We start from the raw sequence: 72,089 nt of genomic DNA on the forward strand, positions 1-72,089 counted from the left end.
TTTCCAGGGCCATTTTTCACTCCTCGTCCTCCCGTGCCCACAGGGGTTTTGTGAAGGTATAATGGAGGAGAACAATGTAAGCTGGAGAAAATGAGGTGCTCCTCGCAAGACCTTACATTTGGGTTGCCAGGTGCCTTTACCCTCCTGGCAAGAGGAGGGGACCCAGCACTTACCTTTTTGGACATCTCTGTGCATTCACAAAGCATGCGCACTCTCCTGGAGCAGCAATGTCACTTCCAGGAGTGATGTCATCATGCAGGCCTCAGGAGTGCTCCTGGGCCTCATGCCAGGCCGATTTGGGCCACCAAACGGGTCGAATTGACCCAGTGCAAAGCCCAGGAGCCGTCCTGGGCCCTGAGCAATGATGTCACTCTCAACAGTGACATTGTTGCACCATACCAGGAGCATGCCCCAGGAGGCCCATTCCCGTACCTTTCCCCCTGCTGACCAGGGCCGCCGTCACACGGACTTTTATTTAGCGCTAAAATGGCGCTATTTGCCGGCAAACACCCACCTTATTCAAACACTGTAGCGATTTTCTCTCTTCTGCTTTGTGCTTGATAGTCGCGCTATTTTGTGCCTCAGTGTGAATGCCTCACATCGATGTATTTCACCTCGCAACGTCCTATGCCCTCCCTTCAATCCCAGAATCCATTTCTTCCTGCGACTCCCCTTTTTAAAATTTTATTATGTCCTTATAACGCCATAACGACATAACACAATGCAAACTTTCTGCTGAAGTAAAAATGACTCAATCGCCATGGCAGAGTCGTCAGCGATGGGGATCACGTCAGACAGGGAGTTTTCTGCGGGCAAAGGGCTATTTATATAATTTCAAAGTTGGAAAAACAAAAGGGTCATAATGTTTTGCTCTAACGGAATGTTTATATGCTGTTATTCCGTTATAGCGGAATTAAACGCCAGAATAATTTTAAAAAGGGGGGGAGGAGCTGCTTCTGCGCGGTTAGAGAGAACAGAACAGAGTGCTTCGGTGTGGACAGCTGGTGGCGCGAAGAGCCGTTAGGTGACCCAAAGAAACGTTACTGTGCCGATAACAGGTAGGACGCTATATGCTGTAAATTTAACGGAAGAGATACCCATGTGACGACGGCCCAGGTGAGTGGGGTGGGGGGAAGGCTGGGAGTGGGAGCTCCTCTGCCCCCACTGGGGGACTGGCAACCATACCTTGCAGTCAAGTTCCCCTCCAGTCAACTGGGCCTGGCCCAGGGGCCAGCACCGCACAGAGTTTTTACAATGAGAAACTGCTGGGAGAGGAAAAGAGAGAAAGCTGAAGAGGGGAGCAGATAACAGGCCGATTCCGCACGGCTTACCTGAAGCCGGAACGTTGCGGAATGTGCCGGAAAAAACGCGGAAGATCACATTTTCTCGCATGAGTTTTGCACGACATCGCGCAAAACTCGCATGAGAAAATGCAATCTTCCGCGTTTTTTCTGGCATGTTCTGCAACATTCCGGCTTCAGGTAAGCCGTGCGGAATTGGCCTAGGTTGGCTGGTAGATGGGAAGGAGAGAAAGAAGCTGGAAAGGGAGAGAAGCTATGGCGGTTTTCAGAGAAGGGAAAGAGGAAATAGCATGAAGGGGGAATAAGTTGCCCTTTGCAGGTCCTCAAAACGAGAGAGTAGGTTGCATCAGTAGTGGGATTCCTTTATGTCAGGGAGCATTCAGTGAAATGAATCAGAAATCTATGTAAGAATAAATTAGTTGCAGAATCACTGTTGCTAGGAATACCAAGTCAAAAAAATGGGGACATACTATTACTCCCTGACCAGAGCTCTAAGAATGATCTTGAAATGAAGGGAAAAAATCAGGGAAGCAGCCCAAAGAGAAAATATTGTGCTAATGAGTGACTTCAATTAACTCTTGCTGCTGCAGCATAGTAGTTAAGTGGTTGGGTTGCAAATCAGCACTCGGCTGGTTTGAATCCCATTACTGTCATGAGCTCAGTAGGTGACACATAAAGAAGAGATTTTACTTCCTCTGATCGTTCCAGAACACAAGGCTGCTCAATAAAACTTACTGGCAGTGATCAAAAAGTATGATTTCACCCAACAAATAACTCATGTCATTCAGTGCCACAAGATGCAGTGATGGTCATCAATTGAGATGGCTTTCCCAAAGGGTTAGACAAAGACCGGCTAATAGCCAAGCTAAGTAAATGGAACTTCCATGTTTAAATTCTCCATTGTACAGATAAATAGAATCTCCATGGTATATTTTTAGCCTTTCACACCTTTTAATGCCAAATGCTGGTAACAGACAATGGGGACAGCTCTTGCTTTGTACCCTGCTTGTTAGATTTCATTCTTGCCCTACCTGTTGCGTTTCCAGAAGCATCTGAATGGCCACAGATGCTGGACTTTTGGACAGATCTAGCAGGACTCTTTTTCCATTCTTATGTTAATCATGTGCATATAAGGTATACCTTATTTCCCAACAGCGGTCTGCATCATTCACTTCCAAAACCAGTATGCATTCATTTTCATAACTTTGTCTTCCATTACAATATTAATGGGACTATCAGTAGCAAAGGACAAGGGAAGCATTTTTAATGTTTATCTGACAGTTGCAAATTTCACTTGAGGTTGTTTACTGGGATCTGATTGTTGGCAAAGAAGAGGAGGAGAGGCAGTAAGATGAATGGCATCACAGGGATACGAGATGTATTTACGGGCTTCTTGAATACCATCTAGGAGTAATAAAAAAAACCCTTCTCTTACCCCTCCTCTAGCCAGACTTCAGAAGTTTTAAGCTGGGTGAGAAATGAGGGATTGTTTTAATTAACTTCCATCTATTGCAGATGCCCTGTTCAAAGTGAATCATGTTGCCTTTATGTCTCAGACCATTAAAAATTACACACAGGTCTCTGTGTGTGATGTGTACACTCCACACACACACACTCCAGCACTCTCTCCTCAGCACTATTTTGCCCAAGAAATCATTTGGAGGATAGAAGGATGTCACTTCTGTTTTGCTATTAAGTATTATAATCATTGTTATTATTAGATGATCAGTTTTCTTTTTTTTTAAAAAAAAGTCCCCTGTTTACATGGACACATAGGTTGTGCTTTGCTCTTGTAGGACAAACTCTTTTGATCCTTGGGAAGTTGTATACGGACACCTCCTGCGAGGATTGTTCTTCACCATATTCATCCCTTGAATGTAGAGAAAGGGCTTGAGAGAACATTTGTGTTAGAATGGGTGACCTGAGGTGCAGAGAGACAGATAATGGCTTTCGTGTACGTTTCCCCAACATTTTTTCTCAGCATGATGGTCTCCTACCATGCAGGGAAGTCACTACGTACAGAGGGTGCCAGATGATATTTACATGCCTGAGAAAAGCGATGTGTGAGAAGATGCTGAGAGAAGGGTGGGAGGGGAGAGCACAAGCATGCAAAGAGGCCCAGAGCGAAAGAGGATTCCATGCATCACCACCTAGTAATGCCACTACTGTTAGTCAATTACTAGGGCTAATTAGGCTAATTACAGTCAGGTTCCTTCCAGTAGTTAGGTTAATTACACTTGGATTTTCCCTATGGTCACCCATTCCCCAAAGATGAGAGATCATCCGTTGCGGCATGGCATTACTTAAAGCCAAACTGGATCTGAAGCAAGACAAGTGCCTAATCCCCCTTACAATGATGTACAAAGAAAGCAGAAGTACAATTAGTATATGTTGGAAAGAGTGGCAATGTTCCAACATTGGCAAAAATTTTGAATCCAGATGTCTAACCTAAGATGTAGGAAGACATCTTATACAGAACATCCCATTAAGCTAGTTGGCTCAGTATGGTCAACTTTAGGTTTTTATTTATTGCTGCCTCTCTAAGAGAATGTGCATTAAACCGGTTGCTGAAACCAATAGTGTAAAAACCAATTCAGCAACAAAACAATAAGTAGCACATTAAAACTAAAGAGCACAACAATTCAAGGGCAAGAGGAAAAAACTCACTTCTCTTCAAAGGCACAGGGAAATAAGGCAATCTTTATTTAGCACCTGAGACGCAAAAGAAGAGGTGCCAAGTAGACAGCTGTAGGGAGAGAGTTCCATAAACAGGGGGCCACCACAGAGAAGGCTCTGGCCAGGCTGCTTTATTTCAGAAGGTAAGAGTACACAGGGCAAGTTCTCCATTGAGGAACTTAATAACTAGAAAAGGGGATTTTTGATTTAAAATATTTTCCCCACCTTCTCTCCACAAAAAGGGGCCTGTGGTGACTTACAAAAATGGATCATATAAAACATTTATAGCTAGTATAACACTGATAACCACAAAAACACCATCTCCCAACAAACTGTTTACCATGTAAGACAAACCAGACCATGCACCCTTCAGTGAAAATTCATCATCAAATCAATGTTCAAATTGCAGTTTTATCTGAAAACAGGTCTCAAACTCCAGAAATTCATGCAGAATACCTTTTCAAGCAGAGATACTTTAAAAGAGACACCAGAAGTTCAGTTTGGGGTCTCAGTGCACACAAGTACATTGCTCAATACACTGATATGTAATAGCTGCATATAGTCATCCTGCACTGTTTGTATTTACAAATATCTCTGCATGCTGAAGATAGGATGAGTTTGAAGCCAGGAAATATCCACAGTTCTTCCAGCGTATGTTGCAAAATGTATTCTTGGATGAGAGAACCTTTAAGGTAAGACATCTGTTTTTTCTGCAGGCCCTCTTTTTCTTTCTTGCTTTGCCTGCGTTGCATAGTTCTCTTGGCTCAAAAGATGGAAGTTATCAGTAGTTGCTTGCTAATGAGCATTGTATATCTGCACACACATTCCCTAGTGAAGCCCCTTAGCTAATAGCTTGCATCTTATGAATGAATTCTGTGTGTGCTTGATAGTCTCTGCCATGTCTCAGCACTTCCTCTTCTGTTGAAACTTCTGTCTGCACCAGATCAATGGTTTTCAGGGAACCCTTGCACAAATTGACATTTTAGAAGAATAGGAAGTGATGTCTGTGCCAGAGACGTAGACATCCTTGCATAGGGGCTCTTTATCCCAGTTTGGCTTTCTCTTGTCCTGTAGGGTTCTGCTGTGGCAAAATTTGATACCTGAGCATCATGGAAGGTACAAAAAGCCAAACTGGCTTCTGAAGGCAAACTGATTTTTTAAAAAGGTTTCACTCTCCTTCAGGATAAAGCACAAGAACAACAAAAATTGGATCAAAACAGGTTTTAGAAAACCTGGGTTAAGGCTGTCTTGACTGTGGGAAGATAGCATTTTATCCATAAAGCTTGTGAAACCGTTTAAAAAATCTGCTTGCCTTCAGAAGCCAAAGCAGGGCCGATTCCAGATGGCTAACGTTCACGTGGAACGTCGCGCCTCGTTGCGGGGAAAATGCGAAATATCGTGTTTCCTCGCTCGAGTTTTGCGCGTTGTCATGCGACGTTGCGCAAAACTCGCGCGAGGAAACGCGATATTTCGCATTTTCCCCGCAACGAGGCACGACGTTCCGCGTGAACGTTAGCCATCTGGAATCGGCTCAGGTTAAAGAGCCCATATGAAAGAGACCTGAGTAGCACTCAGAGAGCCAATTTGGTGTCGTGGTTAAGAGCGGTAGAACTCTAACTGGGTTTGATTCCCCACTCCTCCACTTGAAGCCAGCTGGGTGATCTTGGGTCAGTCACAGCTCTCTCGGAGCCCCACCCACCTCACAGAGTGCCTGTTGTGGGGAGAGAAAGGGAAGGTGATTGTACTCCCAGACTCCTTTGGGTAGTGAAGGGCAAGATATAAAACCAACTCTTCTTCTTCTCTTCTTCTTCATAGAACTTGTTACAAGAAATCACATCACCGCTATCATGAAGGTTAAATCTATCAGTGGCCATTAGCCATGATAGCTAAATGGAGCTTTCATATATAGAGGCAGTATACCTGATGCTGAAAGAAGAGCAAGGGAAGGAGGCCATGCCTTCTTGATATGTTTCAAAGGCATATAGCAGCAATGGTTGTTGTGGGTTTTCCGGGCTGTATTGCCGTGGTCTTGGCATTGTAGTTCCTGACGTTTCGCCAGCAGCTGTGGCTGGCATCTTTAGAGGTGTAGCACCAAAAGACAGAGATCCATCTGTGAAAGCCTTCGACAATGCATATAGCAGCCTTTGTATTGATTTACACTGTGCAATATGGCTTGATTCTCAATGAGAAAGGCAGACTATAAATAACATAAATAAGTAACTGGCCACTATGGAGACCGAAAGATGGATGTAATGGACATTGGCCTGATCCAGACCTGTACTTTCCATGACGCTCAGGTATCAAAATCTGCCACAGCAGAACCCTAGCACTACAGGACAAGAGAAAGAACAAAAATTAAGGGGAAAAAAACCTTCCCCAGTGGCCTTTAACAATCTCATTCACTGTGGAATTTCTCTGCTGGGACATCTTGCAGTTGCACGTGATGAGCCACTGATCCATTCTGAAAACGATTGTGGAAAGAAAAGGGAAGAAATTTTGGAGCATGTTGAAGTTTTGGCATAAATCAGTGGCTTCATTCTCCCGTCTGGTTGGCTGGAAAGTAAATGTATGCCTGCTTCCTGGTGATCCTCCACATGATAGCCTCTTTGGAATTCTGCAGAACGGTCTTCTGTCCATGTGTAACAAATGACGGCCATAAAGGAAAGCGATCAGAGTGCCGATAGAGCAGGAGGCATTTGTTTATATTCTTATACTATGTATCTGATTGAATAGAAATTATCACTTAAAATTGACAAATGGAGAGGTATGCAGTAGAGATTCCAGATTCAGCTAGGGCTAAGCTAGCTGCAAACTTTTTTTTCTTTAATCCCCCAAAAGATGTCCCTACAGAATTCAAGGCTGATGCAGTTTAATGTTGGGGAAGGGCTACGGGTCTCTCTACAAGCAATAATCACCAGGTCCCAGAAAAACTACCGTCAAATCATTCTGTAGCTTTTCACCAAATACTCCCAGTGCTTAGAAACACACAGCTTCTTATGAAGACTGGAAAACTTATAAAAACAAAGCTGAGATTGTCAGGAAGATAGATTCTGCATCAGATTTATTTATTATTATAGTTTATTTACTTGATACATCTGACGAAGAAAGCTGTGGCTCTCGAAAGCTTATGCTACAATAAAGTTGGTTAGTCTTAAAGGTGCTACTGGACTCTTTACTATTTTGCTACTACAGACTAACACAGCTAACTCCTCTAGATCTATTTACATTATTGATATTGTTTATTTTACTTTATTTATAGTCTTTCTCACTGAGGCTCAAGGTGGATTACAAAATACAAAAATGATGCAATAAAACCAGTATAGGACACACCATAAACCATGAAAGAAGAGGATTACAAAAATTAGAAAACAAGTTAATACATATAATGAACAGTGCAGTAAACCACAATACAGGACATATGCAAAATATACAAATTTGCAAAATGGACCATTCCATGAAATCATGAAACAGAGATCAAAGATTAGTGTCTGCTAGATTTGTCCTTCAAAATGTTTTTCATACAATTGTATATATCTTGTCTGATAAGCTGCCACAGTTATGCTGAGCCAATCATGTGTTGGCATAGAAACGTCAGTTCCCCAAGGCCTCCTTCTGAAAGGGCTGCGTCAGTCAGTCTACAGCAACCTTCATGTACAAAACTTCGGTGTGCCAATAAAATTAAGGGTTTATAACTCCCTGAGGTCAGTGAGAGTTAGAGCACCTAAACTGCTGCGTAAAAGCAGTAATGTACTTACATGGAAGTCTGTACTGCTGGCATATTTTGAAAACCAGGGGGATTTTCAAGGTCTGTTTGAATGGGCATTAAAACAGAATAAGCTATGGCCTGTTTTAGTTTACGCAACTAGAAACTAAACTAGGTGGTCATTTCCCAGTAGAATGTGGATTCTACTGGGTACGATCCTGATTCTCTCTCTTTTTGCCATCCTCCAGGTAGGGCCTGAAGATTTCCTGGAAGTACAACTGATCTCCAGACCACAGAGAACAGTTTCCCAAGAGGAAATGCCTGCTTTGGAAGATGGATTCTGTGGCATTCTACCACCATGGAAGTCCTTTCCCTCTCCAAACCTCTCCAGGCAACACCCCTAAACCTCCAGAAATTTCCCAATGAAAGTTCCCAACCCTATTCTCTCTTTGCTGGTCTAGAAGAGAAGGGTTTTATAGTGGCCCAGAGAAAATGACTGCTACTGTGTCTGGACTGGCAAAAAATTTAAAAAGGCGTACCTTGATCTACATCTTTTTAGCTTTGCTAACAAAAATAGCACACATTTTTATCTGAGAAACTTTTCTGGTATACTTGGATCTCTCCGGGACTTTATTTTTCTCCATCAGTACTTTGTAGGATTTAGACTAAGAAAACAGTGTGAGAAAAGGGTTAATCTCATACACCAGTGTTGCTTTTCCAGTCAAAGTTTGAGACCCTGAGCCTGCAGAAATGTTGGGAGAGCCAGTCACAGAATTGCCATATAATAGTTGCTTCCACATGAGTTGGCTAGTATGAAATTGCTATGATTCATTCACTCCATTCTAATGAAGAATCCAGTTGATGATACGTATTAATTTAATAAGAGGAGAACCAGGATAGTAATTTTCTACAATAAATACATCTATTGAATTCCAGTGATTTACCCATTGTACTCCTGTCATTTTCATGCCTAATTTATGGTGATTTCTTAAACATAAAACTTTTGTAGAACCTAGGAATTCAGTGAGGACAGACAAAGCATCATTAAGGTTTTTCAGAGGTGAGCTATGTCCCTTTAATTTTTCTTTCTGCTTAATTAATTAGTCCTTGGGTTCTCCTGCACCTAGCCTTAGTGTTCACGAATCAGTTATTAATTATCAGTTATGTATTTGCATTTATTTTATTTGTAAAAAGTTCAGCTTTTGACTTCTTAGCAAATCAATCCCATTTTTAGTTTTTTTAATAAAAAATCTCATTATAGCATTATTTCAACCTTCCAGGCCATCCTGTTGCCAATCTAAAAGTTACCATTCTCCTGCAAAAGAACCTCAGAAGGAGAATTCAGTGTGAAAGCACTGAAAATTAGAATTCATGAATATGACACTATCTTCCTTCCCCTTCCGCAGCTGAACAACAACAACAACAACAACTTTTTGGTAGCTCTATAGGTACTCACTATCTTTATCTTAGGAAAACTTGGGACTTACCCACTATAGGTGTTAAACTGCCTGCTACTGAAAGGCCTCTGTACTTTGCTTGATTAGACTTGAATAGTAAATAATTAAATTTTATTGTGTATTTTCTGCATTTCACTGTTTCTTGTCTATTTCTTTCATACCTTCTGCATAAAAGATCTACGTAGTCAGGTGCCAGGGCACTGCTCTGAAGAACTGGTCTGTAGTCCACAATATGCTGGGATAAAATGTTGTTAAGTCTTTAAAATGCCACTAAATTCCTGTTTACTTTTAAAATAATAAACCACATAAAAAGGAGGGATAGGATTTGGGAGCACAACTGATGCTTTCTGAATATCCTGGCAAGAGAAGTTTAATAAGCAGAGCACATTAACCCTTTACAAAGAAATATGGAAGAACTGTTGAACTGCTATTCAATGTATTATGTTCCCACTTGCTTTCTAACCTATTTTGTTCCCATTTTGGCAATAGCAAAGATTTCCTGAATGAACTCAACACCTTTCACTTTCAACATCAATGACTGAGAAAATCACTGAAAGTGATGCCAATCGACTTAATGTGCTTCTGCTAGAGTGGAGCCACTGAATGAGTAGCAGGTAGCCAGAAAAGCTGCCAAACCTCCAGAAAGAACTACAGTGAATCTATTGGCTGTAGTATTGTTTGTTTCTTAGACAAATCGGCCTCAGATTGGCCTGGTACAGTGCTTTTCTAGTATAAGGTCCCCATTTTCTGTGCCCTCTCTGTGAACCCCCAAATGCCCCCTGCTGTTTTCCCCTCTACCTTGAGGCTATCTGAAAAGCTGCCTCTTCCATACATCCTCAACAGATCATGCAATGTTCCACCCGGAACTATTCCATACTGGCGCTGAGCCCAAAAGCATTTTTGCAAACATTTCGGCAGTATTAAAAAGTCTCTTTTGCTTCTTTTTGGTTGATTCTTTGATTTTTGCCTTGAAAGGGGGCACATTTAATCCAAGCAGACTGAGGGCAATCAGTGACCTGACTGGCCAAGATCTCCCCTATGATGGACACAGTTGGCTTCTTGGGCCTCAGTTTCATCTCCAAGCAACCCTGCATGATTGGCTATATAGTATCATAATATAAACGTTTTCACCAGGTAGGCTTGCATCACTCTAGCCAAGTGATCAAATAAGGAGAGAAAAAGGGTGCCAAACAATGACTAGAGTAAGCAAAAATGAGAGGGGGGGGGGGGAGAAGGAGGATGAAATATGCTCCTAACCTCTATTTTGTGCCACAAATCTAAACAGTGGAGACCTATTTAAACTAAAGCTCTTTAGGACTGTGGAATCAGCATAGGCAACAGAAAGGAAATACAGTTCCTAAAAGCTGTCCTGTTGCCATTGTTAACACGATGACTGCCATAGGGAAGGTTATGTCTTTTCACTCCCAGCTGAACTACTTTTAGAACACGCCTGGTTTCCTCTTCAGACAGGAGAACAACCTTTGAGTTCATTGTCATTATTTCTTTTACTTCATTTATACCCCACATTTCTCCCCAGTGGGGACCCATCGTGGCTTACATCATTCTCCTCTCCTCCAAGTTCTACTCGCAACAACCCTGTGAGGTAGGTTATGTCGGAAGTGTGCGACTGGCCCAAAATCACCCAGCAAGCTTCCATGGCAGAGTGGGATTCGAACCTGAGTCTCCCCGATCCTAGTCCAACACTCTACCCATGGCATCACACCTGCTCCCATTGGGAACTGAGAGGTTTCGCTGTGCCCACTGTAGGGCACTATGTTTTATTAGTTATATTGCACCTATCACTATACCAGGAGCATATCTGGGGAAGTGCAGGCACTGTTTTCCCTCAGTACAGCATCATACTGATCATGGGACTCCAGCAGTGCTGACTGTGAAATGTATACTGGTCCCTTTCAAGCTTACAAGAAAGGTACTTCTGCATGTGCTGAATGACACTACATATCTAGACTGTGTGCAACTGTTACCTGAATTGCTCTACATGTGGGGACCCTGTAATAAGCAATGGCATCCCCTTGCTGGCTCAGAAGAAACATGTGATTTTTGCCTTGAAAGGGGGCACATTTAATCCAAGCAGACTGAGGGCAATCAGTGACCTGACTGGCCAAGATCTCCCCTATGATGGACACAGTTGGCTTCTTGGGCCTCAGTTTCAAAATGTTGGTGACCTGTCTATACCAAGGTCCAGATCCAGCCCAGAACTCAGAATAATAAGGGGGAAATAAGCACTCTTAAAATGAAAAGGGTTTTTATTGAGAAAACAGAAGCCAAATTAAACAACTATTTCAAGAAATGAAAGAGAGGGAGATAGTGAAGGATTGCAAAGCAGCAAACTGAAAAAAACATTTCACTAACAGCTACCTGTCTATAAGGGAAAACAAAAGGGGGGGGGTACAACCTGCCCTGTAGATTGTGGAAATCCTGTAGAGTCCTGCTGTGAAGAGCAGAAGAGTGGGGTGTACTGACAGAGACCAGCTTATGTCTCCAAGGAACCTGTGCCACAGAGAGGCAGTAGCTGGAAAATCTGCTGCAAAGTATTGGAGAAATAGTAGGGGCAATATTTATGGCCCAGATGGCCCAGATGTTCATGATCTGGAATGTGCTGGTCATAAGGTGGGGCAATGATAAGTGAAAAAAGACTGGACATGACAGATGACTGTCCCTGGGAAGATGATGGGTATATGGATATGGCTAATCACTAGACCCTGCCCTGCATTAAGGCTATCAGAAAACCTACTTCTGGAGAATCATCCAAGTTTAAAATGGGGAAACTGATACTGAAAAGGGGAGTTTTTCTGGTTTGCATAAAAGTTAAAAATGCTTCCTGGAGGAGGTTGGGAGAAACACCTAAAGGGGGGGGGGGCGTGAATAAAGGCAAGAGTCTTCCTGTACAGTCACTAAGATATGAGGAGGAACTAGCTGGAGTCAGTCCATCGCTTATTGTCTTGGAGACCTGGGTCATTCATTAGGGTCAGATTATTCAGGGAGGAGGCTCCAAAGTCCTTGAGGATGGAGAATGGCCCTCCAGTTTAATCAGCCTGAGGAGGGCTCTAGGGAGCAGCAGATCCGCATTCCATTGCTGCTTAAGGACTCACTGTGGCTTCATCGGCCTCAGCCGGCTTGCTGCTGCTTAATGGGTTAGCTTAACTTCAGCAAGGCACAGATTCCATTTTCTAGCCCTAAGCCCATGTTAGAACCAAATGGAAGGCCCAAAAAAGCCCGCCCCAAAGGTAAGGGTCTGGGGGCTACAGAACTAGCACCAATGCACCAGCATATCCCCCTGTAGCAACTCAAGATAGTAGTTAGGAATTAAAGATCGTAGGATATTGGTTCAGCTCAGCATCCAAGACTCTTAGCTAGGAGTTCCCAACCATGCTGAACCTGTGGGCACTTTTGAATTTTGAGATCAGATGTTGGGTGCCACAGCAAAATGGCAGCCATGGGTGAGGAGGGGATAAAATGGCTGCTGGGGAGACCAATCCCAAAATGTTGGGAGCTTCCACAAAATATTAGCATGTTTCAAATAAAAGCTTCCTCCTATGATAGAAGCAGCTGCTTATGGTGCTTTTTGCAGACATAAAGGTGATGTCTCCTGAGCTCTTCTAAAGAACCTTCTGTCTCAATAACGAGGAGGAAAGCCAGGATGGGCTCCTACCTTTGGGAAAGATCTAGTGGCCTTATGAAGCAAATGGGCAGGCGCCATCAACCTGCCCCCTCATTTGGGTGGTGATCACTGCTCTTTGTAATTAACCATAAAGGAACCAGGAACTGAAGACACTATAAAACTGTGATAGAGCTTTGTATTATTTCTGAAACCCAGGACCAATCTGATTATAAGGCTGTCTGGAATGACCTCTGTATAAGCAACTACAAAATTAATAGCTGGTTCATTTGACACCATTCTACCACATTGTCTCTTTTTTTGTATTTTCTTCTTATCCTAGCTTCTTCCAGATTTCCTTATATTTGGTTTACCCCCAAGTCTTTTGGGCATTAAGTTAATTGTGTATCATTTCTCTTTGTCTCTTTAAAGACTGATTATATCCTTTCTAACTGCCTCCCCCCCCCCTTCTTTGGCCTCTTTTGCTTTCCTCTTAGTACTCATTGCAATGTTCTAGCTGCAGAGCACCTAAAATGTAAGTTCCTAGGCTTGCAGTTTTGGCATAAGGCCATCCCCTCCCCAAAGAGTGTGCCAGCCAAGAGCATCGGGAATCAGCCAAAAGGACGGCAATAAAAATAATAGAGCTGGCACCATCTCTCCCTCCTCTTGCTCTGCCAGGGCTCCCTGAACACCGTTTATTCATTGTTGTTAACAGGGATAGGGTCTCTTGATCCCACTGCAGTGCTTGGAAAACGTTCCCTCTCTGTGATGTTAGGCTTTTATCTCACTCGTGAGCAATTGCCTCCTTCTGTCACGAGTTTCTTTGTTAATCGCAGTGAGCTCCAAGAAGCTTCCCTTATTATTTTTCCTTTCTGGGGGAGGAGGATCGTACAATTTCACAAATTTTCTGCCCTCAATCTCTTGCCCAAAGTTCCAGCGATGGTGGGCTGAACAGACTTCTTTCTGTAGAGCACCAAACCTCCATTTTTACTTGATATAGGACTTCAGTGGAATATGATGGGGAGATACTCAGTGAGTTACTGTGGCAGAGTGGTCATGTCATACTAGGACTGGGAAGATGCTCATGCAAGTTAAAATCTCCCTCAGTAATGAAGCTCAGTGGGTGATCTTGGGCCAGTCTTTCTCTCTCAGCCTAACTTACCTCACAGGACTGCAATAAGGATAAGGGGCATGCATACTACTCTGTACTCCCTGGAAGAATGGTGAGATAAAAATGTGATACCCATTTTGCCCACAGTACCCGTGCCCTGATTCTTTTGACACCCTTAAGAGTAGAAAGTTAGAAACATTATTTTTCTTTGAAAAAGAAAAACAAAGGTGCGTTTGTTTATTAATTAATTAAAAAAACAAAATGAAAAAGTGCCATTTATTATTGTTGTGAGTATAATACGGATAGAAAAAATATTTTTAAAAATTAATCTAATGTTTCTATCCCTCCCTTCCCAAAAATTCAAAGCAGCTAACAATAAAAATAAAAAGAACAACTTTCACTAAAGATTTAAACAACAAAATTAAGAACCCAGACCAGTTTTCAGCAAAAATAAAACACACTGGATATCAGTATGCATGTGTGTGTGTGTATAATATTGAACAATTAATGTACAATATTAATAGAAATGTTTCTGAAACAAAATAGAAAATAGTCCAGTAGCACCTTTAGGACTAACCAACTTTACTGTAGCATAAGCTTTCGAGAACCACAGTTTTCTTCGTCAGATGCAAGAACTGTGGTTCTCGAAAGCTTATGCTACAATAAAGTTGGTTAGTCTTAAAGGTGCTATTGGACTCTTTTTTTATTTTGCTACTGCAGACTAACACGGCTAACTCCTCTGTTTCTGAGGCTTTCTAACAGAAGGAGGGGCCCCAGTGTCCAACTTCTAGCAAGTCATTCCATATTTGGGGGACACTGCATGAGAAAGCCAGTCTCCTGGTAAATGCCAGAAAGACTTCAGAAGAGGATGACGCAATAACCAGATACTGATGGGCAGATCTATTCTGGTGATTGTCTGGTTTAGAGAGTTCAAGCATAATTCAGATTCAGAGGGTGGGGAAGAGAATCAGCAGATAATGAAGGTGTCAGGGAACCTTTCCAATCAGACAATCAAACTGGTCTTGCAACAGAAGAGATTTTTCCGGATATATGTTTTTTCTTGATGTTTGCACTATATTATATCAGCAGCAGCTGGGATATTTTATTCCTTCTTTATCAGGAATGGGTCCTGTTTGCCTAAGCTATTGCTTTTGTTTTGGGTGGGTTTTTTAAAAATATATTTAGATATTTAGGTAGAATTAGGGTCTAGGACTCCCACACTCCACGTAGGGCTGGGAGATCTCCCAGAATTTCAAATGATCTCCTAACTACAGAGGTCAGTATCCCTGGAGAAAACCGCAGCTTTGGAAGGCAGACTCTATGGCATTCCTTTTGAGCAACTTCCCCTCCCCAAACTCCAAAGACCCAAGGTTCCTCCCCTCAAACTCCAAGGTGTGTGTCTTCTCCATTCCTTTGGGTCTGTACTACCATAGTTCAACTGCCATCACAACAACCCTTTGAAGCAGATCAGACTGAGAGCAACCCGCCCAAGGTCACCCACTGAGCATTATAGCCCGTATAAATGTTGCTCTCACCCCTCCGTCATTTTAATCCAAATAATCTAACCATCACAGAATATGTTCAATTTTAAGATGATGAATTACAGCAAGTCATCAGGTAAGGGGAGAGACTGAGGTGGATCAGCTGCCTCGTGGAATTTTTACGGCTCAACCCTGAACTCTGACAAGTTTTCCTGGTTCCTTATAAATATGGAGCGCCACCCACTAGACATCACTCTCCCGTTTCCTGATCTCTCCTCCCCCTTTGCTCTGCCACCTTCCTTCTTTCACCTCCTCGGCTCCGCTTTGCCCCCTGCAGTCCAGGCGCAAGCAAGTTCTAAGCCGAGGAAGCTCTCGCGCAATACGTCCAGGTGGATGCCTCTTCCCCCAGCCCTGCCTGCCTGCCTCCCCCCTCCTGTCCATACAAGATTGATAATGAAACCGATACCTTTCGCCAGCGTAATTTTCATATTTAATGAGCGTGACTCAGAAACTATTACATTAATTAGTCAAATCCCACAAACCGTTAATAGTGCATGCTGTAATTAATATTGTATTCAATTAAAAGCTGACCCATTTCAGGTGCCTTCCTCCGCTTTCGGGGAAGGGCCTCTCTGGAAGCGGCGCGCGTCGGCAGGCCCGAGGCCCGGCGCTTCCCTTTCCCGGCAGCGGGCGAGGGAGGGCCCCGGCGCCGCCGCCGCCGTTTTGCTCCTGTAGTTCTTTTCTGCGGGAACATATGCTGCGTCCCTTCCCTCCCCGGCGCCGAGCGCGGCTGCTCGTGCTATACAGACAACCTGCTTGCTGTGATTTATGGGGTAGCCCTGCACGGGGCTCATAGACTGGAAAATTTCCAGTTTACACAAGAATTCCCTGAAAAATGAGCTTGGCTAATTTATTTCTTTCATTAACGAGTTCTAACTGTGAGATAATCTTTCTAGAGCTCCTTCTCCCCCTTCCTTCGCAAAGCGAAGCCCCTCTGGAGCTAGCCTCCCTCTGCCCCCGGCGCACCACCAGGCGCCTGGCAGGTAGTTTACAACCCAAACCTTGGCTGTGAGTGGGGAACTTTCCGTGCAAACGAGGATGCCACGACGGACGGGGAGGGTCCATCCCGGTCACAGTTCCCCGCTGGAATGGGAGCGTTATTACTGGCGCTTCGGGAGTTTCCTGGGCTTAGAGGCTGAGAGTGAGACAAGAACCCCTTCCCCTTGGCCAGGAAGACGGCCTTAGCCACCTTTCAGTCACAGGCCTTATGGAGAGAATAATACTCGCTTACAGGACTGGGTTCTAAGCTTGTGTGTTAAGTGCTTTCAGTACCCCAAAGGCGCTATGTAAATTTATTATTGTTAATGTATGGGGATTCTCCTTACCTTTAGAAAGGGTTCGAAACACCATGCTAATCTTTCTATGCTAATAATATGTATATACCCTATCCAGATTGGTTTACCAACAAACCTGGAGAAAAATGTCCTACGCGTTTCATAATAATAATAATAATAACATTCAATTTATATACCGCCCTTCAGGACAACTTAATGCCCACTCAGAGTGGTTTACAAAGTGTTATTATTACCCCCACAACAATCACCCTGTGAGGTGGGTAGGGCTGTGAGAGCTCCGGAGAACTGTGACTCACCCAAGGTCACCCAGCTGGCTTCGTGGAGGAGTGGGGAATCAAACCCAGCTCTCCAGATTAGAGTCCTGTGCTTTTAACCACTACACCAAACTGGCAGAGGGGCCTACTATGAGGAAACGAGCAACTGAAGCTGCCTTTCCCATAGGGAACAGAGTGGAGTTGTATTCTGTTGCTCCAGAGGGTCAGAAGCAATAGATTTAAAATCAAACCACATTAAATTAAACCAAAAGAGTATTCGGCTAAACATTAGGAAGCACTTCCTGACCGTTAGAGTGGTTTCTCAATGGAATAGGCTTCTTCAGGAGGTGGTGGGCTCTCCTTCGGAGGATTTAAGCAGAGGCTAGATGTCCAGCTGCCAGCAGTGCTGATTCTATAGATAGATCGTGAGATGGAGAACAGGAAGGGATGAGCCAGTGCTCGGCTCCCATGGCCCTTTCTGATGCACCCAGAGCAATGCCGATTACCACTTTGGGGTCAGGAAGGAATTTTCCTTCAGGCCAGATTAACCAGGAGCTTGGGTTTTTTTTGCCTACCTCCAGGCATTGAGTCTAACAGAATTTATTTCAGCATAAGCTTTCATTAGAGCATATTTGATTAGATGTAGCAGAGATATTTAAGTATAACAACAGAAAGGTTGGAGTGGGGAGATTCTACAATAGGCCAGTTGGAAACAATAACCAATGAATGAGAATTCTGAGTGAGAAAGGGCCAGTCTTAACTTCTGGTAAATGAGCAGAGTAGAATAAGCCTAGAATGAGACCTAATTAAGGAAGGTCCTGTGTGAAACATGAGAAGCAGAACTAATTGGCAACTGTAAAAGGGGTTATGCTGAGTGCAGAGACCCAAGACCTTATCCAAGCCTAGGGGAGAGATAGTTTTATGCATGTCTGCATATGCAGCTCATAACATAGAATCTGATATCTGTCAAGGAACTGGTTTTGGAAGGAAGAAGCAAGTGTCAATCAGAGATACATCCAGTGAAGGATCACCATTCAAGCTTTCCAGCATTCAGCAATTGAAGGCTGAGTATCCAATATGCCTTGTTTGGTGTAGTGGTTAACAGCGTGGGACTCTAATCTGGGTTTCATTCCCCACTCCTCCACTTGAAGCCAGCTGGGTGACCTTGGGCTAGTCACAGCTCTCTGGAGCTCTCTCAGCCCCACCCTGCTCACTGGGTGTTTGTTGTGGGGATAATAACATACTTTGTAAACTGCTCTGAGTGGGTGTTAAGTTGTCCTGAAGGACGGTATATAAATCTATTCTTCTTGTTGTTATTGTTGTTGTTATTATTATTTTGTATACCACATGGTTATTTCTCACACCCGTGCTCTGTTCAGTCTTTCCATTCCCATGTTGTACTTCACCTTACCAAAAAAATCCAAATTTGAAAACCTGTAATAAGTTGCTGCGAATGACCATGAGGTGTACTTAGATGTGTAGACTTCTACATCCCCAGTTCTCATAGTTCTTTCAACATGTAGCAGCTTCAGCTTTCAGTCAGCCGGTGGTGACAAGCCAGTTCTAGCTGACTGAAGATTGTGGCTGCGAGTGGATAGGGGGGAAATCCTATTGAATTTTTTTCTGTGTTGAAAAGTATATAATTTTAGTAAATATATCAACAGTATTAAAATGTTGTTGATCGTGGCTGTTTCCACACCAGGGTGATTTTCTATTGTGTCTGATTGTTGACTTGATCCTATGTGAAAGTGCCCTTTCAATGGAGATTCCAGACAGCCGAGGATAATCCGTTTTGTCTCCATTTTTAGCAGGGGTTTCCCTTTCACACCAGAAGAGCGTTGAAGCCCCCCACCATGTGCCCACATGACCCTCAAAACTATTTGTCCACCCTGTTTTAATGTTTTTAATTTTGAGGAGCATGAATAATGCAGTGCTGCATAAAAATAACACAATACCTTTAAAAGATTTTTTTAAAACCTCCATGTATCTGCAGATACCTCCAGTAATCCCCTCTCATCTCCCTAAGAGGCAAGCTGAGCTGTGGGTTGTTCTCTTTCATTTTTTAAGAAAACTAGCATGAGTAATGCTGGATAGGAACAATGCAATACCTTTAACAACCTTTTAAAAAAGCCTCATATCTGCAGAGTCTCTGACAATCCCATCCCTTCTGTCTAAAAGGCAGGCCATCCTCTTTTGTTATGTTAATTGTTACTGGAGACTGGCTCCTTAAGGTCATCAGCAAATGAAAAGAGTAGCTGACTAGCACTTCACCAAAGTCCTGCAACTGCTCTGTTTCCCCTTTAGACACAAGAAACTGCTCATGCTGATAGCATCCTGCCCAGAAAATGCTGGGTTTTTTACAGGTTTAAAATAAAGCTTTTTTTGTGTGTGTAAGGAACGGGCTGTTAATGGTCTGTGCACAAAGAGAGGACAATGTCATGTCGTCGAAACGAGAGAGGAAGGAAAACACCAGTTGGGTGGCTGAAACGTGGAAAATCCTTGGTGAGGAAGTAGCCCATATGTGATATGGGCTTACTGGGTCAATACAATGGAACAGCTGGACTAAGAAAAAGAACACAAGGAAAATATTAATCACAGATTGGAGCTGCCAGTTTGGGCTTGCATTGTTTTGCTGCACAGGTCATGTCCATTACATCGTAGGAGGGAGCCCGGCTGCCATTTGACTCCTTGGAGGCTGCCTCAGATGCTTCATATCTCCATAGACATCCTTCGGTTGAATAATTTGGGTGTGCTATTCATCAACCGCTCTCCAACAATAGTTCCTCTCTCCTCCCCATTCGGCTAATTCTCTATGGTTTCCAATAGGGATGAAACCAAATTTTGAAAGCTGTCTGGTTTGATTTGAATATGCCCCTTTCAATTTTGTGTCCCTCTTGTGAGAAAGAAACTCCTGTCTTTATTTCTTATCCAGTTTATTCATGTCAAAAGGAATGCTATTTCAGCTTTGTTTTTGTATCAATTGCATGTAAATGACACACAGCACATAAATGGTGTGTACATATAAATGGCACAAATGTAAAATAAACAATAATGGAAATGAGGCAAACCAAAAACCAACAGCATATGACCTGGGTGTCCCAGGCTTTCCCAATCTCATCAGATCTTGGAAACTAAGCAGAGTAGGCCCTGGTTAGTAGAGATGGGCACAAAACGAACCATGGAACAAAATTCTGTACGGAATGGCTGGTTCGTTTGCACCAAAACACACGTTCCATGGGAACGCGTGTTTACGGAACAAATGAATTTTTCCAGCCGTTCCATGGCCGGGTTTGGAGTTGCACAGATCCCACACCAGTTTCAGCCCATCGGCTGAACCTGGCACAGTGTCTGTGAAATTGACAGCGCCAGCGCAAGAGAAAGGGGCTGTCAGTTTCACAGACCCTGCGTGGGCTTCAGCTGATGGGCTGAAACCAGCATGGGGTCTGTGAAACTGACAGCCTCTTTGTCCTGCGACCCGGGCTGTCAGTTTGTCAGTTTCACAGACCCTGCGCTGGAACAGTGCAGGGTCTGCAAAACTGACAGCCCCGGCAGCAGGAGAAAGAAGCTGTCATTTCACAGACCCCACGCTGGAAATGCACTGTTCCAGTGCGGGGTCTGTGAAACTTGCAAACTGACAGCCCGGGCAGCAGAAGAAAGAAGCTGTCATTTCACAGACCCCATGCTGGTTCCAGTGCAGGGACTGTGAAATTGACATCCCGTTTCTCCTGCTGCCTGGGCTGTCTGTTTTACGGACCCACAGCACGGGGTCTGTAAAATGGACAGCCCGGGCAGCAGGAGAAACAGGCTGCCTGTTTCACAGACCCCATGCTGGAACTGGTGCGGGGTCTGTGAAATGACAGCTTCTTTCTTCTGCTGCCCGGGCTGTCAGTTTGTCAGTTTCACAGACCCCGCACTGGAACAGTGCAGTTCCAGCGCAGGGTCTGTGAAATGACTGACAGACCCGGTAGCAGGAGAAAGAAGTTGTCATTTTACAGACCCCGTGCTGGTTCCAGCTGTGAAATGACAACTTCTTTCTTCTGCTGCCAGGCAGCAGAAGAAAGTGGCTGTCTGTTTCAAACACCCCTCACCTGCTTCAGCAGCCGGTGCAGGGCGATTGAAATGCCATGGAACAACAAACCATGAACTGGGAAAAGGTCGGAAGTTCATGGTTCGATGTTCCGTGCAATGCTACGGACCACGAATCATGTGGTTCGGGGTTTTTTTGTTCTGTGCCCATCTCTACTGGTTAGTACTCAGGTGGGAGACCACTGAGTAAACCCAGGGTCACTACACAGAGGCAGGCAATGGCAAACCACCCCTGTTTGTCTCTTCTCTGGAAAACCAAATCGGCTGCTACTTGACAGCACTTTGCATATACATTAAATCAAAAGAGGCAAAAGATGCCATATCAACAGGCATCTCCAGTCTTGTTGAGTCCTGTAGGCCCTTTTGGAATGTTGAGAGGAGGAACTGGCTGCTGCCACAAAACAGCTGCTGTGTAGTGACTCCATTTTCCCGGTGGGGGTGGGGAATCCCCCACTCCCACCTTTTGCCCCCCCGCCACTGCTTACCTGACCAACGGGGGTGGGGGGGGAGGCAGGGATCAGGCCTCCTGGGCACGCTCCTAAGGCAGGCGCAACGACATCACTGACATCATTGTACCACCCCAAGAGTGGGCTGATTTGGGCCCCAAACAGGCTGAACTGGGCCTGTCTTGGGTCCAAATTGGCCCACTGTGAAGCATGCACATGTGCTCTCCAGCCTTGCACGATGATGTCACTTCATCATCATGTGATGTCATTGTGCTAGTGGGGGGCCACATGCGCACAAAGTGTGCACACAAGGAACATCCACGGAGCACCAGGAAGGTAAGCTCTGGGTCCCCACCCTCCGCTGGCCACCCTACTGCTGTAAGGTGAAGAGTCCATTGCAAAATGTTGGATGGTTGCAAACCAAGCATCCTTCGATGATGGTGACAACTGTTTTTGAATGGGTGTTTCTCCTGCAAACACAAAAGTGAAGCCTCCTGTACTTTCTGGAAGTCCCTCCTGTTTCAGTGAGGCAGAGGAAAGCCAGGAAGAGAATTTGCCAAAGAACAAATGGTTGCCAGGAAAACCTTTGGCACCACATTGAAGATCACTGCCGTATCAGCTTTTCCTCTGTTTTAAAGCCTGGCTCCAGCTTCTAGTTGGAATCACACCAACAGACCTCTCTTCACCTTCCCAGCAGCATCATGACCGTTCCTGTATGTGCGCTGAGATGTATGCATAAGAGTTTGCTTCGCTTAGAGTCGGAAAAGTTATTTGTTGAGGTGGATTGTGTGCCGTCCCCTGAGGAAGTGGATTGCATGAAACAAGCTGATTTAACCGTTCGCTTGTAGGGCAGTGGGGGAGGGGTCCTCCGTTCATCTCTGCTCTCCACCTGCAATTGAAAGTACAACATCAGGATTTACACCCTTTGTGGGCTTCATTACCTTCTCTCTTCTCCGTTTGGACCCTCTTCCAGTCCCGCCTCCCTGATGGGGGTCTCCAGTTTGTGGGAAGAAACTACGTTTGAATTAATTTTTGAAGAGCAGGACTCCATACTGAAACCTTGGGTCCATGACTGAGAGACTTGGTTGAGGGAATACAGTCTGACGTGATCAATATGATGTACACACCTTTTATTGTATGAAGTGATTCATTGTTGTATTTATAGATTGTATAGAGTATCATACTGAAACCTTTGCGTTCATGCTATATAAATCTAGAATGTTCACATACCAAGATCATATGATTTGAGTACTATTGCTTGCTGGTTCAGCTCCTTTTGTCTTTTGTAAATGTAGAACTTAGGCAGATCTGCTGAGAAGAGGATGGCTTGTTTGCATCAAAAGCCTTTTGTTTTTTAATCAGGTACAGATTTGACTCCCAACCAGCCTGGAAGAGCAGCACTGATGTGGATTTTGCCAGATATTCCTCAGATAAACTCTCCCCCTGCACCTTCCCTCTCTCATGAAAAAGAAGCTGGTGTGAACATACCCTTAGTAATGTATCCAGTATGGTATAGATACAACTCAGATCCAAATTCATACCACCACCGCTAGAAACATTTGCCAGAATATTCTGTGAATGAAACCAATTCCTGCAATGGCATTTATTGAGTAAGTGTGGTATAATGGCCAATCCCAATGCTTTTCCTGGGAGTTCTGTGCCAAGAAAGACTCAGTCGAGCTCCTTAAGTATTAGGGAGAGTATACAACGTTAACACTTTGATACACCTAGCTGTGACTTGAACCTTGAGTGCTCTTCAGTTTAAGGGAAGGGAAAGGGCTTTGGGGTGCCTCTTATGACTGCTTCATTAGCAAACCTTTCAAAAGAAAGCTTTCTGGAAGTGATGTCATCGTGCAGTCCTGGGAGCATGCATGCACTTTGCATGTATGCACATGTGGTGACGGGGTGCCACCAGCCATAAGTTGCCATGGGTGCCTGGAACCCACGCTACCTGATAAATTAAAATGTGACAGCACTTGTGATTCTCCAGCCTTAAGCTTGGTTGCCCGTGACAGTTTCTATTGCCCTGTTTCCCTCTCAGATCTTGGGAAGATACTCCAGCAGTGGATAGCTAGCGATGTGCTTCAGGCAAGGAGAAAAGGAGAATTTCTCATCTGCCTGATCATACTGTTGGGCTTTCCACTGTTTCTAGTGGATGCTGCCAATGTTCTCACTTATTTTTGGATAAGATCCCCTTTCAGATATTCATTTTGGCTTGTTTCTCCTGCAGAGGATGTGCTACATTGCTCTCCTGGCAAAAAGATGCCACTACACATTGTTATCCAGAATTTGTAATTGCAGCTGTGTTCAGGAGCCCATGTTATGTTCCAACCTGTGCAAATATGTTATCCCTAGTCAAGGCCAGTTCCAGGATTTGGAGGGTCCTGGGCAGAGAGTTCCCAGAGTCCCCTTCCTCTGCCCTCCATCAGGCCCTTGCTTGTGCCCTCCTTCCCTCTCACCCACATGCCTCCCTCCTGTTTGTGCATTCATCCATTGTCTGCTTGCGAGCCCTCCCAATGCCGATACAGCTGCCTGCAGCCTGTCTCTGAGTGGCACCCAAGGCCGGTGCATCCATGGAGGTGGGTTTGGCAGCCGCCTCAAGCGCTGAGGTGCCAGAGGGGGGCACCGGGGTGTGTGCTGCGGAGCTGGCGGCGGCAGTGCTGGCAGCTGGGAAGCCACCCACATACCACCCCAGCCACCTGTCGTGCCTGGCCCATAGCTGATGCGCCCGGCCGGGAGTGTGTGCTGGCGGCGGCAGCATGGGGTAGTCTGAGTTGGCAGCCTCGCAGCCCTCCAGCTCAGTAGTAGCCCCGTGCTGCCGCTGCTGCCTGCACACAGCTGCGGGCCAGGTACGGCGGGTGGCCGGGGAGGCATGGGGCAACTGAGCAGGAGGGCTGGGAGGCCACCTGTGGGCCATCCCAGCTGCCTGCCATACCAATGGGGCTGGCTTACAGCAGCATGCTGCGTGATGACCTCACACACAGTGACATCACACAGTCTGGGTGTGCAGGTGCGCACCTGGGGGTGGCAACAGCCCTGAAGCTGCCCCTGGCCTCAGGCGCCAGAAACTCTGGCACCGGCCCTGGTGGCGCCAAGCAGTGTGTGCAGCAGGAATAGGGTTGCCTACCTCCAGGTAGTTGCTGAAAATTTCCCAGAATTACAGCTGATCTCCAGACTACAGAGATCCCTTCTCCTGGAGAAAATGGCTGCTTTAGAACGTGGAATTTATGACATTATAATCCCCCAGAGGTTCCTCCCCTCCCCAAACCCCACCCTTCCCCATGCTCCTCCCGCAAATCTCCAGGAATTTCCCAACCTAAAGTTGGGAACCCTAAACAAGAAGCATGGGTGGTGGAGCACTAGCAAGCAGGTGTTCAAGTGCACCAGCAGCAGTGGGCCCTGCTAGAGACCCTGGGCCCTGGCAGCTGCCCATCTCAAGGGCATGCTGATGCTGGCTCTGTCCCTAGTAGTCCTAGGCAGATCTTTCTCCTGTATTTGGGGGGGGGGACCTTCCATGCAGCTTGTCTTGATGCATTTTTATGAAGAACTTCAGTGGAGCTTACGAGTACGACCCCCCCCCCCCCCGCCCAGTTAGTTTGCATAGGATTGGGACGTTCAAAATATTTTAGATGGACGTAAGCATGCATTCAGCCTTCAAAATCCTGTTTTTAACTTTAGCTTTGATGGAAAACTACAGAAGAAATGTCACCAATGTAAAATAAAATACAAGTGGTAGAAAGAGAGATGGAAATAGCTGGTGAGAGGGTTTTTTTGTATTTAAATTCACAAAATGCTACAGACTTGAAAAATAAAGTTAGGCACGGAACGAGACACACAAAATCCAACATTTTGATGATCCAGAAAGTAGAATACTTGAAGAGATTCATTTTCCAAAAAACGGATGAAATGGAAGCCATTTAGAATAAAAGTATTATAATTTGTTGAAAGTTTAGCTTTCCATTGTTGCCTCCTCTCATAGCTTCACGTACCATGAAGCGCTGAAAAAGTATTAGACTTCCTCTCTGCTTAGTAAACTGCATTTAAGCAAGAATTAAGCATGGGAAAGACAAATCATCATTGACTATAGTCAACAAAGCCAGTCTGGAGTCCAAAATAATCCAGGGTTGCCAGCTTCAGGTTGGGAAATTCTTGGAGATTTGGGGGGGCGGAGCCTGGAGAAGCTGGTTGTTTTGGAGAGGAGGAACATGAACAGGGTATAATGCCATACAATTCACCTTCCAAAGCAGCCATCCTCCAAAGCAGCCATTTTGTCCAGGGGAATTGACCTCTGTTGTCTGTAGATCAGTTATAATTCCGAGAGATCTCCAGATCTAGAGGTCAGCAGCTGTAAGATAATCTTTTGCGCTGTAATGCCTCCCAACTCGTGCCATATATCTTTCCAAAGACTGAAAGCAACATCCCGCAGTAAACTTTTACTGGCCTCCTCCCTTGTTGTATGTGTGTTGATATGACTATATGTTGTTGTGTTTATATATATATATATGTTAAATGTTATTTTGATGTTTTAAGTGTTTTAATATTTGTTGTTCACTGCCTTTGAGATCCTATTTTGGGTGGAAAGGCAGCATATAAATGCATTATATAAAAATAAATAAAATCACATAATCACCAAATAACATAAACAATGCCCAAGGAGCCCCATGTATCCTTTTAGATTTCAGTGAAGAGGCATTGTAAATGAGGTTGATTTTCAAAAGCACATGAAACCAGGAGTGTGTGCACTCTTTTAAAGATCACCAAGACAGATTTGACTAGTGGTTTGACTTTATTGCATTAAAAAAAAAAACCTCTCAACAGCATGGTCTTTGGGGAGCCATTTAATAAAGGTGAGGGACAGCCCCTTTTGACTTTGTTTCAAATTATATATTATAATAATTTATATATCACTGGCTATTGTAAGTTATAAAATGTAACCTCCAACCCATGCTTTTACAATGTGATGCTTCTTGTTTTTGCATGCATCCTTGCCTTTCACTCTTGCTGTGAACCCCCCCACTTGCCCCTTACCCCCAAAATGGCTCCTGCAATTATCCTGATGTTCATCCTATTTCTTTCCTCCATTTAAATTATTTTCTTGGTCCTTCTTTGTTGATTTAGGAAGGGGTGGTCACAACATCATGACTTTTTAAAGAACAGGTGTGGGTTTGTTTGGCTTAGAAAAATCTGTGAGACATATTGCCTATCTCAAATTGATTAGAGGGCCACATCTGAGAAAGTTTACACGTCTTTGCACAGGCTTCTCTCTCTGTGTCTCTGCATCGCTTTCTCACACGTCTAAGAACATATGCTCTCATTCATGCATGTGCTGCATACACATGAGACAGCCATATTTTCTTCCACATATTCACATTGCCTTTCCTCCATGTTAGCTGGGGCACAGGTAGATGAATGTCAAAGGGAAAGGTACAGAGGGGAAGGAAAAGAATGACACACATGCTGCACTCATCATGACATTCCCCTCCTGCAGAAAAGCCCCCTAAGCAGCAAAGAGGCACAATACTAATTTAATTTCATTTTGCAAAGGTATGCTGCTTTTTATCAGATGTGAGATGAGGCAGGAAGCAGGTGGATCATAAGCTTTCAATGAACATTTTTTTAAAGCTTCAGGGAAATGATTCTTTTCCTTTATTTTTTTTAAATACAAAATGGAATTCTACAGGAATAGAACACTGTTCTTTGCTCCAACTGGAAGTGACCCTCTGAAGAGGGAATGCAACTCCCACAACTCTACATTCCATGTTGCATGCAGCTTGGCTTGTTCTGTGCTGAAAAACTGGTTATTGATGCCACGTAAGTTTTCACTGTTAAGTCAAAAATTGTCCCATCAGTCTTATGGCTAAACTATATGTGACCCATTTTTGCGAGTTGGGTCTGAGTTCCCTTGACCAGGCAGCTGCTTTTGGGAAATAATTTCCCAAGCATCTCAGAAGCAGGGGTGCCAGGTCCCCCACTATGGTTGGGGATCCCCTGCCCTCCACCATTTTCCTCTGCCACTGCTTACCAGGACAGTGGCAGAAAGTGAAAGGGAAACAAGAGGACGCAGACACAGGCTGGGGATGCACGTACCTGTGTCCCCAGTCAAATATGTCATTTTTGGAGCAACTCAGAAGCAAGGGTTTACCATAGAGTTTCCAGCACTTCCTAGAGAGGTATGACGTTACTTCTGGGTTTTTCAAAACGTGACATCACACTGTCGCTGAAGATGTTTTCTTTCATTTCACGAGCCACTATAGTGCCATTGGGTAATACCTGCTACCAGCAGGATTTTCCCACCCTCAGTGAGCCAGTTTGGTGTAGTGGTTAAGAGCACGGGACTCTAATCTGGAGAGCCGGGTTTGATTCCCCACTCCTCCACGAAGCCAGCTGGGTGACCTTGGGCGAGTCACAGTTCTCTGGAGCTCTCTCAGCCCCATCCACCTCACAGGGTGATTGTTGTGGGGTAATAATAACACTTTGTAAACCGCTCTGAGTGGGCATTAAGTTGTCCTGAAGGGCAGTATATAAATCGAATGTTGTTGTTGTTGTTATTATTATTATTATTATTATTATTATTATTATTATTATTATTATTATTATTATTATTATATGAAAACCCTATCAAAATTTAGATATTTATTATTATTGTAATACATATGGTAGCTTTGGAGAATGGACACTATGGCATCACATCACTGCTGAGCTCTTATCCTCCCCTCCAACTCCTCCTTCCCTAGGCACCACCCTTGAATCTCCAGGAATTTTCCTAGCCAGAGTAAGCAACCCAGCTCATTCTCAGTGTACATAATGTTCTAGTGAAATCAGTGTTACTTATGTCTAAATGCACCTGTTTTAAGATCAAGGCAAAGCAAAGAAGGAACCTGTAATCACTTTGGGGGGGCATCACACTTTCACCTTCTCCTCATCTCCCCGTTTCTTGGTTCCTCATTCTTTCCACCCGGTAGCCAACCTACCTCTAGCTGCTCCCATCTTCAGCTTTTCCCTCTTCTGGCAGCTTCTTCTGAGGAAGAGTCTGGCCCAGTTGTACCATGGTGGGGGCAGGGGAATCCCTGCTCCCAGCCTGTGCCCTCTCACCTGGCTGCTGGGGTGTATGTGTATGTGTGTGCAGGGACCAGGTCTGGGAGGCGAGGAATCTCCAGGGCAATCACACAGCAGGCACGCTTTTCCCAGGGGCCCTGGGACCAACATAAGGGTGGAGTTCTTGGGGAAAACCTGTTAGCAGAAATTTCTTGTGGGATCCAGTCTTTTACATACAGAACCTGACTTACCTAGAAATAGAACTGTTAGCTGGCCAAGTTTAAAAAACAAACAAACATCTGGCTTATTGCAAAGCCACATGCCTAGATTTTTAAAATTATGTTTTTATTTCAATAATATTCAATAGGCTACTATTACATTTGCATAAAAGTAAATGAATTAGCCTGCTTTACTGGAGGAAGCCTTAAAGAAAAACAAAATTCCAGGGCCGTATATATTGTACAACTCTTGGTAGTGAAAATTTGCTGTTCACCAGACAGGGTGTTTTCCAGGCCCAGGACAAACCAGTTTGACTGCATGCACCTCTCTAGTCCAAGAATCCAACAATATTTCACCCAAATGAGAAATGTTATTCTGCAGATTAAAGCCACGCAGCGCCTGGTTTGGTCTTTATTTATGCCTTTCTATTTCCTTCTCTGCTGACATGGGTGCACATGCCGGGAAGCACTGAAGGACATAATTGGCGTTGTGAAAAATTATTGGGAAGCCAGGACGTTCCTTTGCAGTGATCCCCCTCCCCTTCTCTTTCCCATCTGTCACCATCTAATGTGACAAAGTTTTTATCGGGCATCGAGGCAGAGGAGATTAAAAGTAAATACTGCAATCAGGAAGCAGCTGGGGGGAAAATGTAACACATTTCACACTAAGCTGAACAGCTCATCAACTTAGCCTTGTATATCTATGGCAAGCAGGCAGGAAGGAAAGGCCATGTGTGTGTGTGGGGAGGGGATGGCTTGAACATGCTCTTCCACACCAAGAGGCTAGAAGGAGTTGCATTCTGCCATATAAAGAGGGATCCCTTTCACAAAGATAAAGGGATCTGGCCACAGTTGTTCCCTGTCTCTGATTCAGGCAAGGCAGGTGCCATTGCTGCCTTATCCATTGCCCAATGCACTCAATGGCTGTTGCCTTCAAACATTCTAAAGATCTGAAAGAGTAATACTGTAAGCTTCTTGCATGATAGCAGGGAAGCGGTTGCCTCCCACATAGCTTCAGCAGTGATGTGGGAGAACCCGGTATGTATGAAGTGATAGCCTTGAAACTATTTCCATGTGATTGACTGATATTACCTCATTTATACCCTGCCTTTCTCCTCTTTGAGGACCCCAAGTAACTTACAACATTCCTTTCTTCTCCATTTTTCCCTCACAACAACTCTGTTAGGTAGGTTATACTGAGAGTATGTGACTGACCCAAGGTCACCCAGCAAGCTTCCAGGGCAGAGTGAGGAATCAAACCTGGGTTGCTCAGATCCTAGTCCATCACTCTGTCCAATACACCTCACTGGATCCACCACGCTGGTGATCTCAGGACACGCTTCTGAGTTACCTTGATTGGCCTAGAAGCTCTGTAGCAAGGCTTCTTCTGGTACCCTGGCCATGTGGGAGGACTCCACACTATGGTTTGTTTTCACACCACCATTCCATGACAGACCACAAAGAAGTGGGAAGGGCCTACAGCATGGACTTCTCCCTCATTACTGACTTTGCTAAGTGGTGCAGAAGGGAGCCACATTGTATTTTTGCACTCCCAGTTCTAATCTTACTGGATCACCATGCAATAGAACAACGGAGGAGTGACAACTGAACCAAAATGTCAGCCTTTAGTTGTATGTCTTCTTCCCACACTTCTGGCATAACATATGAACCTGGATTTGCAATTGATTTTTCAAATGCCAGCTATATTATGCAATATTTGGGGGGCTTCATGAGCTGTACTAATTTCACCAACAGGGGATTTACTCTGCCTAGAAGTGTAGCCCTTGTAAGTAGCACATTTCAAGATGAGATTATGAACCTTAGATTGGCTTCATAAACTGACCACCTGAGAAGGATTCATTAATTTAAAGGCTCTTTAGTTTTATTCAAGGAAGGATATGGATGAAATGGGCCAACATTGGCAAAGAAACAAGTAACCCACCTTGTTAGGAGCTATAACAATATGGCAAAATCACAAGAGACAGGAGGAAACAAAGTATTAGCAATGCAGACAAACTGGTAGGGTTTGGATGCAATGGTACAGAATTCATTACAAGTACTTTTAATAATCTGGAAAGGACTGTGGCTCACTCTTAGAGGATCTGTTTTGGATGCGGAAGATCTGAGGATCAATCCCCGACATCTCTGGTTAAAAGGATGGGGTAGAAGATGATGTGAAAAAACTCTAAGACCCTGGAGACATGCTGTCAGTCCGAGCAGAAAATTCTTACTTTGGTATACTAATAGTCTGACTCAGTTTAAGGCAGCTTCGTGTATATGCTCAGATACTTACTCAATAGTTGTAAACTAGTCAAGAGAAATTAGGGATGGCGTTTCTGAGTGGTACTTGTGGCAAAGATGCAAAGCTGAACTTGCCACAAGTGACGTTGGACATTAGAAAGCTAAACACCCTTTGATTACTGGAGAATGGGTAGTTGACTAATTGGAACTGTCCATAAAATAGAACAACAGCACAAGGGATTGCTGAGCAAATCTAATTAGCTTCCTGAATCTTTATGCTCAATGAAAGTCTTAAGAAGTCTGATGTAAATGGCAGTCACTGCTCTTCATCCCACTGGCTCCCTTTCCTACTTAGCCTTTTCCTCGCTCCCTTCCTGCTTTTTATGGCCATTAATCTATTTTTTACATTGATGTTATATTTTGAATATTATTTTTCATTTTAATAAGTATTATAGGGTAGAGGAGGGAGCAGGATGTAAGACAGTGCATTACTGTTTAGCACCCAGTTTGCATAAGGTGGGTTCCATTCACATATCCCTAGCGTGCTCAGGGTCTGTATGGTCTGATGGATGCCTTGCATGGTGTTTTCCTTCATTCTTCATGTTATTTTATCTGTAATAAAGCAATGAGAGGCAAGAACTGCGGGGGGAGTGAGAAGGAATCATTCAGGAAATGAATAGTAGAGAAAAATATTTGGCTGCAAGTTTTAGTGACACATAGGCCAATATTTAGTTTGTTCATTCAATCAGTCATTCGGTCATTCATCCTCTTAGTAAAGCTATCTGCTACTCTTTCCTCCAAATTTATGAAAGTGTTCCACTCAGGTTTATCTTTTGCCTTGCCAATAGGTCAGTTTTGTCTGTGTGGCTCTTTTATCTCCCTCAAGGAGAGCCAGTTTGGTGTAGTGGTTAAGAGTGCAGGCTTCTAATCTGGAGAACCCGGTTTGATTCCCCACTCCTCCACTTGAAGCCAACTGGGTGACCTTGGGCTAGTAGCCCCTCTCTGGAGCTCTCTCAGCCTCACCCACCTCACAGGATGTTTTGTTGTGGGGATGATAGTAACATACTTTGTAAACCGCTCTGAGTGGGTGTTAAGTCATTCTGAAGGGCGGTATATAAATCAAATATTATGTTATTATTATTGTACCTTTAATATTTTAATAATGATGATGATGATAATATTTAATTTATATACCACTCTTCAGGACAACTTAATGCCCACTCAGAGCGGTTTACAAAGTTGCTATTCTCCTCACAACAATTACCCTGTGAGGTGGGTGGGGCTGAGAGACTTGAGACTGACCCAAGGTCACCCAGCTGGCTTCACGCAGAGGAGTGGGGAATCAAACCTGGTTCTCCAGATTAGAGTCCTGCTGCTCGTAACCACTGCACCAATAAACAAGATGACCAGTAAGGGTGCAGTTGACATCTGGTCAGTCAGGTGTTAACTGAGGTTAAAAGGTCAGATGTTATTATAATATAGAAATCCATGTGGAGAGCCAGGTAAATAGCTTCCTACAATAATGCAATTACTTGTTATACAAGTATCTGATCCTGCATTTATTTCACAGCTTGTGGAGTTACAGACATACTTGTTTTTGTTTGGCTGAGATGGGATATACAGGCTACATAAATAATTTGAGTTTTAATTAAATAAGATGCAGACAAAAGCAAGAATTCTGCTCATGCCACAGGAGCGCAAATAGTACACAAGTATCCAAGGAGGCAGGTTATCATAGCTAATGAAACATGATACTCTGTTTTTTAAAATGCTCATGGCTCCCAGCATGTACAATCTAAAATTTCCCCACTGAGTCAAAGAAGCTACCCATGTGGCTCATGGTGACATCATAGGCGATGACATCTGAGCAGTATTTAATTATTTGATTTGATTTATACCCCACCCTCCCCACAGATGGCCTCTGGGCTCAGTAGCCACAGCTATTGTGGCATGTCTGAGTGAACAAAGTGTTGCTCTTGAGTCAAAACAGAAGAGATAGCTACCATCACCCAGATTCAATGACAGGCTATTTGTGTGCAAACAAAGACTGTGCTTGTGTGTGTATGTGCAAAAACTAATGTAGCTTTTTATAGTGTTGAACTAAGATTGAGAGCAATCTTGGAGGGTTGGGAACCATCTTGCAGATGGTCAAAATCTATACTATCTCACCATGTATATAGCACATTGACTTGGCTAGTGTGAAGTGACTAGGCAGACTTGAGGGTTTAATGTGCTTTTTGAAAGACCCCTTCAAGAGGCAGACTCGTAATGGTTCCTTAGTCTACCAGATTGCATACAGGAAAACAATGCAATACCATTCATTTGAGGTTCATGAGTAATCTCATTGCTTCTCTTCTTATTTAGTGAAATTGTGAATAATTACTCTTCACTACACCAAATTTTGTAGAGCAACTGGAGGGTCCAAGTAAAACTGGTTTAGGGATCGGATCTGGATCCAAGGCCATCTGATTTCTATCACAGGCCTAGAAGGACATGTAAATGAATCCAAATACTCTGATTTGGTTTGATTTGACCCTGGTTGCTTGCAACATTCTGTTGGTAGACAAATGAAATAGCCCATTGATCGGGGAACTCTTGTCACAGGGTTTTGTCAGAATTACTGCTGGTCCTTCCTTAAGGCCATTTCTCCAGTAATGACTGGCAATATGGAGCTACTAGAGAAGCATAGCCTTTTTGATGAGCTATAAAACAGAGGCCATGAATACTGACTCACTTTTATAATGACTCCCTTGGCTGCTTCCTGAGCATATTATTATAAAGAGCTCTTCTGCTTTGTTTGGGCTATACCAAGAGGGGTGATGAAGTGGATTTATACGAAGCTTATGGAGCGAAGAATAAACCCCACAGTTTTCACAGTAAATCAATTTGTAAAGCGCTTTGGGATCTTTCTGGATGGAAGGCGCTATATAAATGCAAGTCATGGCCATTCATCATTATTTAATATGAAACAAAGATACACACTCTATCAAGCCAGCATCAACATGCTGAGTTTCATGATTGCTCACAAGCTCCAATCAATCATCTGATCACAACATCATGTAGCTAAAATAAAAATGCCAGCGGATCATTCTACACATTGTAGTGAATGGCCAGTCTGTAAAAATGCAGAGTGTAGGGTCAGAAGAAGTATGGGAAGTATGGACTTTTCTGAGCACAAAGCAATCTCTGTCTGTATACCACAGAAAAGTCAGTGTTTCCAATTTTCTTCTGGGGGACAGAAGATTGACCTTCCATGTAGGATATTTCAAGTGCTTATTCAGTTAGTCTTTCTTCTTCTCCTTTGAGTAATGTGTCTTACATTCTTTTGGGGACTCCCTTACAATTAGGTCTAACGTCCCACTTCAGATCAAGAGTACCCTATGCATATGCGTGGTATAACTGGGGTTGCATAGTGAGCACCGTGGTGCAGCAGTGTGACTCTGGATGTTCCCATGCCTCTACAGGAGCACCTGTCATGGCTATTGCACCTCCTGTTATGGCTTAGCCAGCTCTACAAACTCTGATAATTCTATGGCGAAGGCAGCAGCTGGGGCCTTGAAGCCTGCTGCATCCCTCCTACCCTCTGCACTCATCCTGGATAACTACATTGGGCAATAGGGGAGATGAGCAGCAAGCAGAAGGAAAAGTGAGCAGAGATTCAGGTTGCTAGAAGCTGCTACTGGACTTGCCAAAGATGATATGGGGAAGCAGCAGGGCCCAGAGGCCCCTGGGGCCTCGCATTCTGTTTGGGACAACAGAGGAAGATCCTGTGTAGGGAATGAGCAAATTTCCAAAACAGCGAAATCTTCTTCTAGCAGTTTCCCCTACTACCAATCTATCAGCATCCTTATTTTCTGACTCAAGGTAATCCAGAACTCCAGTTTGTTTCCTTGGCCACCTCCAAGAACTGATACATGGATGAGAAGATCTCACCACATACAAGAATGAGCTTTCTCCTGATTTTTGGATAATGGCTGCATACGGTGAGCTGCCTCATGATGGAAGCTTCGCAAGACCAGGCTAACAGGGGATAATTGTAATCATCATGTATACAACTTGTTTGTTTGGGATGTGCCGTAATACTTCAGTAGGTGCAGCAGAAAACGATCTTTGGTGGCTCTGCTTTTCTTTTTCCTTCTTTTCTTCTCTGTGCTGATCCCTGGGATAGAATATTCTGTTCTGTATTCTGTTTGTTCACAGCTATAGAAGGAAAATTGAAAATTAATAAAATATAAGAGGGCGAAACTGACATAATAAAGTGAGCAAGTAAAAGTGGAATTTCATTAAGAGATAACCCCCACAATCTCAACTGAGGCTGAGAATAGAAACACTACAGACATGTACAGACATTACTTAAATGTGCAGAGTGAAAGACATGCTGTGTCCCTTCTCCTGACCTCCATTCATTCTCCTAAACATACGCACAGCACCTGAGTGTGTAAAACCGTTTGCTTATAAAGCTTCCTCTGCCTGGAACAATTGCAGAGACCCAACCATATGTAGGCTTTCTAGAGATATTCCAATCTTGTGGTCACCTCCCCCCACGTGTATGCATGTTCAGCTCATGCATGTACAGGTCTTATGTGTCTTTCCCCCTTTTTTGCCAAAGCAGGTCTGCCTGCCAGAGGCACCAGATGCATCCTGTGTGGTATGATACTGGGCCTGTTATACATTGTAACATGTATTTAAGGGAGTCAGAGTGATGTGCTGGTTGGAATGTTGGACTAGGAATCTGGGATACCTGAGTATAAATCTACACTGTACCATGGAAGCTTGCTGGGCCAATCACATACTCTTTGTCTAAACTAAACTACCTTACAGAGTGACTGAAGATAAAATGAGAAAGGGAGAACCATGAATGCTACTGTGGAGTTAAAATGTGCTTGATACATCTATCGAGGCAAACATACTCCAATTGATGGAAGATGTCACAGGCTGGCTGGGTGGGGGCAACCGCAGTGCTGAAGGTAACAGTTACAGCAGGCTTGAGCAGAATAGTATATAAATGCTGGGATAGATTGCTAGTGCACATGCCTTAGATTAAGATGGAATGCAGCACACCATGACCTGTCAACTCCCTTGTCTACCTTCCAGTGTTAAAAGATGAGGTTGCCCGTAATTTGCTCTGTTATTCGCCAGCTGGGAGCAGCCTTTGGTCTTCCCTTCTTTGAAGACTGGGATGTAGGCCAGACATTTAAAATATCCTTCAGGGGTTGTAGCTTAGTCACAGAGTATAAATGGCATACACTCAATAGTCTATTAATTAACCTCTTAGGGAAACGTAAATGCATAAAAGATTGGCTGGGTTTACTTTCTGTCTCTGAAGTTTCTTAGGCGGTGGATCTCAATGGGCTCCCATGGCAAAAACAGCTGGGAGTGGGATGGATTTTGGGGTCATCTTCTTTGACTTGCCTTCCTACAACAGGGGCTTTACAACTCACATACTGTGTATTTCATCATCCATATTTTATTCATGTATCCATGCACATAATCTTTCCAAATTCCTGCTTTAACAGGATAACAAAGAGTGTTAGCAGGCAAGAACATGCATGAGGTTTAGGAAACATGTGTTGTATAGAAGCTACTTGAGGATGATGAAGAAGATAAGTAAACAGCAAAAGCCTGGATCTTGGGTTCCTTCCTTCCCAATCATGATTCCAGACTAATTTGCATGAGGAGGTCTGCCCTGTCTCATCTCTGCACTTGTATGAGTGCATTTCATTTTGGGGCAATATTTACATGTGCTTAATGACTTAGGAGCTAACTACAAGTCACATACAAAAATTTTTGTAACTGAATCCATAAAAAATGTGTCAGGAGGAAGGAATTTCAGTGGAGAAGCAGCCTGAAGAAGTCAGCTTTTCCCCCTACCCCACCCCCAATGTTTTTCTACTCCAAATTGGTTACATAAGCACCTTTTCCTTCTGCAAGATTCCAGATGTATGTTTGCCCTAATAGACATCCTTTTGGAACCCTTTGGAGGAGAAGAAAGAAGAAGAAAGCTGCAGTAGGGGAGGTGACTTGAAAGAGAAAAATGATAGGCAGGAAAAGGGACAAGCATTCCAGCCTGTCCACATCTCTGCTTTGAGTTTCCCCCTCCTGACTTGGCTTTTCCCTTTAAAGAATGGTGTCAGTACTTAGGGCTGAACTCTACATTGCATCCGAGATCTGTGATCAGATCTTTCAGTTTAAAGGCAAGCCACAGGGGGATAGTGGTTTGATCAACTCGTATTTATTTATTTATGTCTATTTTTATTTATACCCAATGGGGGCCCAAAGCAGCTTACAACATTGTACTCTCCCCCTTCATTTTATCTTCACAACAGCCCTGTGAGGTAGGTCAGGCTGAGAGAATGACTTGCTCAAGGTCACCCGACAAGCTTCTGTGGCAGAGTGGGGATTTGAACCTGGCCCTCCCAGATCCTAGTCTGACACTGTAACCACTATACCACGCTGGAACTGGTGGCAAAGAAAAATGCTCTCTTCACCACCACTCCATAGGTCTACAAATGGGCCCAGTGCAGCGTACTGTGTAATTCAGCCTGAGTATTCTGCTACCCCACTAATTTGAGGTCTGAAAGCCCCTTGATAGACCAGGGGAAATGCCATATTCTCAAATATGGGGTGAGAGGTGCAAAAAGTGTGTGTGTGTGCAAAAAGTGTGTGCAAAAAGTGTGTGTGTGTTTTTAAAGATCCCTTGCTATTCATTTCTTTGACCAAACCTGAATCCATTGACACTTGTGTCATTAAACTGTGATTTCTCATCTCTAGAATTCTTAGCTTGCTCCCTCAACATTATAATTAGTGCCATTTCCAGCAGCAATCAATATCCGCTCCATCAGATTTTGATGAATTGATTAATTAGTTAATACAGCTAATTGTGTAGCTCTTTGATTATTTGATTAGAGAATGATTATACAACACTTTGAAAACATTGCATCTGATGTAAAGGCAAAATAATATTGCATTAATTGTTTATTATTAATGTTAATAATATTATCCCTCTCAGCAGACCACGTCAATTTGTTTACCTTGAGTGCATTAAATTCTGGCTATGCTCTATATTTCCTGCTATAAATATAATGTGTATATGTATTCATGCATGCTCACATTTTGTATCTGTGTGTGTGTGTCTATTTAATCTTAATTGTATATTCTCATCTATTTTACACCATTACAATAACTGAGCAAATATTAACTGTATGTTAGTAAATAGGAGGAAACCTAAAAGATTGCCCCTTTATCAGAATCCTGGGTTGTCTATATTGTGTCATCCACAGCAGTTGTTTAGGAACGTAATTAGAGCCCTGTGGGATCAGACCAGCGGTCCATCTAGTCCACCATCCTGTCTTACCCAGTGGCCAGTCAGTTACTTTGGAGGGCCAACAACAGGGCACAGAGGCCAAGGCCTTCCCCTGATGTTGCTCCCTGGTGCTGGTATTCAGAGGTTTACTGCCTCTGAAAGTGAAGGTTCCCTTTAGTCACCGTGGATAGTAGCAACTAATAGACCTGTCCTCCATTAATCTGTCTAATTCCCTTTTAAAGCTGTCTATTCCTGTGACTGTCACTACATCCTCTGGCAGTGAATTCCACATCTTAATCACTCATTGTGTAAAAAAGAAATCTTTCCTTTTGTCCATCCTGAACTTACTACCCACCAGGTAGGTAGCTGTGTTGGTCTGCAGTAGAACAGCAGGATTTGAGTCCAGTGGCACCTCAGAGACCAACACAGATTTTCAGACACTGAAAATCTTGTTGGTTTCTAAGGTACCACTGGACTCAAATCCTGCTTTTCTACTACCCAACAGCTTCACTGGATGCTCTCGAGTTCTAGTGTTTGGGGAGAAGGAGAAGTTCTCTGTCCACTCTCTTTATCCCATGAATAATTTTATCAACGTTTATCATGTCCGTCCCTTAGCCATCTCTTTTTAAAACTGAAAAGTTTAAAACTGCATTCTCCTGGAGGCAGGATCTGTGTATGTTACACTCACGTTGGAAAGACACTCCTGTTACACTATAGCAGCTTAAATAATTATGGCTTGGATCCCATAGTAAATTTCCAGTGACAGAAGAGATTTGCATCAGCAGAATGGAGCTCCTTCATCTCCCACCTACTCTGGAGGCCAGAATAACCCCCAAAACCCTTTTATTGGGGGACAGGGACCACCAAGAACTGCATGAGTAGAGAGTCAGAGATCTGCAGTAGGTGGGGGTCCTATATTGGCTTACACTTTATTTTTGAGTGTGCTTTTCCACACTGCCATACGGAAAATGTAATGCAAGTGTGGAGGAAGGTAGCACGTTGCTTAGGCAACCATGTCATGCCTCTTCCCCGTCTATATATGCATTTCTACAAGGTGGATCCTCATGGCAATCTCTTCTGCTGTAGCACAGTGGTTCAGCTGCAAATCAGCACTCTACTGGTTCGAATCCTGCTACTGCCATGAGTTCAGTAGGTGGCCTTGGGTAAGCCACTTCTCTCAGTCCCAGCTCCCCAGCTGCATTGTGGGGATAATAGTAACACTAACTTGTTCACCGCTCTGGGTGGGGCACTAATCTGTCTAGAAGAATGGTATATAAGCACAGTTATTATTATTTTATTATTAGTATTCTTATTCTGGCTGTTACCCTGTTCCGGATTGTTAATACAGCTGCTACCTGTTCATGGGCTCTCTCAGTGGTGGCACCCTCCCTGAAGAATAGTCTTCTGGAGGAGGAGATTAGAAAGGCACCTACCTTAGAAACCTTCAGAAAACACTGCAGGGCTGTATTGTTTAGGAGGAGCTTTAAAGGAGGCTGATATTTATGTCCTATCAAATGTACTCTTAGAGGGTTTCTGAGTTGCTATTTGGTTGTTTTTAACTGGACTAACATTTTTAGGCTCCCAGGTAGCACAGCGCACTCCCACACTCCACATTTGTCCAGTCTGGGTACAACAGGGAAGTGATGTCATTGCACAGGGCCTCGTGCTGCCCCCTGGAAGCGATTCCACACTCCACAGCGGGCCAATTTCAGCCTGTTTGGGGCTGTATTGGGCCTGTTTGGGGCCTAAACTGGTCTGCTGTGAAGTGCAGGAGCACTCTAGGGACCGTTGTGCCGCCCCAGCAATGCTCCCACGCTCAGCAGCGGGCCGATTTTGGCCCCAAACAGGCCTGATTTGGGCCACTGTGGAGTGCGGGAGTGCTGCTGGAAGAGCCCTTGAGAGCTCCTGTGCTTCACAGTGGACCAATTTAGGCTCCAAATGGGCCCAATTCAACTCCAAACGGGCCCTGGGAACACTGCCAGGGGCAGCACGAGGCCCTGTGTGATGATGTCACTTCCTGGAAGTGATGTCATCATGCAGCCTGGGAGCATGCGTGCACACGAAGGCATCAATAAAGGTGAGGGCCAGGTTTCCTACCTCTTGCCTGGAGGGTGAGGAAACCTGGCAACCTTAATTAGTGATGAGAGAGATTCATATGTATGAGAAACTTGTAATCACTAATTTTCCATAGATTTTGTTAAGATAAAATGTAGCAAGAATGAACTAACAATTTAATATATTTTAAGAAGATGTTTCAAATATGGATAACCTTGTCTGATGTCTGAAGTTATAAGATAATCAGTTAGCCAAGAATGTGAGCTCTTTTGAAGCAGGATAATAAGTTGTTGTTAGGAGATGGTTCTGAAACCAGATGGAAAGCTGGATAGATTGGGTCCTTCTTCCTAGAAAGGGCTCCTTGCCTGTGACAAGCTTTTTTGGACTCATGCAAATGCTTTCCTCTAATGATCTATGTAGTTATTAGAATGGATGGCATGATTTTCTGTTGATTAAGCCAGTATTAAGAATGCTGAATAATCATGTTTTATTAATAAAGACTTAGAATGGAAGCAGAGACTCTGTGATAGTATTACTGGTGTGCTATACACAGTAATGAACCTAAAATGTTATTTGTGGTGTACTTCTTGCCAGGAGTTCTGTGATTTGATATAGGAATGCTAACTCGACTCTTCTGAAGTGCATGCCTATATCGGAATCAGGCCTGACCAAAGTCATTCAGAACAACATGTACAATTAAAACAGAGCCAAATAAGCATAATATCATCTAATTAAAATTCACCCATTAAAATGATAAAAAGAAGAAAGCATCACAGCACACAGAACTGTGTCATCTTAAAAGAGCATCTGCCTTTCCTTTCAAACACCTGCTGGAAGAAGTCTTGACGAATGAAGGCAAGAACAGGCATAGGTTGGTGGGCTTCCCTGGGGAGGCAAGGTCAAAGAAAGGGTTCCCTCTCCCTTTAAAAAAAACACCCTGCTTTTTGTCCCCATCAACCTGATTTTAGAGAAGGAAGGCGTTTGTAGCAAAGTTTCATTGGATAATCTCAGTATAGGGGAGGCTCTTATGGCCAAGGTCATTTAGGGCAGGGTTATTTAGAGCATTAAATGGTAAAACCAAGTGCTTGAGGAGAGACAGTTGCCATCAGGACAGAACTTGTACCACCTGCTCTGCTCCCCTCCCCTCCCCTCCCCTGTGGGTTAGTTTGTTGCAGACAGGTAGATTTCTTGTATTCAATGGACTTGTTTTTCTCATATTGTAAGCCATTTTTGAGTCCACAAAATGGAGAAAAGAAGGGTAATAATTCCCAAATAGAACTAAAACCAGCTATTTGAACAGTGGTCAGAAAGTAGCCAGTAATGGTCATGCCTAAGGGAGCTAAAGATCAGGGTCAATGGATGGCCTCTGGGGGACTGGTGGATAATTCTCTGTTCTTGAGAGCCTCTGGTTGCCCTCTTGTGTTTCTTTTTCTTCTGCCACTTAAAGCAGTCAACAGGAAGCTGCTTTAGTATATCAGAGAAAGCTGCTGGAAGGAAGAGGCACAGAATAGTGGAAGCAGATCCTCCTACAGCATCCTTCTTTTCTTTCCCCAGCCAATCATCATGCTGCATGAGAAGATATAAGATGGCAATGCGTGACATCCAGCTGAAAACCAGGAATTGATGGCACCGCAGTGTCACGACACTCTAGGAATCCAACAAGTATCTATGACATCGCTTCCAGTTTTTCAGCCAAAAGTGGCATCATGTGATGCCACTTCTGCCTCCCTGCTTCTCCCCCCCACCCAAGCCCAATAAATCTCCCACCAATATGTGGGAATCAGCTAACCCAGAGATGGCTATCTGTCCCCTCCCCCTTACAACACACATTGCTGGGTTGTAACCCCGGAACACAGACACCTCCAAACATACCTAGCTGTGGTTATTCAAAACAATGGGGTGCGTGTTCTGCATATGTTCTGAAGCGTACACTGGTTTTCCACTTCACATATTCCAGGCACTGAAAATAGATATGAGAGCTGAGTCTTGGCTCTTTTTAAACACTAAAAGTATCATCTTGCTTGTTTGATTGTTCTGGAATTCCTGCCAAATCTGTCCACAGACAACAGAACTTAAGTAGTTTATGAGCTCCATTGTCAGTGTCCCAACTAATTGCTAATTTTGTTCTCATCTGAACCACATTTAGATGACCCTGATCTGTGACGCCTCAGAAGCTTCTCCTCTTTACTGGCTAGCATCAAACACCTGAGCTGGTGCTTGGCCATTACCTACTTCTCTTTTATCAGGACGGAGGAACCTGTGCCGTGTGTATGTGTGTGAGAGAGACTGCCTGTCATTACAACGCTAATGGAAATACTGCACGGATCACAACTCTCAATTAGCTCCTCAGGAGATTGCTGTGACAGCCAGTTACTAAACAGCAAGGCCTGAAGGAATGAATTAATTTGTAGTACAAGGCAGTTAGAGCCACAGTGCTAGCGACAGAATGAGACAGCGGTAGACTTTGATTAGGTTCAGTGTGTGTGATGCAAGGGAGCGCTACCTGGGTGGGGGGGGGGATGGCATTCCCCCCTCCTCCCTACATCCCCACAGGACGGAGAATGGTCTTCAACTAGAAAAGAGGCGTTTGGGAGCTTTCAGCATGGCACTTGGAGTTTCACCCTGCCTGAGGCTATCTAGCAGCCTGCCGTAGTCTTTCATTTGACTCAGACGAGAGTGCCCCATGCTTCAGCTTACTCGGAACCAGGCCAAAGCCACTAAGTGAACGGTGTTTGGGGAGGGTAGCCGCATCTTCCTCTTGGCCTTCGAACAAAAGCTCGCTTTCGTATAAGTCACATCAGTGCATTCCAGTGCAACAATGTTAATAGACACTGTGCTTTTGCTTAGGTAGGAGTCACATGGCAAGGGCCTAGGGCTGCTAAGCCCCTGATAGGGGTGGGGATCCTGTGCCCTGCCTCTCATTTTCCACCACTGCTGCAGCTGGCACAAGAAAAATAATCTTTAAAAATTGCCACTGGGCAATGGTGTGATATCACTTTCAGGTTTTAACAGTCCTCTCAAGCATGCCAGACAAGACAAGAGGGACAGTATAGCTGCGTGTCCTTCCCAATCCCCAGCCAGGATAAGTTTTGACTTGTTCTGTCCTTAGTCTTGTGTATTCCAAAATGACCACTCAGCACTGCATCATGTCCTAAATCCAGGACCTTCTGTCTGTGCACTTTGGGGATCAGCAGCTGGAAACGCGGCACCCTCCCACCCCTGGGTGGTTCCTAAAGAGGAATTCTCTATATAGGAGTCTACTTTTCATTGTAAAATGCATTGGCTTCTCTTCAAACAAACTGAAACTGAACCCTGTCAATATGGAAGTGATGCTGGTTGGGAAGGCAGAGATCTTGAAGGACATTGTTCTCCCCACTTTCGATGGGGTTCAATTGACCTTTGCAGACTTAGAGCAGAACCACAAGTGACAAAAGGCACAGATTGGACACTTGTCAGCTTCCCTCAAGTTTTGATGGGAAATGTAGGCATCCTGGTCTCGTAGCTTCGCTCTCTGACTGCTGTCCAATGGACTTTTCAACTGTCACTTGTCCAACATTCCGCCAAACTGCCTACATTTCCCATCAAAACTTGAGGGAAGCTGACAAGTGTCCAATCTGTGCCTTTTGTCACTTGTGGTTCTGCTCTTAGTTAAGAGCTTAGGGGTTATTCTGGGTCTGGCACTACTGCAACAAAAGCCAGTTAATGCAGCTGCAAAAAAAAATGCCTTCTCCAAACTTAATCTAGCCCAGAAGAAGGCCACCCACATTGACATGGCCAATATGGCTACGCGGATCTGTGCCATGGTAACATTGAGACTTGACTACTTTAATGCACTCTACATAGTCTTTCCTCAAAGGCAACTCAGAGACTTCAGTTGGTGCAGAACTCCACAGCTCAGCTTTTACTAGGATCTGCAGTCACTCCATTGGCTACCCATCAGTTACTGGGCTCAATTCAAGGTTTTGGCTATCCCATAAAAATTCCTTTGTGGCTGTTGTCCCTCATATCTGTGGGGCTGCCTCTCTCCCTATGCTTAGCACTGGTAGCTGCACTCATTTGAACAGGGCCTTGTGCAGGTGCCACCCTGCAAGTGGACAACATCATAGCTGCCTGTACACACACATTCTTTGTGGTGGCCCCCACCTTATGGAATGGCCTGTCTGAAGAGGTCAAGAAAGTTCCCACTATCTTAGCTTCTTGCAATCTGTGCAAAACGAAATTATTTAGGATGGAGCATATTCTTACACATGTAATAGGTCTGTGCTGTAAGGAAATGGCTCAGAGAAATGCATTGGTGACTGTAGAACGTAGACTATTCCAGAGTGTACTATCCATTGCTAAAACTACTGGATAGTTCCACGCTGTTTTACATTTTGTTTCTGCACTGGGGGTGTTCTTTTCTTCAGCTCTGTACAGGATTTCTTATTGTTTCCGATTTCTGTTATTCTTACCCCATTTTACTGTTTATCAAATGTCCCAGCCAATGTTCATATTGACTTATGCTATATAATCCACCTTGAGTCTCAATGAGAAAGGCAGACTATAAATAACATAAATAAATGAATGGGGATCATCAGAAACTATGATTTTATCTGGAACTGATGCCATACTATTGCCTCCAGTGCCCCCGCCCCCATTTCCCCATCCCCTGTCTCCTGGTGGTAGCCATGCCTACAATCCTACAAGGGCCTCATATTATAAATATCCAAGAGTTAGGTCTTCACATGAAAATTTTTCAAAAACTTTTATGAATAGGTTGAATTCTATGCACCTCAAAATGCCTTAATGGATCTGCTATCATGAACCATCCACACTGTTGTTTTAATTTCTGTTTAGCCTCCTACTCCATAGAATATGGCTAAATATTAGACATAACTTTATGAAAGTGAGGCATTTGTTATATCAATAATCCACAGATAATAAAAGTGAATCTATACTTACAAGGGCTGCAGGACAGAGAAATACCTTACTTGGTACCTTAAGCAGACACAGGCAGTCAACATAGAAAGTATTTAAGGCTAAGACTTGGTTTAACGCTCTAAGAAGTTCACCAAATAGAAGTAAATATGAACCAAAAGTATAGGTCTGAACACACCCTTCCCTTCTAAGTGACTATCTGGAATATTTCAGAGATTCTAGTGCTCTTGGTTTTCCCTTGCTGAATAATTATAGATCACAGACCTTTTCTCATCAGGCTCTGAGTTCAGCACTTCTCGGGAGATCTTTGGAAATAGCCATTTCTTTTCCTCATGAACTTCATTTGTCAAATCCTTTCCTTAGTCTCAGCATTGTCTTCCTTTATGAAAATGTGGCCCCTGATTTTGTCTCAACCATTATTTAGCCCAGGGCAGACTTACACACACCACCTCAGTCTTGTATTTTAAAGGTCAGTCACTGCTTTGCCAATGCAAACTCTTCCCTCAGTGATCAATTCCCCTTGCAACTGAACTACCCCTGCAAACCAAAGCGGCTGGAGATCTTCCAGAGTTATAACTGATATCCAGGAGGCAGAGCTCAGTTCCTCTGGAGAAAATGGCTACCTTGGAATAATAACAACAATGCTCAATTTATATACCACCAGGATACGGTTTACAAAGTATGTCATTATTATCCCCACAGCTGCTCAGAGCGGTTTACAAAGTATGCCATTATTATCCCCACAACAATCACCCTGTGAGGTGGGTGGGGCTGAGAAAGCTCTGACTGACCCAAGGTCACCCAGCTGGCTTCAAGGGGAGGAGTGAGGAATCAAACCCAGTTCTCCACATTAGAGTCCCGCTGCTCTTAACCACTACACCAAACTAGATCTCAAGGAAGGTGGACTGTATGGCACTATACACCACTAAGGTCCCTCCCCAAACTCCACTCTCCCCAGGCCGTACCTGCAAAATCTCCAGGAATTTCCTAACCAGGATCTGGCAGCCCTACCTCTTTGCTCATCAGCGGCCATCATGAAGTCCTACTGCTGAAGCCTTGCTCCAAGCACTGAAATTCCCATCCTCTTGAAGGTAAAATAGCCTACCAAGGTATTGTTATACCTCTGTGTTGTATAAGGCCTTCCACAAAAAATTGCTTTCTCCGTAAGAAATGTAGATTGTATGGAGGAGATGCAAGATCTACATAAATACCACCAACCATTGTTTTGGCTTCTAAATTAGAACAAATTGCTACACACATTTTTTATGCATGAAGAATTCATGTGTGTGTTTTACTGCATGGAAGTATAACAAAATAGATACGCACAAGTAAGACGTCTGAAGGGTGTACATATTGGCTTCCTGAATGGAAGTTATGTCAGTGCAGTAAATAGTCTGCAATGCATCCCATTTCCTGCTTTGTACTTTCTCAGATGCTGCTGCAACGTACAAAATGGGGGGAGACATATAATATTTCCCCTGCTGCTAATATTATTATTATTGTATTATGGATCTTAAGCCCCCAAAATCACAGATCAAGTTTCATAGTACTCTGATAGTGCAGAATACAGACTGCAGAAAAAGGAAAACAGAGGGAAACGACGGGAACCTGGGTGCGAAGAAAAACTGATAAATAAAAAAGTGGTTAAAGCAGAAAGATTCTCCCCTGATTAGAATTCATGAACTCCATTCTTACATTAAGTCTATGTATGACACCTGGCCTTTAATGTGAAGCTGCCTACGAACATTAAAAATTAAAAGCAGAAGGTAGGATCCATCCATCTCGAGCAGCGCTGCTCCCCTCCTATCTGAGCTCTGCACAAAGCTATTACACATTGATAAATTATTTTGGGTAATAGCTGAGATATTACATTGTTTCTGAGTGAAGGTAAAATCTCTCCATGACATGGGCATTTATCAGCAGTGCATTTCATGCTATTTATTATGGCCGAGACGAGATCACAGCTATGGGCAGAGCTGGCACATGGGGCTGATCCCATCCTCCATCGCCTCCCTTCCCTCTGTCAGCTGGATGATGGGATATTGATGGAGTTCATGACAACTTAATTATTAACTAAAGATATGCAGTTCACCTTTGTCAAGGGAGGGGGAATGAAGAGGAGCTCTAAGTGTACTTTAAATATATGTATTTGTGTGTGTGTGTGTGTGTGTGTGCTTGTGCTATACACCATTTGAGGGGTTTTTCCTCTTTCAGTTCCTGATGCACTTCCCTGGGTCTAGGTGATCAGAGTAAAGCAGATGGTATGTATGGATAGTATTTTTTGTTATGTGTGCAAAAACATGTTTTCTTTCTGCAGGAGATTCGTGGGAGGGGGGTGATCAAGAGCTATTTTAAATATCTTTCTCTAGGTCCATACCCAATTGCCCTACCCTACTTCATTTAGAGTATAGGATATTAACAAAGCTACATAAGTAAAGCAAAAAGTCTCTCCACCCCATCCCTGGTGTTTGTTAGAGAACAAAGCCCCAAAGCATTGCAGAAACACATTAAGAGTCTCATCCTAAACCCTAGCCTGAAGGATTTAGGATGAGCCAAAAAATATGAGAGGCCAGACAAGTGTTCTTCACGTGCCAGGACCCGCAAGATTCCCTGGGTAGTGTAGTCTTACAAAGAACAGCTGCTCAATGTGATTCTCCTCCAGAAGAAGGGCGATGGGAGGGATTCTGTCTCTCTCTCTCTTTCAAAAAAGCCTTGACTTGGGTTTTCCTCCAGGAACTTGGTGGGGGGACATAACACAAGGCAGGAAATCCAGGGTGGCTTTTGCAAGAGAGAATTCCAACCCTCCCACACTGCTCTTCTCCCCAGCTTGATCTACAGCGGAGTCTCTGAAATTTATTTATTTATACATACCCCACCTTTCTCTCTAATAGGGACCCAAAAAGGCTTACATAATTCTCCTCACCTCCATTTTATCCTCACAACAAACCTGTGAGGTAGGTTAGGCTGAGAAAGAGTGACTGACCCAAGGTCAAACAGGGAACCTCCATGGCAGAGCAGGGAATCAAACCTGGATCTCCCAGTCCTAGTCCAACAGTCTAAGCCCATCACACCGGCTCTGGGGTTTGTTAGATTAAACTCGGTTCCCACCCCCAGCTCATTCCCTATCTCAGGTGCCTTCAGAATGCAGTTCGTACCAGGGAGGGGCTAAGGGTTATCCAAGGGAACATATCTGTGCCCTTATGAGGAAGAAGGGGATCCAGGTGGCACCCTACTCTATATTACTAATGGCAGATTATGTGTAGTTATATTGGAGTTCTCTATTGTCCATAATGTATGTAATGAAGGAAACCTAGTTCTCCAAGTTCGTGTTACTCTCCAAGGGGTCCCCCCCCCACCTTGACTTCCATACAGCATATGTATATACCCGTATTTGGATGGCATGCGTATTTATGGTATGAAAAGTATAAAATGGACGTTATGTTCCAGCACCATTACGCAAGAGGGAATATATTTAAGATTTGGCAAAAATACAAAAAATGTGTAGGGGAGAAAAGACCATTGTGGATTGTCCCAGCAGAAGTGATAAGGCCACGTTCAGAATATAATGGAGCAGAATGGCTAACATATAAAGAATTATTGAAGGCGGAAGGGAATGTCTACAAATTGAAGAGTCAAAATGATCTACCATTCGAATATGGGTGGTTACAATATAGACAAATTAATGATATATATGAAGTTGATAAAAGGAAGGTGGGGTTTAGGGAAAAGAATTCAGAACTAGAAGAGTTATTGCTAGGAGAGGGACCAAAGATGATCTCTAAGATATATAAATTGTTATTGAAATGGGACACAGAAGATGAAGTAGTTAAGACGCAGATGGTGAAATGGGCAATAAATTTTAATAGAGAAATAACGATGGAGGCCTGGGAATATATGTGGAAAAAATACGTTAAAAATATCAACATGTGTCAACATAAGAGAAAATTGCTATAAAATGTTGTATAGATGGTATTTGACACCAAAAAAGTTGGCCAATATGAGTAAAGATATGTTAAATAAGTGCTGGAAATGTAAACAACATGAAGGCTCTTTTTATCGTATGTGGTGGTCATGTGAAAAAGCTAAATCCTTTTGGGCTAAGATTCATGAGAAAATGGGGCAAATTTTGAAGGTTAATTTGAGTAAAAATCCGGAACTGTTACTGTTAGGATTCAATATGGAAAAGATTAATGTTAGAGATAGAACATTGTTATTTTATATGATTGTGGCAGCAAGGTTGTTATATGCAAAATACTGGAAACAAGAGAAGATACCAGAAATTGAAGAATGGATTCAAAAACTGTTATACATGGCGGAGATGGACAAAATGACGAGAAAACGGAGAGAACAAAACTCAAAAGAATTTCAAGAAGACTGGCAGAAAATGAAGGATTATTTAGAAAATGAATGGGATGTAAAAGGAAAATTAGTAATCTTTGATAACTACTGAAAGATAGATATTAAGTGACTTTACCTGTACTCAAAAAGATTAGATGTAAATTAGATGTAATGATCAGGGATAGAATGGTTCTAGCGCTGTTGGAAGTCAAAATAAAAGGGGGGAGGGAGGGGTGGGGGGCATACACTAGTTAAGGGAAGAATAATTAATGTTTTTATATTGGATGTATATGCTAACCTACCAAAAATAAATTTAAAAAATTATTTAAAAAAAAGCATATGTATATACCCCAATGACCATTAATTAACAGAACCCATACAGAAATGTCGTCTGTCTACATATACCACCAAACCTTTCACTTAAGTGCTTTTTGCCATAAGTACTCATGCTTTTCCAGATTTTACTATAATAACAACAACAACATTCACTTCATATACCACCCTTCAGGACAACACCCACTCAGAGTGGTTTACAAAGTATGTTATTATTACCCCCACAACAATCACCCTGTGAGGTGGGTGGGGCTGAGAGAGCTCCTAGAAGCTGTGACTGACCCAAGATCACCCAGCTGGCTTCAAGCGGAGGAGTGGAGAATCAAACCCAGTTCTCCAGATTAGAGTCCTGATGCTCTTTAACCACTACATGTATCTGTCCTCAGAAAAGTAGTACGGTTGTGGTAGGTAAGTAGGATACTTAGCAGGAATGTGATAATCTTCTAAAGCGGGCCTCTCACAGTTATCTAGAAGATTCAAGTAAACATCACAAGATCAGCTCTAGGCTTTTAAAAAGCTTCAGGTTTCTTAGCGGATAGTTTCATTTCAGGTGCTCTTCCTCATCAATGTTCTGTTTCTCAAACAGAACAAAACTTGGTAACACATGAGGGGAATAGCTCAGGATAATTTTCATGACTCAGAAGTAGCTGTCATTAAAGAAAAGGATGACAACTTTAAGGTTGAACATTATACTGCTCTGGGACTAGAAACCATCCTGAGAGCTGCTATTCAAATGTGCATCATAACAGAAGACAGGAGAATTTAACAACCTAAATATTACCCCAACCTTAATACTACCACTTTTATACATATAGAACAATAAAACTGGCAATCAAACAAATAGTCATCTACATTGTGCCATCTATAATAAGTTGTATAGTATTACCATTTGCTATCTTTCATGGTGGTAGAGCATGTCCTCAAGTCATAGCTGACCTGTGGCGACCCCTGCTGGGATTTACAAGGCAAGAGACTAACAGAGGTATAGGTGAGGGGAATATATCCTATGAAAAAGAAACAGGCCCATACCATATGTGATTTTTTACTCAGAATCATATGTGTCTTTTTTTTCACTTTTCTTCCATTGAGAACTTAAGATGGCTCATATTGGGTTCTAGGAGGTCCCCATATCCAGGTGCTGACTTAAGATTGCTGTACTAGGGATGCAATCCTAATAACATTCTCCTGAGTGTAAATTCCATTAAATATAATGGGACTTGTGAGACCATTTGCTTACTTACAGTGCAATCCTAAGCAGAGTTACACCATTCTTATTGAAGTCAATGGGTTTAGAAAAGTGTCGCTTTGCTTAGGACAGCACTGTCAGTGTCTTCCAACCACACCATAGGAGCTGAGACACACCCCTCAAATAGTACAAAAGCCTTATGGAAATGTAACAACAACAACAAAAATAACATCATCAACAGCAGCAACAACAACATTCGATTTATATACCACCCTTCAGGACAACTTAATGCCCACTCAGAGCGGTTTACAAAGTATGTTACTATTATCCCCACAACAAACACCCTGTGAGGTGGGTGGGGCTGAGAGAGCTCCAGAGAGCTGTGATTAGCCCAAGGTCACCCAGTTGGCTTCAAGTGGAGGAGTGGGGAATCAAACCTGGCTCTCCAGATTAGAGTCCCACGCTCTTAACCACTACACCAAACTGGCTTGTAAAGAATGGCTGTTCCTAAGTGAGTGCTACTTCCAGCTTTCTTTGTGGGCTTGGTCCCACTTTTCTTTTTCTTGGCCATTGCTTAGATTACACAAGCATAGGACAAACGGCCTCACAGAAATTGTTACAAGCATGATGTAGTCAATGTGGCTGGTCAGTGGAGATGAGGTCTCATTACACGTAAGTGATCCTTTATCAAAGGAAGAGTTCCATTGAAGGTGGAGGACTCCTGGTGTGGAATCTGGCTCCAGAAAGTAAGTAATTTTCATGGATCTAATACAAAAGGGATAAATCATACAAGATGAATTGGAAATCAGTTCTGTGTAGGAAATTGCACGAATCCTGCATATGTTCTTTAGAACTTCCCTGGGTCCTAAGGAAATTACATGTTAGAATTCTGCTAACCAGATCAGACACTTTGTCATGATAACTGACTCTGGAGCTTCTTGCAGGAAATATTTAGAGGCATTTCAGATAAGGCAGAGAAGGGATGAGGTGAGGTATATATTCAGAAACAAAGAACAGCAGAACTAGCACGGCTTACACAAAACCATTTGCAAGACTTACAAAAAAGAGATTATCAGAAAATTAAATATAGAGTATATGTATTTTACATATATACATATATCATGTAAGAAAATACAAGTTTACTGCGCCCAAGCTCTTTCTTGACTATGAATAAATGGATTAGGAAACTGATACGGCATGAAATTAACACACGGGTAGCAAAGTTGGTTTAAATGTGGGATAGCATTGCCCAAAAAAGCATGTATAGGTTGTTGCGGATATCCAGGTGAATACGATTCACAGGGCTTTGTCCTGCAGCATCTTTCCAGAGAGGAAGATGCTGTTTTCCCTGGCCTTGACATAGGCAATGTGAAGAAGAAAAGAGCAGCAACTCTGCCATCACCACCCCGACCCAATTAAGAGATTTTCCACACAGATTTTTTCCATAAGTTCTAGCCCATACTGCTTCAATTTATCCCCTGATTTCCACACGCATTTTTTTTTGCCTTTAGTTTTTGCTTCAGGATATTTTTTTGTTTTCCCCATTTTTTTCAGGTTCTTTTGAGACTACTTTTACCCCAATCTTTTTTTTTTTGGAAGCTGATTTTGATTTGATTCTTTCCTCATGAGTAATATTTGTTTCAGTTTTGTTTGTCCTGCCCATTCCCACTCACCTCCAAACTACTTTTTGATGATGGGATGTTCATCATCATCAGACCACTCACCCACCTTCCTCCCGCCATTTTGTTTGCTATCTTTTTTTTTAAATGTCATTTTTATAGCATTGACCTACCATTGTAACAGTACATGCAGCAGATTCTCTTTATTTTTTAAAAAAGTTTCTAGCCCATTCCATTGTTGAGATATCCCCCTTTTTGCTATATCTCTGCAAGAGAAGGGGATAGAGATTTACTTTTTTAATAAATGAAAGCTGGAAATTCAGAGAATCAACTGCATGTATTGTTACAATAGTAGGTTGATATAACACTGTGAAAATGATGATTTTAAAAACTGCAAAAGCCCCTGGAGCCAGGGGACTGGGGGTGGCCCCTTCTGACACCAGAAAAATCAGCAGTTTCAAAAGTACAAAGCTGCTGCTGCTGCTGCAGGCTCTGTCCCAACATCGATCAGTTTGCCTTGCTGGTGCCAGCCTCTGCCTCCTAGCCCAGAGTCGTCTTGGGTGGGATTTTCTGGCTTGGGTCATGGGAGAGGGCTCAGATATGGGTGGCAGAGCTGCTCTCGTTTTAGGCTTTTCCCAGAAAAGACTAACTCATGTGTTCATTTTTCATCTCTAAAAAAAAATTCAGCCCTGACATCGATATAACATTATAAGCATGTGCAAAAAATAAAAGGGGCTGCTGTGACTAGAGATGGGCATGAACAGCAATATGAACTTTAAAAAGCCACGAACAGCCCAATCAGCTGTTCGCGAACAAGCTGTTCATGAGGCCCCATTCTAAACGAACAGGTGGTCATTGCAAGCCTCGTTTGTTGCTGTTCATTGCTGTTCGTCAAGCCAGACAGTCTTGCACCTGCAATCATTTCCCTTGGCAACCAGAGGCAGGGACTGCCTGAACTCTGTCTGAACTCCTGCTGCTGCCCTGGAAACCCTAATCTAAGCCCAATTTAGCTTGATAGTCAGGTCTTCCTTTCAAGTGTGGAGCTCCAAATTTGTTACAAGGAAGCAAAGAGCAGGGGGGAGGGGGCTCCCAGCTCTGGTTTTGCAGACAGTGGAGAGGGAGAGACAGTTGTTGTTGGCATTTTAAGAGAGAGAGAGGGAGAGTGCATTGGAGCTTGAATTTTCTTTGTGTGTGGTGGGATAGGGATCTACCTCTTCAAGTTCCAGGGCTGCTGCCAGGCTCTGGACCAAGTTATTATTTATTACTGGTACCTTTCCTGTTGCCTGCTCAGGTAAGGTTTCTGGGAGTGGTGTGGTAGGGATCTACCTCTTCAGGTTACAGGGCTGCTGCCAGGCTCTGGGGCCAAGATATTATTTATTATTGGTACATTTCCTGCTGCCTGCTTAGGTAGGGTTTCTTGGAGTGGTGTAGTAGGGATCTTGATGGCTGGAGGAGGGCCTGCTGGCCCCCACAAACAACAAACAACAAACTTGTTCGTGAACAGGTCATGTTCATCAATGTTCATTCTTCATGGATGGCAACAAACAACAAACAGTATGTTTGTTGTTTTTTTTCTGTTTATGCCCATGTCTAGCTGTGATATCACTGATGTTGCCATTGACAGCTCCCTCCCTTGAAAATCCTGATTATTTAAGGCATGTGCAGAACAAAATAAACCAACTCCAAATTAAAAACATTAAAACATTATATCATAAACAATTAAAATTGGCGGGTATAAAATATTAAAATACAGCATTTTCCTGCATGGGTGGTGGAAGGTCTTCAGTGGTATGGCCGGCGAGAGGACAACCTAGCCTCCACCAAATGCCTGGTGGAACATCTGCATCTTGCAGGCCCGGCGGAAAGATAACAAATCCTGCCGGGCCCTAGTTTCCTCAGACAGAGAGTTCCACCAGGTCGGAGCCAGGACCGAAAAACATTAATGTTTTAATGTTTTTATAATGTTTTTACTGTTTTAAACTGTTGTTAAACTGCCCTGAGCCTGTCTGATGGGGAGGGCGGTCTAGAAATGTGATAAAATAATAAAATAAATAATAAATAGCAGGGGGGAGAGTATTGCCCCTTGAGGGACACCACACACCAACGGGTGGCAGGATGACATCTACTCCCCTAGTGCCACCCTCTGTCCCCGACCGTGGAGAAAGGAGACAAACCACTGCAGAGCTGTCCCTTGAATCCCCACATCGTCAAGGCGGTGGATGAACAGGTCATGATCGACCATGTCGAATGCTGCTGATAGATCTAACAATATCAGCAGCGCTGACCCACCTTGCTCCAGCTGTCTACGGAGATTGTCCATCAGGGCGACCAGCAATGTCTCCATCCCATGTCCCGGACGGAAGACAGACTGGAAAGGATCTAGGGATGAGGAATCATTCAGGAAGACCTGCAGCTGCTCTACCACGACCCGCTCAATCACCTTGCCCAGGAACGGGAGGTTCAAAACTGGACAGTAACTGACTGGGTTGGTAGGGTCCAAAGATGGTTTTTTCAGGAAAGGCCTAACCACAGCTTCCTTCAATGCTTCTGGAAAGATCCCAGAGCTCAGAGACATGTTGACAATGGCCTCCAGGGCATCCCATAGCCCATCTACACTGGCCTTCACCAGCCACGAAGGGCACGGGTCCAAGGAGCATGTGGTAGGCCTAACTGCTCGTAGGATTCTGTCAATCTCATCCCCAGAGAGTGGACTGAAATGGTCTAATATCATCACAGAAGGCGGCCAAGGGGCCTTCAGTTCGCACACTGTATCAAATGTGGCTGGGAGATCACGGTGGAGAGACAAAATTTTATCAGCAAAAAAGCTCCCAAAAGCCTCACGGCTAATATCCGAATTTGAATTTTGACGGTCCCCTCCTGATAAGGAGACCAAAGACCGAACCATATTGAACAGTTTTGCTGGGCGTGAGCTAGCTGATGCAATGGAGGCTGCATAAGCTTTCGAGAACCACAGTTCTCTGACAAAGAGAGCTGTTCTCGAAAGCTTATGCTACAATAAAGTTGGTTAGTCTTAAAGGGGCTACTGGACTCTTTACTATTTTGCGACTACAGACTAACACGGCTAACTCCTCTGGATCTATGATCAATGGCTCAGAGGCAGAATATAAATATAGTAAACCAACAAATAAAACAAATACTAGGAAATTGGCAGGAATGGCAATTCCATTCTTGGTTGTATTGATTGAAGCTTTCATTCAAGTTTCATATACAATAGCCCACTTCCACAACTTCTCTATTGTAGTGGTTTGCTGTCTGGTTACTATGAATGGGTTTGTTGCTATGATTTGTCCTAAAGAGCCTTTGACAAAACATTGTTACTGTTCTTTAATATTTACAGAGATATTCCTCAATAGAAGATAATTGTTAGAAGGTGGTCTCCTCCTACCTTTCCTTGATTGAAGACTCCATCATATTTTCGAGAAAGCAATACCACTCTTCCTAGATGAGGAAAGTATGTAGGTGTGAGAATGTATGTGGGTAAACAGCTTTTTAGAGTTTCAAATGGTTTGAGAGAGAGAAAGGAACAGAGCCAAGCATCGGCTGGAAAGTGCAGGTCCCCCAACCCCGCACACGCACACACCTTCATAAATGTCCATGGCTTTCTCCTCCAAAGGGAATCAAGCATAGGAAATGCCCAAAGATGTCTTACATTCAAAGAAGCAGGGAGCAACATTATATCCTTCATGATACAATCCATGAAAGAGTTTCATTCCTGGTACCATGTGTGTGATACTATGTGTACTACAAAGCAATTGTATCCCGTAGGACTCAAAGCAGAACACAGCTATCAAATTGAAGGTCTATTGTATGCCCACTGTCTTATATAGAAACCATCACTGCTCACCATCATTCGTTCGTCCGTCCGTCCATCCGTCCGTCCGTCCATTCGGTCGGTCGGTCGGTCGGTCGGTCGGTCGGTCAATCAATAGTCTGCCTTTTACACTGACACCCAAGGCAGATTACACTGTGCAAATCAATATGATCAACAGCTAGGACATTCAGTGAATAAATACAATAGGGTATGGGTTACAGAAGTTTGAAAACAATCATAAATCAAAACACAGAGAAGAAACATAGATGAAAATATTGTGGAAATGTGCCACAACAGGCAGCACCCAGTAGAACAGTCTATACTCCCTGTTCTTTTACCAAAGCATCTCTGAGCTGTTACAATATAGCCCTATAATCTGTCCAATTATTCAGTCCTTTGGGGAGGAAGTCATTACTCATATTTTGTATTAGAATACTCTTAGAACACTCATTTATTTTTGAGGATGTTAATGTACTTTTAAATTATTTGAGTGTCTCTTGGAACCTAACTGATGGTCAACAAAAATGGACCCTCTATGTCCTTAACAGTCACTAAAACACATATATTACAACACGGGGAAGAAAAAAAACTCACTTCCTGTAACTCATTGGATTAAGGACCTTAACATATTGCATATAGACACAATTGCCTATGGACTTATTTTTAGATATTTGGAAACTTTTTATAGAAGTTGATGTATAGATTTGCCAACACTGTTTTTGTTTCTATTGCCAGCATTGTTTTTATTTCTTTTTTGTTTCTTTTTTTGTTTTGTGCTAATAAATACAAATTTTAAAAGATTAAAAAACAAGGGTGGGAGAGATCGGCAAGGAACAATCTCGTCAGTAGCTTCAAGGAGCTTCACATTTTGATCTTCCACCACAGCTTCAATAGAATAAACTAAATGAATACACGACAATGGCAAAATTAACATCTTTTATACTTAATAAACTAATTTTGGAATTTCAAGAAAAATTGAATTCCACCCCCCCAACTATATGGCTGAAAATCAAGAATAAAATTAAATTAACACAGAGAATGATAGGAGGAAACAGGTAATACATGCTTATAATAAAATGTTATTTGTTAATAAAAATGCTATTAGACATTAAGATAGATGGAAAAGATAGAATGAAAATATTTAAATAGAAGTGAAATAGTAAAAGTAAATTTAAGTATAAATGTATGATATTGAATATAAATGATTATAGTTAATTTTGTTTGTATGTTTGTAAATTGAAATAATATATTTTAAATAAAAAAACTTGATGACATTACGTCTGGAAGAGACACCATCATGCCAGCTCTGATTGGTGGGCACCAGGGCAAATTGCTAGGAGTTTGCACACCACTGGCGGACACCTAGAAACCTTAATGTTGGTCCATATGGTTCTGTCCAACTCCAGAGGTCTTTTTACTAAAGGTGGATTTACACACAAGCTAATTAAGATACAGTTTAGGGTCTCAGATTATGGTGGCAGTAGAGAGTGCTGTCAAGTTGTAGCTGATTTATGGTGGCCCCATTGGGGTTTTTAAGGCAAAGAGACTAACAGAGATGGTTTGCCATTGCCTGCTCTGCATAGCAACACTGGTCTTTGTAGATCTCCCATTCAATTACTAACCAAGACTGAAATTGCTTAGCTTCTGAGATATGAGGAGATTGGGCTTGCCTGGGCTATCTAGGTCAAGATTATGAAGGGAATATAAGTAAAATTTTAAAAAACTGATTTCAAGTTTTATACCTTTGCTATGTGGCCTAGATTGGGGCCTCAGCATATCTTAACCTGGCCTGAGCACATGCATATACATTCCATTATGAATCAACAAACATTCTACATAAATACGCACCTTAGAGCTTTGTTGTATCACAAACAGGCAGCCTCCATTGAAACCCTGTGGCATTTTGCTGAGAGATTCCAGAAGAGTTAACCTTACTGTAATTGTTCAGGGGATGAGGGGAGGGCTGCAGGATGGAAGTTGAGGAGTTTCCATAAAGCTGTTGCTGCAGCTCAGGGAGCCTGCTAAGGGGCAGTGGTCAGAGAGAAACAGAGGGAGAGAGAGAGATATCAAGTGTAGTAATCAGAATGAAAAATGGAGCTCCGGTTACTTTAAACAAGAGCTAATTTATCACAAGAACGAGTGGATAAGTAGCTGAGTTTCAGGCGTTCAGTAAGTTCCCCGTTCTGCTCCAAAAATTATTCCACCCCTGTCTCCATGCACCCATAAATCATCCCCTTCTTCACTTCTGCTCCGATTACCAATTACTCCTGCCTACAACACGCTTTCCTCTGCCCAACACAATCTGATGGGGCCCTGCTTTTTAATTTTACAAATGCTTGCTGTTCCCCCTCCCCCAGTTTCCTTCTTGCCTTCTATTCTCAGCCTCCTCCTCTTGTCTTTTTCATTTGGAAAAATAGAGAGCAATTTCCCCCAGTACCTCCCGTCAACTGACAGTCAGAGATTTTTCCTCAATCTGGACTCCTTGCCTAGAGATCTAAATGGTTTGTAGATGAAGGCTTGTTTCCTTCCTTACAAAAAAAAGTGGCTTGTATGGAAGAGCAAGCTGGAACAACATATCATATAGTTACTAAATTCTGTAATTGCTTGGTATGGAAAACAAATTTCTCCAGTTTGTAATGCTCAGCTACAATACAATTGCTATTTCTCCAAGAAAACTCCAAGAAGCCAGGAACATTAATTTTCCAGGGCACCTGACTACTCAACGGGGTCATCAGGTCTCCTAGAACCTACATAATCCAGGACTCTTTGCTCCTGGGATGACCTTGTATGTAAGTATCATAGGTGCAAGGAGCCCTAGGAATGTAGTTTCCAAAGTGCATGGTAAGTGAAGGTGCTTGTTTAATGCCTTCGAATGGCTGGTAGCTGGCAAGTCCAAGTCCCGAATGCATGTGCCAGAATGCCTTCCTGGGAGAGGGCTGAAGGAAAGCTTTATGCAGTTTGACTCTGGTCAGAGAATGAAAAATGTAATCAGAAACTTCAGTAAGCTACATGATGTATAAAGAAGAAGGAAAGGCAATGACAGCTCCTGTTCTAACAGCGAGAACTTCATTTTTCTCTTGTTATTGCCATAGCAAGAATCATTATTCTGTGTGCCTGGATTTATTTCTGGGTAGGTCAAAATAAAGCAGCAGAGGTGCTGTCAACGCAGGAAGAAGAGCAAACAGTATTATAGAATGCTGACATGGTCACAAGAATGGGTTGGATTTCTTGGGTTTGGTGGTGGGAAAATCACAGTGGAAAGGTGAGATACAAATAAGTATCTGGACACATTAAACATAAGTCAAGTTTTCATAAAGTGGCAGCAGAAAGGGCCATGGTTTTGCAAGCAGAAGGCCCCAGGTTCAATCCTTGGCATTTCCAGCTGGGTTTGTCAAGTCTGAAGGTGAGAAAGTCGGGTAGGAGGTGTGAAAAGAACTGATTAGTAGTTGGTATGAAAGGCATCTTCCTGAGACCCTGGAGAGCTGCTGTCAGTCAGGGAGGGCAGACGTGGTTTCTTGCTTACTTTCCCCCCAAAGAGCCTTGGAAGTTCCAATCACAAAATAGCAGCTCAATGAGAGGAGCCAATCACAAATTGCTGGGGAGCACAACAATTTCAGCATTTCAAAACAGGACTGCAATGTTCAAGTGGGTAAATCTTTCCTCCGCTGTTTTGTTTTCCAAAGCAAATCCTTGTGGCTGCCACCACTACACCAGTTTGCCCAGAAAGGGTAAATATTGTTACCTCTGTGTTTTCCCTGTAAGAGGCAAATAACAATTTTAATACCGGGAGTAAGTGACAATAGCATGCTCATTTCCCATCCTGAGCAAATAAATGAAACTGGAGGAGGAAATGTAGAGCAAACATGCATGTTCGTACCTCCTTCTGTCCTCTTTTTCTTTTAAGCAAAGGAGATGCTGCTGAGGTAGCTTTAAAGGGAAGGATATGGAAGTGATTACAGCAGCACAGGAGGAGGGGTAGAGAGCTACTTTTAATTGCTTGGAGAGATTGACTGGTCACTCCCGAGTGACCTGACTGCAGCCCCCATGAACCAAACTCAGGCTGCACCCACTGCAGCTTCTAGAACTGTCTTTGAGAGCAGCACCTTGTAAAGTATATTACAAGCATCCAGAAAGGATGGATCATAGCTTGACCTGAGCCTGAGAGCAAAAAAATGCTCCTTGCTCCTGCCACCCCCAGCAAGACTGGGGCTGAAGAATGCCAAGGCCTGATGCTTTCAGGGGCATCTGATCTCATCTAGAAGAGCCAAATCCATGATCTTCACGCCTACTCTTGTGCTAGTTTGAAGAAAAGTCCCCCCCCCCTCAGATGCCCAAACACTCAGCTCTGGAAGGCTGAGAACTAGCGTCTGTATATTACTCTTTGTTGCCATTGAGCCTATTGGCTGCTGTTCTGGTTCCAGGATATTATAACAACAACATTTGATTTATATGCTGCCCTTCAGGACAACTTAATGCCTACTCAGAGCGGTTTACAAAGTATGTTATTATTGATGGTTGTTGGGGGTTTTTCGGGCTGTATTGCCGTGGTCTTGGCATTGTAGTTCCTGACGTTTCGCCAGCAGCTGTGGCTGGCATCTTCAGAGGTGTAGCACCAAAAGACAGAGATCTCTCAGTGTCACAGTGTGGAAAAGATGTAGGTCATTTGTATCTACTCAGGAACGTCAGGAACTACAATGCCAAGACCACGGCAATACAGCCCGAAAAACCCCCAACAACCATCGTTCTCCGGCCGTGAAAGCCTTCGACAATACATATGTTATTATTATCCCTGCAACAAAACACCCTGTGAGGTGTGTGGGGCTGAGAGAGCTAGAAGCTGTGACTGACCCAAGGTCACCCAGCTGGCTTCAAGTGGAGGAGTGGGGAATCAAACCCAGCTCTCCAGATTAGAGTCCCATGCTCTTAACCACTACACCAAACTGGCTTTCTCGTTGGAAAGTACCTGTAATAACAAACCTTGCTGATGCAAAGCAGGTTTGGGTCTGCATGGGAGAGTGCCCTTGAGCAGTTTGTGCCACCTCAGAAGGCAAGATATAAATGAAATAAATAATATGAAATGAAATTGATTTTAGAATGTGAAGGATTGAAGTTAACAGTGAGGACATGCTTGAGGTGTGCCTATGCTTTGTGTATAGCCTGATTTTTATAATCTCTACTCATCTGTGGGAATTGGGACTTGTTATGCAGTGCACTTGAGTGTGCTATGCATTACTGCCAGACCACACATAGCAGATTGTCAAACTGAAAATGTGCATACCAGCTCTTCGTTATGGGTGTTTGTGTATATGGTGTCAAGTTGCAATGAACCCAGCAAGGGGCTTTCAAGGCAAGTGAGAAGCAGAGGTGGTTTGCCATTGCCTTCCTCTGCAGAGTCTTCCTTGGTGGTCTCCCATTCAAGTACCAACCCTGCTTAGCTTCTGAGATCTGATGAGATTGAGCTATACCAGGGGTGGCCAAACTGCAGCCTGGGAGCCACATGTGGCTCTTCTAGGCATATTGTGCAGCTCCCAGAGGTCTCTGAGTATTGCTGTGGCCATACATTTTATTTTATTTTAGTTTATTTCCCTCTCTCCCCTCCCTTCTTTCCATCTCTTTTCCTCCCTCTCTTTCCTTCTTTCCTTCTTTCTTTTAATGTCTTTTTCTCCTTTTTCCTTTTTTCCTTCCTTCCTTCTTCCTTTCCACGTCTTTCATATTTTCAATAAAAATGTTGGTATTGCCAACTTTTTTTTTTACCTGCCAGGTCTGACTCAAAAAATACCTGGGGACTTTGAAGGTGAAGCCTAGCAAGGAAGCCTAGTACTTCCAAGGCAAAGTTCAGGTGATTGCTCTTCCCAAGCTCCACCACTTCCGATGATGTCACTTCCAGCATACTGCACCAAAACCCCACCCCTTCCTGTGATGTCACTTTCAGGACACTCCCCCAAACCCACCTCTTCATCTGAAGTCACTTCAATGCATCATGTCTTGCAGCTCTCAAACATCTGACGTTTATTCTATGTGGCTCTTACATTAAGCAAGTTTGGCCACCTCTGGACTTCCCCCCCCTTCATCATATAGATTTGCAAAAACAAATGTGCTGTAAATAACATTGGCCAGAACTGTACCATAACGGAGCAAGGTAATCTTCAGTGAGTGGCTTGTCCTTAAGTCCACTGAGTGGTAGGGAAGTGAAAAGAATGCCTGGAAAACTAGTAGAATAATGCCAAAAATGGTTTGAGGCATTCATCTGTCAAGGATATATTTCCCCCCAACAGGCATCTTGTTTAAAGACATCTTTTCCAATGTTTACTACTAGAACATTCTCGCCTTTCTGTTTTATAGCTGCAAGCATATGTTAACTGCTCCAAACAGTGCTGCTGATAGAGTATGAAAATTGTTGGCCCACAAAGAGGTATCTTGGCAGTGGAAGAAGCTCACAATTCTTACAAGACATTTGTTCCACTCAAAAGAGAAAGAGGAGGGTTTTTTTTAAAAGTTCTTTGGCCCAACGCCATACCTGAAGGAAAGGCAAAGCTCTCTCAGATAGTAACGAGCATGTGCATGCTACAGAGTATCTACCACCACCGGCATAAAAAAGCATTTGCTCACTGTGCACCCTTTCCAAATAAATGGTTGTGATCACTTCTGAAGAGACAGAATGGATCAGCCCCTGTTGAAGTTGTGAGAGAATTGTTCTGCTTTGTTGCATTTTATATTGTTCGTTGGAAATATTTTTATAATTTATAAACCGCTTCCAGGATTTTTTAAAAAGCAGGATGTAAATCAAAGAAAAGACGGAAGATTTGGAAACAGGGGAAAGCAGCATTTGCTGGGGAAATAGATCTTCCAGGCTGCACATAAGTATGCAATCCACTTTCAGGAAACCAGGAGAATAATCTTGTCAGGCCCTCAAACCTCCCGGGCTGAAGAATATATTGGTCCATCAGTTACTTATAAAGCCTAGAAGAGCTGAAGCTCTTCTGAAGTCCGGTACTGTCAAGTAAATCTTGAATTACATATTAACAATTCAGAAGCTCATTTCTAATCCTTGCCTGCAACTAAGGATTCATGCTCCTCCCTTCTCTGTTTTGTCCAAAATGGAACAATTGCATCTTCTGCAAGTTCCTGGTTCAGGAACAGACAGCTTGAAAGACTTCACATGTAGCTGTTCAGTTGCTGATGAGAACTAGCAAATGTGCCCATATATCTGAGATCTTTGAACTTCTACACTGGATGCTGAGACTCCAGTTCAAAGGGTTTTAAGCTTTTAAGCTCTTTTTTTATATATATAAATTTTTTTTATTTTTCATAACTACAAAACACTACACCAAACTATCACAAGGAAAGGGGAGAGGGAAGGGACAAAGGGGGGTGGAAAAAGAAAATGGGGGGGAATGAACTACAAACACTAAACACTACACTTCAATGTTTCCCTTCATACTGTCATAATACAAAAATAGCTCCATAGAATAATGATGGAGTGGTTAATCATACAGAGAATAAACATTTCAAAATCTGATTAAACTTTCCTCCCCCTTCTAGGTCCCGGACGCAGTTCTCTCTGTGCAACTGCTGTTGCGATGCTCTCCTCCTCCTCCCCCCCCTCCGGCTCCTCCTTTTCTTCGTTCTTGGTGCAGCAGAGTTCTGGGTTTTTATTCTCAAAATCCTTTAGTTGATCTTCTGATAATATCTTATAGGCCTGATCTTTATATCTGAACCATATTCCTTCCGGGAATAACCATTTGTACTTTATTCCATGGTCCCTCAGAAGAGCTGCAAACTTTTTATATTTAAAATGCCGTTTCCGGACTAGAAATGGAACGTCCTTCAAAATCTTGACTTTCAAACCCATAAAGTCCAAATCCGCATTGTATGAGTTATATAGGATGGTGTCCCGAATCTTTTTAGATGAAAAGTCAATAATGATCTCACGAGGCAACTGTCGCTTTGTTGCATATTTTGAAGAAGCCCGACGGACCTCCAAAATGGCGCTTTTAACCTCTTCTTTAGTCGTCCTCGCGGGTGTCGCCAGTAGTTCCGAGACCAAATCCCACAGATCCTCATTTTCCTCCTCTTTCACGTTTTGGAGACGCAAACTTGTCTGCGTTCGTTCCACCTGTAGCCCGATCAGCTGGTTCTCCACCAACTTCAGCTCCTTTTTTGTAGCCTTCACAAGTGACGCACTTTCCAGAGCAGACTTTTCTGCCCCCCCCCGCTGCTGCCTTAATGGTTTTCACCTCGCTTTCAATTAAGCCCACCCTTTGATCAGTTTCGTTCAGCTTGTCAACAAAGGGTTTTATGGCTTCCACCACCGCCCTGCGCACCAACTCAAGCTTTTAAGCTCTTAATGGCCTAGGACTTACGTCCTTGCTGGACTGCCTGTCCCTGTGCAATAAGAGTTCTTTCTTATTGTTCAGTCCCAAGTCCAAGGAAGTTGAAGATGGTTTCAGACAATACTTTGAGCTTTTTCCATGGTTGACGAAGTCCTTAGGAAAGGTCTGCCTAGAGAAGTGAAGGAACTGTTATCTGTGATGATGCAGAGAAAAAATTAAGGCTGGTTTATTTAAAGAGCCTTTGGCAAATTGTGGTTTTATCAGTATATCTGGAAACTGCTTTGAGAGTATGACAGAAAAGCAATCTATAAATATTTTAAATACATTTTATTTATTTATTTAATCTCAGAGTTGGAAGGAACCACCACAGTTGTCTAGTCGAACCCTCTGCCAATGCAAGAACTACATCTATAATATCCCTGACAAATAAGTATCCAATCAATGCTTAAAAACCTCAAACAACAATGAATCTACCTCCTCATGAAAGAGACTACACTGTCAAGAAATTCTTCTTCATATTTAACTGAAACCTCCTTTGTGGTATTTTATGTTACTTCAAGTTCTGTCATCCAACACAACTAAGAACATATCTACCCTACCCTCTGCATGGCAACCCTTTAGGTAACAGATGGTGGCAATCATATCACCTTGCAAGTGTCTCACCGCACAGCACAAAGGCATCCACTCATGGAGAAGATGGCGTAAATGATATAGTTGTATTTCCAGTTCTATAATCCTAGTCCAATGATACACAGCGGCTTGGAAGCCACCTGTGGCTCTTCTCAACATCATTCCCTAATATGATCACCAGCATCATGTCCCAGGAAAGGAAGCAAGGACCTTGCCTAATGAGGCTTATGATTGGTCGTTTCTTCCCATCTGCAAATTTATATTGTAAACTGCCTTGAGCTCCTTTATGGTGGAAAGGTGGATAATAAATATTTTGAACGAACAAACGAATGAACGTACAAACAAATGTACGAATGAACGAATGAATGAACGAACAAATGAACAAAAACAGTCCCTCCTTGAGGTGCTGGATTCATACCAAAGATGGAAGTAAACATGGATCTTTTGGCTGAGAATAGTTGTGAATGTGACTCTCCACAACCTGTTGAGAGTACAGCTGCTCTAGTCCTATTGCATTGGTTATTGGGTATCGTATGCATTGTTTTCTACATTTGTAACCAACTTTCTGCATAATGGTGTGTCGTGCCTTACCTAGTTTGTTAGCTTGTTTGTCTGCATTGTTTCCCCATTCTGTAATCCTAGTCTGTTTATCCAGTTGTTTATCCCTGTTTGATTGAATTGTTTTCTTTATTTTGTAATCCTCTTTCAGTCTCTGTGAGAAAGGTGCATTGTAAATGAAGTGAACAAATAAATATCCTGCTTCCCACAATGTCCAATGCCATTCAGTGGCTGCGATCTTGCCAAGGTGTGAGTTGAATGTGCATGTTTGTAGTAGGAGTGCACATTTGAGTATTCATGAGGTGAAAATTTACGCACCGATTTTTTTGGGTTGGTCTGGGGATATCTTAAATGATTCCAAACACTCTCGAAATGCTAAAAGTAATACAAATTTATCTCCTGGAATTTCAGGACTGTTTTAGGTTTTGGGGAAACCAGGATTGAGGAGGGAGAAAGAGGAAGCTGTTCCCGACAGACAGCTGTATGGTGGCACCCGGTCCTTTAAATTTTAAAGTGCCGTCATTTTTGAAGGGGATGCCAGATGCCAGGTCAACTCTCATAGAAAATAAAACCCCTTTTAAATTTTAGAGGACAAGAGGCTGCCAAACACCTGAGCTGACTAACAGCTTGAACTGCTGCATGCCTTTAAAAAAGGAAAGGAAGGACTGAACCAGCCAACATCACTCCAGCCGCTCAGCTACAGTTGGGCAGAGACTGCCCCGAGAGCCATAAAATGGTGGGCAGGCTTCTGGATTCTCACGCAGTCTGGCCCTGCATGAATCTCCTATAGAGGGTAGGCCAGGTCTACCTATAGAAAATAATAGCCTTATTGTTTCCTATGGGTAGTACGGAGGCCAGGTTTACCTATATAAAATAATGGCCCTTTAAAATGTAAGTGGATGAGGCACTCCCATACAGCTCTTTGGTACCTGGTGGGGTGCAAAGCAATGATTCAGGATAAAGAAACAGATGCCCTTCCATCCATAATTGAAATGGGTTTTTTTTAAAGTGCACACATCTAGTTTCTGTGCTGAGCCACAAAATAGCTTCCTAAACAAAGAGGTTGTGGGGGAGGGGCTTCTCAGAAGAGTAAAGGGAACTTCTGAATCTGAAACTGTCAAAAATACTTGCAGCGATTGTGTGGGTCTTGTAGGTGTACAATTCTGGACTGAAGCCAATGGTGGCAAAACATCCCATTGATTGTGCCCCAAGTGGGTCCATGATCCCCGGCAAAGCACTGCTAACCAATTCTGTGCTTTCTGTAAACAAGCTCTTAATGTCCATAATTAAAAGTCTGGCATTTGTCCCAATGGTGATTCCCTAGAGATTGCTTCTCTTGTTCTGTTTTGGCAATTCTCTGGTTCCCTGTTTGATTTTCCCAGCTTTATTCCCTGCTAATATCTGGAATAAACAAAATTAAAGAGAAGAGAGAGTAAAGAAGAAGAGGAATTGTTTGGGCCCTGCTGAGGTGACCCAGTACTAGCGATATCATCACAGCGAGAGAAGAGCCCTTCTCATATCTAGAGATCTCCAGGCTGCAGTAATGTTTCCTGCCACGTTCATTCTGTGTCTTGAAAACAAATCTCTGTAGGGAAGGTTATCTCAGGGGCTCTTTAACCAATCCCCTCATGTGTCCATCATAGCAGGAAACCAATTAGGCTGCCCTTTTTGCCTGCCTGAGCCTTGTTTGGAAGGGGAAAGAGCCGGCTACATTTGGGTCTAATAAGGATGAGCTGAGCAGTGTGCTTTTGAAAGGGCCTTTGAAAGGATGCTGCTCTTGTCTATGTGCCAGTGAGTGAAATTTGGCACAAGCAATAACTAGTGTAAAATGGTGGAACTACTGGGAATGTGTCAGTCAGTGCACTCGTTCTTGAAAACTAAGGAAATGACCTAGCCTTGGGGAAGCACTTTTCCAATTAACAGAGTTCAATACATGATTGGTGCATACGCTCTAAATTCCCTAGTTCCACTGAAAAACATGCAAGAAAAAAATGGATATTTTTATGAATGGTGAAGCACCCTTTGGATTGCCTGATGTCTGCCTCACAAGTTGCAAGCAGGAAGACGTGTCTGAATGAGTTTGGTGTGTCCATTTCGTGCAATCATTCTGTTATCTGACACCATTACAGAGCTTGTACCTAGTTACTACCTTCCATCAACTACCATCTTGAATTGTACAAGGTGCATAATTACATAGGAAGAAATTCATTTGAATTGAGACTTACTACTTTGATGTCCTCAGGTGATTCTCAGGATGATGTGTGTTTTAGCACTTGCTGGAGAGCCCTGCTTGGGTAGTCGACCTCTGCCCAAACTTCTTTTTGAAATCAGTGCAAATTGGCTCAAGCTAAAAACAAAATTATGGAAATGTCATGTCTTGCTGCCATCAAAAATAGGGGAAGTGCTATGAAAACACTGATTCCAGTCCTTTTTCACACTAGCCCTGTAGAATAAGCTGCTATAGTGTAGGCACAAAACCGCTCATCATGAACTTCAACAAGAACCATCAAATTGATCCAATCAGAAGCTCACCTCATGTCTAATAAAGCATCCTGAGCAAGGTAACTTTGCCTGCTGGTCATGTTTGGGTTGACATTCACAGACTGCCTAATTATTTGGGGCTAGAATTCATTCATTTATTTATGCAAAAGAGCCTTAAATGCATGGTGCAAATCCTACCTTGTTTGATTTGCTGGTTTTGTTTTTTCTCAATAGACCATAGTATTTTTCTAGGCTGCCAGTCCTCAGAGGAACAGTGTTAAATGGCTCCAGTATTTCCTGGAGGGCATGTCTAAGTGTTAGGAAATGTCTCTTCAATCTCTTGGCTATTAGTCTATGGCAGTGATCCTCATGGTGCCCATGGTTTCCATGGCACCTACCAATGTGTTTCCTGGTGCCCATTTGCTTCTTTCCCAAAGCACAGTGGATTTCTTACACTTCATTGGGTAGAAAGGGCCCCAAAGGTATTAGATTTATGTCTGCAGGGAGCACCGATTCAGAAGCAGCTGACGGTATCATAGAAAGATGCTTGGCCTGGAACCTTGAGATAGAGCTTTACAACAATTTATTATTATACCTAGCCCCTCTCCCCATTTCAGCCACCCACTGTGGCAGCCTTTGTAGTAGTGCCCATTGCCTGGTCTCAACATTCTAGAAGTTCCCACTTACTCAACAAGATTGAGGACCCCTGGTCTTGTCCCCCATGCTGCTTAACATCTACATGAAATTGTTAGTCGAGATCATGCTCACCTCTCTCTCAAAACCATCTATTCTAATTAGAATTTCTATCTAATTCAGCAGGAGCACTAAACCAGTGCCTGGCAATGGCAACATACTGGGTGAGGGTGAAAAAACAGAAACATAACTGATACAAAACAGAAGAGCTGTGGATTGGGAGTATGGCTGCCTCCAACTGGTTTATGACTTGTAGTTGCACTACATCTGAGAGAGCAGGCTTACATTTGGAGAATGCTCCTAGATCTCCTGGATGTCCCATGATTTCCTGGAGCCTGAAACTGAAACTTCAGAGGAGGAGGCAGTCACCAGATCCCCTGCATCTCAGCAAGCATCCTCCTTGCAGGATCCAGTGGCACTGGGTGGAGGAGTCAGCACCCCAGGATGCAGACATGGAGTAACTGACACTCAGGACCTCCCCACTGTAATGACTCCTGTCATGCCAGAGCAGAGTAGGTGGCATACCCAAGATAAAGCCGAGAGTAGAAGATGGAATGCTAGCTTGGCAGCACAAGGCCTCACTTGGGCTAGTCCACTCAGGAGGAAGGACACTTGACTTGATAAATCACACCGAAATCAGCTTAACTAATGCACAAGAAGAGTTGAAGCTTTTGGGCCACCCTTCCCTGGTGTCCAGGAGTGGGCTCTGCTGCTGTAACATTTCCCTAAAGCAACTCTTTGTCATGTTGTAGGTGCCTAGCTGGACAGCTCCCTGGCCTGCATGTATCTGGACAGCTCCCCTGTTCCCTCCATAGTCTTTTCTTTGTCTGTCATCTTCCTAAGACAGGGACTCAGGGTCACTCTAAATGTTCATGAGTTCTCTATGAAGCCAGCCCAGGCTTGTGCAGACACACAGCAGCTATGGGGAATTGCTTGCATTAAAAAAGGAGAGCCCCAAAGGGCTTGGAAAGCTGCTGTCAGGGGGAGGAGAGCTCCTGCCTTTCTCCCAAGCTTTTTTCCCTCATGCAAAAAGAGTGGAGTAGAGAGAATTTCCTGTTTCACCTGTTGCATGTGGAGGTATTTTGTGCACATGAGGCAGCAGAAATGGGAAAACTGTCCCATTTTCACTGTTTTTTCATGGGGGGGGCCTTTGGAGAAAGGCAGGAGCTCTTCTTTTCCTATTGGCAGCTTTCCAATCCCATTTGGGCTCCCCTTTTTTATGCCAGCCATTCCCCAGAGCTGCTGTGTGTCTGCGCAAGCCTGGGTCAGCTTTGTGGAGAACTTGTGAAGGAAGTAATGTTTAGAGTGACCTTCAGTGTTGGTAGGAGCAGGACAAGGACCTGTCCACTGTCACCTATGCCTTGGTAGCATTGAGACTGGGTTGCGGTGCATAGTCTATGTGCCTTTGAAGACAATTCAAAAGTTACAGTGGGTTCAGACTATGGCAACCAGAGCTCGTCATAACTAGAGTTGACCTGCCATGAACATGCAAACCAATACTCGACTTGGTTTGGGGACTCAAGCTCAAGTGCTGGCTTTAAACATTAAATCTCTTAATCACTTGGGTCCAAAGTACTCGAGGGACCACCTCAACCTCTATATTCCTGCCTGTAATCTAAGGTAATCAAAGTGGGCTTTGCTATGGGACCTCGCACTGCCACAAGCATGTTTAGTGGGGATCCAGGCAAAGATTTCTGCTTCCAAAGTGTGGAATTCTTTCCCCCAGGAGATTACTTGAGCCTCTTTACTGTAGACCCTGCCCCAGCATCTAGTGAAGATCCGTCCATTTCAGAGGGCCTTTGACTGGCACTTTATCCTTAGTTTTTAGTCTCATTGAACTGTTACTGTCTTCTTTGTGTTTACAGTTATAGTTTTTGAACCTTTTGTGAGCTGCATTGGACAGGCCTAGTATGGGAAAGGAGCATATACATTTGCTGAATATTTTGCTTTAAAAAAAAACATTACTTCTGTGTATTTTTCCACACAGAGGCTGCTTCCACACACATTGGATAATCCACTTTCAATACTCTTTAGTGAACATTTGAAACTGATTTTCCATGTGTGGAACAAAAAACCCACTTCTAAAGGATTACGAAAGTGCATTGAAAGTGCATTATTCAATGTGTGTGGAAATGGCCACTATTTACATTTCCTGTTCCCCATTCAGTTTGAGAGTTGTTGCCACATTGCTTCAGGGAGAATAAGAGAAACAGTATAGGAGAATGGCAATCCCACTTTCTGTATAGCATTTTGTGTGACTGCGGAGAAAAATATCACTTAACAATTTTGGATTCCATGAATTTACAGAGACAGTTTCAAGATTATAACACATGGAAGCATGCAGTGCTTCTGTGACAGGAAACTGACTTTGAAAAACGGAGTACTATTTCATATCAGATTTTCTTCTGCATGTCACAGAGTATCTGCCAACATGGGTGAAAAAGAAATACTCACAAAGTTTTATTTAGGGCTCTGATAAACTTGGAGTGACTCAAAATCATTGACAAAACTTTTGCTAATTTTCCAACATTCTGAATTATGGAAAATATTCAGTTTAGAGGTTTCAAATGACAAACTGGGCACACAACACAATGCCATGCGTGTGGATCCCCTAACAGGCTGGCACTATCATGTAAGCAGGACTGCATGTTTTCAGTACAGAATCTAAGGCACTCTCAAGGAAACCAACAGGTAGGTAATGGGAGTAGGCATCCAAAGAACAATGTGGGTAGTTTTTTGAGCATCTAAATGGACTTTATTTTTCCTATCCATGCCATATTTCTATGACACTCGCTATTTTCAAAGGCAGTTTGAGGGATCATGTGTAT

Source organism: Eublepharis macularius, chromosome 2 (assembly GCF_028583425.1).
Source record: "Eublepharis macularius isolate TG4126 chromosome 2, MPM_Emac_v1.0, whole genome shotgun sequence".
Classification (NCBI taxonomy): Eukaryota; Metazoa; Chordata; class Lepidosauria; order Squamata; family Eublepharidae; genus Eublepharis; species Eublepharis macularius.